The sequence below is a fragment of the Hetaerina americana genome, unplaced genomic scaffold (assembly GCF_022747635.1).
Source record: "Hetaerina americana unplaced genomic scaffold, ioHetAmer1.1.p SCAF_3, whole genome shotgun sequence".
Taxonomy (NCBI): domain Eukaryota; kingdom Metazoa; phylum Arthropoda; class Insecta; order Odonata; family Calopterygidae; genus Hetaerina; species Hetaerina americana.
In genome coordinates this window covers 43380375-43441322 of record NW_027286874.1, presented here as the reverse complement: position 1 = coordinate 43441322, position 60948 = coordinate 43380375, and the positions used below count along the sequence as shown (strand labels likewise).

The 60948-nt window shown below is 38.0% G+C and overlaps 2 protein-coding genes across 4 annotated transcripts; one reads left to right on the top strand and one right to left on the bottom strand.

Moving 5' to 3' along the window:
• Window positions 1-1804: 1804 nt before the first annotated feature.
• Window positions 1805-13027, top strand: Urod (uroporphyrinogen decarboxylase). Of its 3 annotated transcripts, none has more exons than XM_071588007.1 (8): window positions 1805-1893; window positions 2127-2232; window positions 3274-3452; window positions 4382-4543; window positions 5384-5545; window positions 7382-7519; window positions 8876-9043; window positions 12678-13027. In XM_071588007.1, exons 1-8 carry the CDS (start codon window positions 1891-1893, stop codon window positions 12828-12830), a joined length of 1071 nt encoding a protein of 356 aa, XP_071444108.1. In that variant the 5' UTR covers window positions 1805-1890; the 3' UTR covers window positions 12831-13027. The 3 variants fall into 3 exon arrangements, with proteins under 3 accessions (XP_071444108.1, XP_071444106.1, XP_071444107.1); XM_071588005.1 differs by having other exon boundaries at window positions 2112-2232; XM_071588006.1 differs by having other exon boundaries at window positions 1814-1893; window positions 2124-2232.
• Window positions 13028-19861: 6834 nt separating this feature from the next.
• On the bottom strand, window positions 19862-60206 carry LOC139690015 (uncharacterized). Its single transcript, XM_071587195.1, has 15 exons — window positions 60099-60206; window positions 55261-55579; window positions 53261-53522; window positions 51961-52110; window positions 46835-47111; window positions 45801-46049; window positions 44649-44903; window positions 42749-42924; window positions 32941-33269; window positions 29061-29322; window positions 28826-28975; window positions 26388-26679; window positions 24576-24830; window positions 20997-21248; window positions 19862-20551 (listed from the first exon to the last, which is right to left on the bottom strand). Exons 2-15 carry the CDS (start codon window positions 55560-55562, stop codon window positions 20373-20375), a joined length of 3390 nt encoding a protein of 1129 aa, XP_071443296.1. The 5' UTR covers window positions 55563-55579; window positions 60099-60206; the 3' UTR covers window positions 19862-20372.
• Between the last annotated feature and the right edge of the window lie 742 nt (window positions 60207-60948).

Genomic DNA, 60948 nt, shown 5'->3' with positions numbered 1-60948 from the left:
TTTGTTGGGGACAAGAGCCTTTCCCTGAGGTGCCTGGAGTAATCACCAAGGAACAAAGTGAGGACCTCTTGATCACTAGCTCATCTGGACTGCTGTGATAAGATAAGGATTTATGCCCACTACATATGGTGGACATGGGGTACTTCCGGAGAGCTTATGTAAAGTAGGGAAGGTAGAATGAGGGATAAGCAAGTCTCGAAAGAATATAGATTTTATCTACAGATAATGGACAGTTATGAGAGACTTGTATTATACTAGTTTGATTAGGGGATTTAATAGGTGAATTAGATAGTGTAATGGCATCCCAGCCCAAGGGCCTAGGATTAGTTGCCAGCGTGTGGAGAATTTTTCAGGGGTATCTTGATCCCAACTTGGTGTCATGTGGAGAGAACTTCAAGTGGAGTATGTCATCCATCAAATGCGACATTAAACTATGGACTCCTGGGTGCCCATTGTAAGAGTAGCCTAATATATGTATATCAGGAACGTGATCTCTCTCAACATATCCCCTTTCTTCGAAAATTCCTACCTCTACCAAATTAAACTACCTATCTGTAATAGCACAAATGACTTCAGCTCTTAGTCACCACCTACAGTAAATACTTGTACTAGTATGATTATTTGAGAGAATGCAGGCTTGGTATTGCCAAAGAGATATGGGAGAACATCAAATAATTCAAGCGATGCGGGTAGATATTGTTGGTGAATTCCATCAAAGAGAGACAAAAAATGTGAGATAGCCTAGGAGCAGGGAAGCATAAATAAAATTATCTATTTATATGAAAGAGGGGAAAGAATTATGCAAGAGTAAGTAGTTGGAATACATTAGGAAGAGGAAGTAAATTTCTTGGTGGGGTCTCAAATGAGACTTGAATGGCTTTGCCCTTTTCCAATTGGGAATAACATTATTGGTATTTATCCTAAATCTTTACCGATTTTACGAAGTCTAGAGGATGAATAAGGATCAGATAAATACAATATGCAAGCACATATATTGCGCATTATCCAGCTACAGAAAAATTCATCGGCAGAGCTGCATTACCTCTTCATCCGATTATCTCTTAGGTTGAGAGAGGTTTGGTTAATATTTCAGGTCACCATCAAGATTATGCAACCAAGCCTAGCCCCAAAATGTGAACTGCATCTGAACAAAACCCCATTATAATCGCTCTTAAAATCAAGCCTAGTTTTCTTCCAGTCGTGGAATTATTGAGCGCCTAATATAGAGGGGAATAATAATGATTTAGAATTGCATTTAACGAATGATACTGACTAAACGCTACAGATGTGTTCATTATTATTTAGATGATGAGTTTAGTTTTTTAAATGTTGCCATGTTTTCATGACTTCCGATATACCATTCATAATATCACCAATCAAGAATACTGCTCTAAGTATTAGAAGTTAAAAGTATCGTTAATGTATTACCTAAATCCCTGTGGATTGTAGTTATTTATATAGTAATTTTTCAGTCCATTATGCCATTTTTTGAAAATATTGATTGCGTGTTTGTTTGAAATATAACTGATGTAATCCATATTATACAGATTAGTCGTCATGAAAAAATATTAACTTCGTAATGCCGCCCGACATTACGTTAGGGAAACAATTACATGAGTAAATCCCACAAATAAAAAGACTTACACATTTTATCATGAAAAAAACATAAAATGTGTACATTCATAACAAGTTAAAAACGATGATCGTTTGATGGTGAAATTTTTTCTTTTAACTTTTTTTCTTGTAAACTCTATTAGTGCTTTTAGTAGTTCATTTTAATACCACATGGCAGTGCTGGCGCGAGTTTTGTGTGCGAAAAACAGTAACAAGCATACTTACATAATTAGTTGTAAAATATTGAGAGGTTATCACAGCAGTAATCACCAAAAGATGGTATGTATGCCTATTATTGAACCCTGGTTTTTCAAAGTACCTATAACGACTTGATTCTGGTGTTCATTATGTAGAATAGTTCTACATTTCTTATCACTTGTCCACGTATGTGCATTCATTTACTCCTTGGAACGATAAATGAGCGATGACTGCGAACTATTGTGTGCACATGAATGTTATTGTATATTTGACTTTACTAATCGGCTTGATATTGACAGTGTGATTTAAAGCAGGATTTTCCTCCGTTGGTGAATGATACACTTCTGCGAGCAGCAAGGGGTGATGATGTGGAGAGGATTCCAGTTTGGGTAATGCGACAGGCCGGTCGATATTTGCCAGGTGAATAGTGAACGTAATCTCTTGACATCTGAAATTACCATGGATGAAGTTGAGTAGCCGTTATAGTCGCAGTTAACTATTTTTGTAGTAACTGTTAACATTAGTAGTAGCAGTTATGCATATTTCTTAGCATATTTGTTCTGCAGTTCTCCTCTAAATTCTCCAATCTATTGCAATGTTTCTTTCCACTCTTTTGTTTACACTGATGTCTATTATTAGTCGCTACATGCATCTCACGCAGTCCCTGCCTAGAGGTCCGCCATTTACTTGCTCTTTGACTGTTGTCTTTATTAGGCTATTTTACCTCAAAATGTGTTCAAGTAACATATGTTCCATCCTTTTGATTATCATTATTTCCCTGTTTCCCATCCTCGATTATCACTAGCTTACTAGTTAAATTCAGATTCTTGTGTATCCTAAATTTGAATTTTCCTGTTAGGCGTGATAAATTTGGGTAATTTACATAAGAGCGTCTTCTTTGTATAATTTATAGTTATGATTCAATGTTTGAAGTGAAAAATACATCATCAATTAAAAATAGTGGTAGATTGTTTGAGAATCTTCACTATCTATTTAACAATTTTGAGAAGCTGAATTTTTAATATTTTTTGGTACATATAGTGGTCCTTTTTTCATAGAATATCTGAAAGTTGTTAGAAAAGTAACAATATTCAGTGTATAACCCTTAAACAACGGCAGATAACTTTAGCTCTAAATAATCTAAGCTTAGTATTATTTCAGTATTGATGTGTTTGCTAGTCGTGACATAACCACCTGCCAAATACAGTGCATTGAGTTCAAATCTGGGTTATGATCTCTGTTCAGCTACAGTTGAATGAAATTTTGATTTAATGAATACTGTTTATCTTTTTCCTTGGAAACTCCGAGTAAATATATATAATGGAACTGCCCCCATACTTGAATGTATAATTTTAAAATGTTTATGAATTTGTTGGTTGGCACTTTTAACTTTTCTTCTACATATGAAATATCTTTTGTCAAACTAGTTTTTAAAATAAATTTCTACTTTTATAATTACAGAATTCAGAGCACTAAGAGCAGAACACAATTTTTTTAAAATATGTCAAACACCGGAACTAGTAGCTGAAGTTACTCTTCAGCCAATTAGAAGATATGATTTAGATGCTGCCATTATATTTTCTGATATTCTTGTCGTGCCACAAGCTTTAGGAATGGTTGTAGAAATGAAGCCTGGTGTAGTGAGTATTTTATTTTTGCTAGTTTTTCCTGTGTTGACACATTTTATGTTTTGATACTAACTCTTCACCATGTCCAAATGAAATTAAGCGTTGATGGTCCAGATTGTTATTTATTTATGATCAGCTGAAATATATAAGGCATCTAGGAATGATGTTTCAATTTTTTTTTATAGTTCCGCAAAAATTTAAGTTACTTATTAAAGAATACTATGCAGCTGAAAGAGCTATTCAATAGATATTTTACTTGTATTTGACAGTTGCTTGCAAGTTTCATATTTTCATTACTATGCAGGACTATAATTGCCAGAACAGTGAGATGGTTTAATTCAAGAATATTTAATCGCCTAATCTCAATAAAAGCTATCTGGTTGTAATTTCAAGTTTGAAAGAAGGCATTCCAGATGGGTTTTTTCAACAAGATAATATTTGCTCCTCTGCAGTTTCATGATGAAACAATGGCCCTTAAATTAGCACCTTCCTCAGCATTGGGTTGGATCTGGAGGCCTTATTGAATGGCCTCAGATGCCCCCTTATTTGACGCTGGTGAATTACTTTTTTTGGGGTTATTTGAAGGACAGTATGTACTTCCCTCCTCCACCAAGGAGCATCAGAGAGGTGGTAAATAAAATGAAAAAATGATGTTCGGCAAGTGATTAGAGATTGAATATCTATGTGAGATTGTTTGAGATGTGATGCTAACATTGCACTCTATTAATGACTTTTTCATTACCACCAAGTTTATTGAATTGATCCTTCATCAGCAATGTTTTATGAATCTTACTCAAGGAAACGCTGAATAATCAAACATCAAAACTGGAAGCATCATTCATGGATACCCTGAGTGTTTTCCATTCATGGATACCCTGAGTTTTGAGTATCAAGTGTTTTGTTTCTGGATGCCGAAGTTTAAGAGAAGTTTATGATTTCAGGGCCCAGTTCTCCCTGAACCACTTTCATCACCAAGTGATATTGAAAAATTAAAGTTCCCTGTTGATGTGAAAGAAAAACTAGGGTATGTCTTTGAAGGAATTACCCTTACAAGGCATAAATTGGAAGGAAAGGTTCCGCTCATTGGATTTTCAGGTGCTCCCGTGAGTAAATTGTTTTGGTTTTTACTCTTACTGAGAAATCTCAGTAAAATTTTAATTAAAATCACTGAGAAAAAAGACTGAATATTTCCATATGAAAACTTGTTCTTGATCTTAATTTGAATCAATTCCTCTGATTGGCACTTTAAAAATCCCTCATCTTTCCAAGTTTTTTATAATGGATCTGTGTAAACTAGGAATTCAGTTCAACAGCATGGGCAATTAAATCAATTGGTTTTGGTTCAAGTTTTGGCATGATCAAATTGTTTTTTTAAGCGGATCTGTAGTGTTTGTACAGGGTGTGGCAACATAACTTCCTTTTTTCGAATGCAAAATGCTTTCAAAAAAGGAAGTTATATTGCCACACCCTGTATAATAACAAAAATTCATGAATTTTGATTTCATTCAATGTGCTCTTTTTAATTTTAATCATGCAGTAGAATTGTTTAAAGTTTTAGGGAATCATCTGTCGTCAAAGCTTCAGGTGTTTAATCAAACACATTGCTCCAGTTTAATTGGGAAGGTGGAATTCATTTATCTTAAATTTATAAGATTTTCGCAGTGAATTTTTTATTTTCAATTTATTAAGATATAAATATTTCATCTCTTAGGTCATTGTTTGCAATTAAAAAATCTGATCCTGTCTTAGTAAAATTTTAATATGAAACTGTGATTTATAAATGTGGAAAAATGATGCACAAGCAATGAGAAAGGTAGTTGTATTAATAAAAGTTGTTAATATGATTTTTTTGTTCCCTATCATTAAATGTAGTTCTCTGATCTTAGGGAATTCTAGCAATTTTTTTAGTTTAAAAATTTTCCTTCTTTCCCCTTTTTCTCTAGTGGACTTTGATGTGTTACATGATTGAAGGTGGAGGTTCAAAAACTATGTCAAAAGCAAAAAATTGGCTATATCAACATCCAAATTCAAGTCATGAACTCCTAAAAATCTTGACGGATGTAACTGTTGACTATTTAGTGGAGCAAGTTATTGCTGGGGCTCAGGTAATGTATTCTTTAGCTAAAATTAGTTTGTTCAGGGTATTTTTGTAAACCTTGAATGTGATAATTGGAATTGGACGCTTCCTAATTGCCAAAGCAATAATCATTGACACTATATGCAGTATGTATGATAAGGAAGCTTTTGCTAAGCCATATTTTCATTGCTGCTTAGTATAGTGAAGGGGGATCAAGATAGTGCGGTGGCTAATGTACTGACTTCCCACCCTGAGTTCTCGCCAGGTTCAAATCCTGGCGACGACAGATATTTTTCAATGTTGTCCTGACCCCTACTTGAGGTGTTTGGTGGAGGGTACTTTGAGTTATTATACTATTCGTTGGATGGGGTGTTCAGCTATGGACCCCCTTGGTGCCTTTCATTAAGAGTAGGTGAATGTCGATGTCTGCATCCTTTCCTGTCTATTGCTAAGGCTGCAAATGACCCTAGCTGTCGGTCACCTCCCCTAAAACTAACAATACTACTACTTGGTACAGTGAAATAACTTTTTCCAGTCACATTTTGGAGTAGGTCCATTTCTTCCCTGATGGAAATGTGGAACCCATTTGAGACATTTGACCCCCTTACCTGGCGAGAAAAGAAACTTTAAATGGATATGATATAGTGGGAAAGACCTTGTTTAATATTTCAATAATTCTCTCCTATGAGGGGATGCAGTTAACTGCTGAAATTTGAAGTGCTGAATCTTAGACCTGGTGATCCAGCAATGTAATTATAGAGCATCCTTGAACTATTTGGTTCACTCATCTGGAGAGATAGCAACTTGAAATCCTCTGTCATTGACTCAGACTTTCTGAATAAAGAGTGCGTTATTTACTGCCAAAAGCTGAGTACTGTATGGGCTCTCAGGGTATCCTACTTGTGAGCTGTAAAAATTATGAAAGTTAGTGTCTTTCTGTATTGGTGCAGTACAATAAATTTACTGCAATAGTTTTTTTTAATCGGTTCAAAGCACAATGCGTGCAAAAAGTTGGTATACTTACTGTAATATTTTTAAAATTTCAGCAAATTCTTATGAATAAAAATGTTTTTACTGGCATTTTTCTTAAATTCTACATTTCTCATTAAAATAGCCTGGTAATTTTGCATGAAATTAAGCAATAATGTGTGCCACTCAAAGGTTTAATGTTTACTACCGTTAGAGCATTGAGTGGATCTTCAGATCATTTCTACCTGTGAAATTGTCTCCCTTCTTTAAGCACTTTAAATTATCTTATTTCATATAGGGAACAACGGAATCTACGTAAGCTATAGCATTATGCAGTCCTCATTTATTTTATAGGGGATTAGGAACCCAATCCTATCATATAAGTGATATATTTTTCCCGACCGAAGGTTGGGCTGATTTTAGATTGACCTTGTACATTTATACACATGTATACTTGTATAAATATCGATAAAATATTTAAGTCTTCATGGCACAGTGGTAGTGCAGAAAAATAGTTAAGTCCCACATTGCAAGGATCTTTTAAAATATTACTTGCCATTGGAACTCTTAATATCTATCATATCATGAACATGATTTAAGACATTGGATAAATTGAAAGGAATTAACTCATTGTCCCCGCAAATTTTTCAAAAATTTTAAAACTCATTTCTCTCCTAAAAAGTAAAGATATTTGGCTGTAGTTCTCTTCACTAGTCACTGTAAAGATGTGGATTGTGAAGTTTCTACTCAGTGGAGATTTCTTTGCTATTTTGTTGCATTGTCGCCATGTCTTGAAAATATTGGTCATCTAATTACATGAATGAAATGACTGATAAAATATTGATGTTATTGCAATTTTGAAATATTTGTTAATCTAACTCAGAGTATTTTATAGTTGTTACAGGTTTTTGAATCTAATGCTGAATATTTAGCACGTGAGCAGTTTGAAGAATTTAGCATTCCCTATTTTAAAACAATATCTGAACAAGTAAAAAAACAGCTGGAAAAGCGTGGTGTGGAATCTGTTCCAATGGTAAGTGTTCCTCAGCAAAATCTTTTGTGCTACAATATATGGACTATTTCATAAATTGAAATTTTATTCATGGGTTTATCAAGATTTGTAATTGACTGAGTCGGCAGCTAACCTTACTATTTTCATATATGTAGTCAGAAACATACATCTCGGACAAGCTAGTGGTGTGTTAATTGTGGATTCCTTTTGTGTCTAGTTCGAAAATAATATTATTATATATTCATGCATTATATCATTTAACCATAATAATGATGTTTTATTGTCCACTGACCATATATATAATGTAGGTATAGGAGTCGTTAAATGCTAAGAAAAGTAAAAAATACTGGTACATTTTGACAATATGAACATGCTTAAAAAAAGGGTATATGCATTGAAGTGTGTGATAAATACAAAGTCCATCATAACTGCTTGTTGTTTAAAAATTCATTTGATGAACCCTATTAGAAAGAGTTTCCTGAGTTTCAATTTGAAATTTCATAATTTATTACTGGTTTTCAATGAGTGTGATAATTTGTTATGAATTCTCACACCCATTGCCATTAGGCGAATAAATGAAATTGCTGTAGCTGTAGGGATGTCATCTGAACTGGCGTATCACCTTTTAAAAGGTGGAATTAAGTATGAGAAAATTATATGCTAGATGGGTTATTATCAATGAGGTAGAGCTAACCTAGTACTACGTCCAACGACATGAGACATCCATGCATCAGGTTTGGGGGCAGTTCTTTTGCCTGTGGTTTTCCAAGATCTGGTTACCAAAAATTTATGCAATTGTGTGATGCATTCATGTCATAATTCATTCACATTTCAAAGATATTTTTAATTAAAAATATTCCAAATTCCGGTTTTTTTGTGGGTTGTTGGTTGGTTTGATTGTGGGAGCAAATCATGAAGTTTGGGTTTGGATGACAATTTTGTTTCATAAGAAAATAATGTTCGGTTTGATATTTCCATTGCAATTTACGGGGCATTATTAATAAAAGTGAATAGATTCATGATCTGATTATATCAAATAAATTATACCAAATAAATATGAAATCTCTTTAACGAAATTTGTTATCTGCTTTGTTCTCAAATTTTATGATCTAATTCCACATAAAAAGTAAATTTTTACTTTATTTTTAATATTCCCTATGCATGTATTGCATTTAGGCAATATTTTGACCATTTCAATAAGAGGAAGAATAAATGATAATGGAATAGAGAGGCCAATTTTTTTCTCCATTGTAAAGCAAATTTTATCCGCATAGTTGAGGACTTCAATATAAAGCTGAAGGAAAAAAAGTATAAACGCGTGTAATTATATCTTTACAGTGCATTGCATTCATGCAATTGTTAATTCCTATTTTTTAGACTATTTTTGCAAAAGGTGCTCATCATTCTTTGAAAAAACTTGGCAATATTGGCTTTGACATTGTTGGTCTAGACTGGACCATGATTCCCAATGAAGCTAGAAACCAAGTTGGGCCTCATATAACATTGCAAGGAAATCTGGATCCTTGCGCACTTTATGGTTCAAAGGTAAATATATATGTTAATTATTATAACCTAAGCTATATCATGATGCTATTGATTTCCACATTTGAAGTGGACTCAAAATTTAAATTGTTTCTCCAATAGAACGGTGTATAAAACAAAGGTTAGTCAGTGCCTACTAGGTGAAATTAATTTGATAATTTATAATTTGCATTTTTTGTTTATGTTTAAATATTAATATATAATATTATATATGTGGGAGGAAGAGGCTATATGGGCTGATCCGTAGTATTTATGAGGAAGGAATTTGGCCGGAAGACTTTGTGAGATCAGTTTTAGTTCCTATTCCGAAAAAGGTAAAGGCTACATCATGTGAGGACTACGAAACAATAAGTTTGATATCCCACGCAGCAAAAGTTGTTCTTAGGATCATAAACAAAAGGATAGAGAGTAGGGCAAATGATTACTTAGGGGATGATCAGTTTGGGTTTAGGAAGGGGAGAGGTACGCGTGATGCCATTGCAGTAATGAGATTATTAATCAAGAGGAATATAGAACACAACCAGGAGGTATTTGCCTGTTTCGTAGATTTCGAAAAAGCATTTGATAGAGTGAATTGGGAAAAACTAATGAGTATATTGCAAACAGTAGGAATAGATTGGAGGGAAAGGAGGCTAATCCGCAACCTGTACATGTCTCAGACTGCTCAGGTGCATGTGGGGAACGGGGAGTCTGGATGGGCAGTGTTAGGAAGAGGTGTAAGGCAGGGTTGCCCATTATCACCGTTGCTGTTCAACCTGTATGCACAGGAAATGATTAAAGAGGCATGGGAAGAACTGGAGGTAGGAATGAAAGTGGGCGGGTAATTCGTAAAATCAGTTAGGTTTGCTGATGACCAAGCTTTAGTTTGTCAGTCAGGCAAGGGGTTGCAAGCATTGCTTAGTGAATTGGAAATTCAGTGCGACAGGTATGGGATAAGAATCAATATTAATAAAACAAAGGTTATGCGATTTTCTAGAATGAAAAAGGCTAAGCTAAACATTAAAATAGGAGGGCAAAAACTGGAGCAGGTAGAACAGTTTACGTATCGCGGTAGTGTTTTGGACCAACACGGTCAATGTGGTAGGGATGTAAGGAGAAGAATTGCGCTAGGCAAAGAGGCTTTCACAAGGAGGAGGGAGTTGATGACAGGGACGTTGAGTAAGGATGTTAAGAAAAGACTCGTAAAAAATTTGATATGGAGCATAGCTATGTACGGCGCGGAAACGTGGTCGTTGAAGTAGGAGGATAGACGTAGACTGGAGGCTTTTGAAATGTGGGTGTGGAGAAGAATGGAGAAGGTGAAATGGACAGAGAAGAAAACAAACGAGGAAGTACTTGGTATGGTGGGCGAAGAGAGGGGTTTGTTGGGAGAAATCCTATGGAGGCAGGAAAAGTGGCTGAAGGGGGTATTGACCGGCAGCGGGATGTTGAAGACTGTGATAGAGGGGAGAATGTTGGGCAAATGAGGAAAGGGAAGGAACAGGATAGGGATGTTGGACGGGATGAAGGGAGGAAGAAAGTACTCAGAGCTGAAGAGGGACCTGATGTAAAGTAGGATGTTGTGCTTTGCTAGGGGTCACAAATTATTTAATTAGTAATTATGTCCATCCAAAAAACTACCTTAACCGGTAGATTACCTAATAATAATATTATATATTAATAGCTCAGTTGTGAACTGTTTTTACTGTAATTAAAATATATTGCACCCTTTAAATAAATGTTCAGCTTATGGATGGCCTAGGTGCAGTTAAATACCTTAGACCACTGGCTCACAGCTTTAAATGACTCTTAAGGACCAGCTAGGGCAGACGTGAAATGACCAGTCAAGTAAAGGGGGTCAGGTTATAATTTTTTAACATTTTTTCTCCCTTTGGTTCCTTGAAAACTGTGATAACCAGAAAACATATAACTTTGTTCAGCTATGAATATCCAAAGATATCACCTCGAATTTGAATCCAGGACCCTTTGGTTGTTAGCCAAAAAATCTGATCGTTTTGCTGTCGTGTATCCTCTCTGAACTTTGAAAACTTTCCCCTTCATCTAGTAACATTGAAGGCATAGATAGCTCTGTATTTCTTTAATTTACAGCTATTCATATGGTATTATAAGATTTTTATACAAGGACAGGTAAATTGAAGTTTATATGTTCATTGTCCAAATCCATTGTCCATCAGATTCACACAATTTTTTTCTGGGAAGAGTGTAGAAAAAATTTTAATGTCAAGAAATATAAGGATGTTCCTATCTTCTTGTCAGACTGCATGAAATTACTATATTAGGTTATTATGTATTTGAGTTTCTGTTATGATAGTTTCGTAACCAATGAACCTAAGAAGGTTCAAACGAGAACCCAATTCATTACAAACTGGTATAAGAAGATGAAAAGTGCTATTCCAAAGCTTTTTTACACCATTTGTAATCAAATGAAGGACCAGATTTTGCATTGGTAAAATTATTACAAATATATACCATAGATAAAGCCGCATTTGAAATTTAAAGAGTTATAAATAATCAAGCATGTATTTTCCAGGTAGGTCATTGAAAGAAATAAATTTAAATAAATGCAAGAGGATTACGTTTTGCCTCTTTTTGTCTTTGAACAATATATGATGGTATCAATGCTAGGTTCTGAATCCTAATCCTTTTACTCTCTGATTCGACATGAGAGTTGTAGGTAATAAAATATATTTTTTAGCATTTTAAATGCTTAGATCATTTGAATAAAATTTTATGATACCTGGGAAGGAACTTAACTTGTGTTATTTTATCTCATGCCTTTATCTTATGGCTTCCCACCCAGAGGGCCTGGGTTCAAATCCCGGCGGTGTTGAATATTTTATGTGGTATTTTGATCCCTACTTGAGGTGCTTTGTGGAGGGTACTTTGAGTGAGTACGTCATCCATCAAATGGGACGTTAAGCTACGAACCCCTTGGTGCCTTTCGTAAAGAGTAGGCTAATGCCGGTGCCGGGTTTCTCTCCACACTTCATCCTTTCCTGTCCATCCCCTATGGCACAAATGACCTCAGCTGTCGGTCACCTCCCCTAAATACTACTTCTACCTTTGCCTGAATAACTTCTTTCAAACATTTAGACAATTGCATTTTAGAATAAATGTTTTCCAAATGTGAGTAGCTTTATTAGTATGTAAGTTGACTATTCTCACAGATTTATCAGGCAAAAAAATTTCTTCTTTCTCAATGAAGCCATCAGAATAGTCTGTAGAAGCTTGCATATTGCACTAATAAAGCCTCACCACCTTACCGAAAAATCTTCTTTATTTCAATAATTGAGTGCTGTTCAAAATGAAGCTCAAAATATTTGAGCAATGCCAAATTTTTGAGACCGTATTATTATTAAGTAAATAGTGTATTATAATAACTGCAATTTTGTATTCACTATCAAGTTTTTATAATGTTGTTGGTCATTTTCTAATTTAGCTCTTTTCCAAAGCAAATGCGACTGAAATGAAGCTTTTCTGTAAATATAGTTTGATGTTAACTTAGGAATGTCAATTCCTTCATTATTTTTTTAGTACCCAAAATTATTTATGGGAATAGTGTGTTGAGAAAAATTCATTTTTATGAAACAATTGATTTCATGTCATCATTCATTTCCATTTTTATGCATATTTAAAGGAAGCCATAAAGAAGTTGACCCATGAGATGTTGTCTGCATTTGGAAAATCTCGTTACATTGCTAATTTGGGCCATGGAATCTACCCAGATGTTGATCCAGAGCATTTGAAAGTCTTTATAGACACCATCCATGAATACAAGTGGAGTACTTGAGCACTCTGAACAAATATTAAGATATTGTGGCCTTTGATCATGTTTATGAAATGAAAAAAATGCACACTCCTGTTATACAAATATCATGTGTTTATCATATTTATACTGCTACTGTTTTCTATAAATTTTATGTTTCCTGTTAGTAAGTCCATTTTTGTTGTTTAAACATAAGCGTTTATTATTGCTGAATAAACATTTTAGTTTACACATTAAGAAAATCAGAATATTTTTATTTCGGAATAGATTGCATAGTTACACCCCTTTTGGCAGCATTAAAGAATTTGAAATGATTGCCACATTCCATCTTTGTGCATTACAGCCATTCATTTGTTGTGAGAAATCTTCACTCATATTTCTTTCTTCAGTTTCATAGCTGTAACCACATAAAAGAGAGATGAGTTCATTTTCCTTGAAATATAAATAGGGCGAGGGGTATATTAAGCCAGTAGGTTACAGCTGTGGGCTACTGACCAAAGGGTCTGCATTTGATTCTGGGTGATGGCTCTGGGTACCCTAAGCTTTGCTCAAGTTGTGCTTGCTTGGGCACCAAATCTTCCTGGGAAATCATAACAGCTCGGAGGAAAGAACTGAGCTCCTTACTTCGATGTATGGCTTTCATGTGCTGGTGGGCATATAGGTGAGCTCTGCCCTCAATTATTTTGATGAAACTTTGTGTTGATTACTTTGGTTTTTTAGAAAGGAGGCTAGGAAATATTATGCATATATCTGGGTATCAGAATTCTTAGCTGACACAGAGAATGGTGAAAGTGCCCCTAAATTAGCATTTATTTTCTCAATATTGTTAGAAGGCATTTGTTATGATGCATAGTTATCTTGTGTTTGTAAATCCATGGCTTACTATACCATAAAGGAAAGGATTAAATACTGAAATTTGTTGAGTGAATTTTAAGGAGATACCAAATAGGGCGCAGTATTACGTGAGCTTTAGCCTCACTTAATGAATATACCTTGACTTGATTAGGAAATTGTTTCAGGCATGTCTTCAAGGAACTGCTTCATGATTTCAAAGAACAAAAAATTCATTAATTCCAAATGAAAGTCTTGATTACATGACCAGATTTCATTGCTATTCAACACCTTCAGTCGAGTTACAAAAAATTATCCGCAAGTATATGAGGTCTATCCAGAAGGTATCAAGCGATGCAATAATTTGAGAAAATAGCCTACCTTAAGCAATGAGGCCTTATTCCCCTTTGAAGTACTCCCCTTGGGATCTCAGACATTTATCCCAGCATCTCTTCCATATATCAAAACAATCGGCAAAGTCCTTCAAAATGGACATTCATCATATACCTCTTCGCATTCTATTTTATCTCGTCAACATTAAGAATGCAACAATTTCAGAGTTTAAAAAACAAGTTACTGTTGCAGCATCTCCTGCAGTTTCTTTGGAACATTGAAAATTAATGCAGTTGCAGGGGACATGCTCCAACCTGCAAATGATGACTCAGGCTTTCTAAAAAAGGTCATCCCTCGAAGTGCGAAGACCATGCGTCCATGGCTAAGACCCCGAAACAAAAGCTTCTTCCCAACAGTTGAGATAAAGGAGAATGGGAAAAGGCAATTGATGACCATATTATTTAGTCACAAGAGTGTGTGAGGTCCGAAGGGAAGTACAGGGTGAGTCAGAATGGAGTCACTAGTTTTAAAAAATCACTGAAGAGCACAGAGGTAAATTAGCGGAATGGGAGTAGTAGCCTTAGCTGGGGAAAACGCCATTTTTAGTAGTCACCATGCCGTGGTGTGGTGAGCATCGAGGCTTCATCGTAGAAGCGTTCTTTAAGAACAATGATAGTGTGGTGGTGACACAGAGGGCGCTCTGGTCCAGCGATGAAGTGGATTTTCACCTCTCCTGCTCAGTAAAAAGGCAAAATTTTCGTAACTGGGCGACTGACAACCCTGATGAACTTCACCCAAGACCTCTTCATAGCCCCAAAGTGACAGTCTGGTGCGTCCTCCATAGGCATTATTGGGCCTTACTTTTTTGAATCTCGAGGTCCAACTGTAAACCCCGTGCGCTATTGTGAGATGCTGGAGAACTTTTTACGCCCCAAATGGAAGAGTATGGTGAGGAATATGAAACAGAAGCCTTTTGGTTTCAAATGGATGGTGCCACGGCTCACACCGCCCGTCGTTCACGCCAAATCCTGCAAGAACAATTTCCCGGCCGCCAGATCTCCTTACAAGGGGTTATTCCATGGCCCACTCGCCCCTCGAATTTGAGCCCATGTGATTTTTTTTCTTTGGGGTTATCTCAAAAGTGAGGTTTACTAAGTTTGACCAGGAACTTGGAAGCTCTTAAGGAGGCAATTACAGATGTCATCGCTGGAATAACACAAGGTATGTTGAAAAGAGTTGTCGAAAATTTTTGGAACGACTCAACATGTGCGACAAGGTCGTCACTTAGATGAAATAATTTTCAAAATCTAAAGAAAAAAATTTCATTGGATGCAGTTTTCAGTAATGAAAACCTTTTTTAATTGTCTTGGTTGTTTTTTTACATTGTTTACATCTGAGTACCTACGACAGACCTCGTAGGTACTCAGTTTTTGAGAGGGGTAAGGTGGGGCAGAGGGGAAGTGTAGTGGGATGTGAGGGGAGGGAAAGTGGTTGCTCACAATGTTGTTCCTGGGGAAAGTGTGGTGAGGTTGACTCACCAGGGCTTTGTTGGGTACAGGAGGAAGGGAGAGGGGTGTGGGTGGGATGGTATGCAGTTTGTGGGGTAGTTACTAGGATATCGGGAGTTACGGAGGGGGAATGGTAATTAACATGCATATTTATTGACAATATTGCATTTTTAAGGATGGGCATTATTACATCGTATTGTTCCAGGACGTTTTTCATTTTAATTGGTTGATTACTATGGTTGTGATCTATGAAAAGGAGTGGCTGCGCAGGCCCCTGGAATCTGTTTATCGAAAAACAAAAAAAATATTTTTAATGCACCGTGTTGCCACGCTTGCTTAATTGACAGGGTCCCGCGGACCGCGAAGAATGTTTTCCGTGGTTACGAATGAGGTTGTTCCCGGGACAAAAAATGCCACTGGATTCCTCATCACCGCCTCCGTTAGGTTAGGTGCATCGCAGTATGATCGAGGGCGGTCTCAAATTGCGGCAGCCGAGCTTTCAAATGCACTGGCCATGCCGTTAGTGTCTGGACATTTCGCTTGTTTCGCTTTTGGTAGTTCAATTGGAACCTGTGTACTAAGTTGCCCATAACCAATCTCCGCCGTACTAACGGAAAGGGCTCAAATGGTATCGATTAAACAATGTGAATTACAAGTGCAAAATTTTAACACACGTACCAATAACTAGAAGTTCATAACCGCACACTAAGAGTGTAGTCTTGACGTAAGGGAATTTTCCAATCTCCGGGGATGGACCCATATCAACTATCTTGGAAGACATTAATATTCTAATGTTAATAATGATAGATATATTAGCCTGGACTAATGCGTAGTCACCACCTCAACTGTTCTTCGTGCGAAATAATTTGTAGTTTGCCTTTAGTTGAACTTAGGTCTGGAATGCTTTATTGTTTCCTTCTGGGTCGATTGGACTTGTCGACATTTTATTATTGCTGGTAAATAAACCTAGACTAGATTAATTTTCCTACATAAAATATCAAATTATTGAACTAAGCTAATGCGCTCTGAAGTCATACGCTGTCCCACGGAGAACATTTGATTGCATCGACTTTCGTACACTTTCTGCCTCCTCTCCCACCTAGTCCTCCACTTAAAATCCCTCCTGGAGTATAGAGCAAACTGTTTTACAGTGTATCATCCTTCTACCCATCCCGAAAGCCCTCATTAACCTTTTTCAATTAATTGGAGTTTACAAGCGTGTGATTAGCTAAAGTTCATCACATTTGACTCTCACTTCGGTGAGTCCCGTGAGTGAGGTTGCGTATACCGAACGACTGACTGGCCGCTGTGCTGTGTCTACTTAAAGAGACGTGTGAATATCTGAGTTTAACGTATAATGGCCTTGACCACCGCCGGGAACATTCGAGTAAGTTTGCGTCTGACAGAAGCCCATTATCGTGTACTACCCCAGAAAGATTATTGTAAAGTCAATTTTAATATATTTTACTTTTTCATTCGTTTCTATCATAAGTGATGACTTTTTGTGGTACATGGCTATTTTTGGCAATCCTTTACTCATATTGTGACGAGATTTAAAAAAATGTCTATATTGTATCCCTGTTGTTTTTTCGTGCATTAATGGGAAAAGTGGAAAAGTCGTGAGGAAATGGTAATTTCAGCCTGAATTTGCGGTAACCGCAAACACAAATTTTCTAAATGCTAAAATATAAGGTATTGTTTCAGAAATTCTTTCTTGAAAATTATACTGGAATATATTCATTTTAAAATTATATATTTTTTAGAGTTTTTAGTGGTTAATTTAATAATCAACAAACAGAGGAAAACCACTTTCCAGTTGATGGATAAATTTCAGTGTTGATTTCTTGTATAAATACATTTACAATTTAAAACATCGAAATTCATAGACCTTAAGTTTATTTTCTAGGGCTAAATCACAGTCACTTAAAAAGTTACACACAAAATCAATTAAAAAACTAACAGCAAAATATTATATTTTTATGAACAGGCATACTTGAAAATATTTCACCAAATCCTTTTAAATTGCTGCTCAGCTCCTAGCCAGTTGACCTAAAAAGATTGGCATACATTGCAAGTCATTTAAGGACCCCATGTGCACAATTCCTGTTTATGATTGCTCATCCTTTTTCAATTATGTACAAAATTGCTGCAATAATCGTAATAGCTTATAGTATAGATATTTGAAGACTACTGACACAATTAAAAGTTGACTATTATTTATTATTAGGTAATCTACCGGTTAAGGTAGGTTTTTGGATGGACATAAGTTGACTATATTAAAAAGAATTTCCCAGAAATACTTTTGGCAATAAAATTATACATATGAGCCGTTGGGATTTTCAGTAGCAGTTAAACTGCTCCGAATTCCATCATACCCACAAACTTTAGGAAGTGTACCTTTCTAATAATTTTCATCTTTTTTTGGAATGTAAGAAATAAGAAAATGCATGTCAATAAAATTATGGCACTTTTTAGAGTAATTTTTTTGCAATAATAATTTACTCAATCGAGTCAAATATTTTTTTGGTTAATTATGTAGAACAATAAGGTCTAAATGATGTCTACGTTTCGCATCCAGGCCAGGGTTGCTTTAGCCTGATCACATGCTAGATCGTTCACCAACGTCCTTTGGCCGCAGACGCTGGCCGCCTGGTGCGAATACTGAGAACAGAAAGTCAAATGTGTCCAGGTGTTGTGTGGCATGTGATTCTGAGTTCCCAAGGAATGTGAGGGCATTCAGTGTTGGATTGTGCTTTGAAGATTCGGTCGAGCTACCACGACAACAGAGATGTGATAACTGCTCATCTGAGACCAAGTTCCCGCGCTGCGACATCATGGTAAGGATGCACGCCTCATCTAAAAATTCACGCCTTGGGGGAGTTAGTGTCCCTATGCTGAGGAGGTACTGGACAAGATCCCTACGATACAGAGTGAGTAATGTGAAAGAAATTTGTGATAATCCTTTTTTAATTATTATTTAGAATTGAGCGAAGTTGTTTGGAGAAATAAACAACAATCTTCGCAATTGGGAAGATTTTAGATCATTTATTTAATTTTTTCCCAGTTTTGGGAATCACATGGATCGTCTACATTCAAAATCGCACTCGTCCATGAATGGCATTTGAATATACTTTAGCAGGACTTGCTTTGGGACAGCGTAAAAACGCATGGAATTCCTTTAGCCGGAGGTTGAATATAAAGGCTTTCGTTTTCAGAACAGGTCCGGCCTTAGGAGTCTAGCCTGCATTTGAGGGGAGGGCTCTCTGGGAGCTGCTGTGCCCCTTGAGCGGAATACTTGGTCGGGCACTCGATTATAGACGCGTGGGGTCTCTGGTAGGGCCAGTAGTCTCCCTAAGTCGAGAATAGTTCGGAGGTATCTTACGCTCGACAGGGTTGTGTGGTAGGAAGAACCGAAGTTGGTAGCATCTTTACAATGTTTCCCCTCACCGCTACCATCAGAGAGTGCTTGGAGACCTACCGAGGTTAGTCCACGTCAATTTCATTCGAGTCTTTCTTGAATAATCCACTTGTCCGCAGGAATGATAGTATTGCGAGCCCTTAGGGCTGCTTTGTGCTTCCCTGGCTTAGAGGTCGTTACTCATTTTCTTCAATGACATTTTCTATGTCGTCCCCTATCCTCACGGGCGCACTTGAAAAATTCTCTACACTCCGAAGAACGCTGGAAAGTCGTTGCTGGAGGAAAACGCCTCCTGGAGGAACGTGTCGTGTGGATCGATATCAGGTGGCCCATTCGCCGAAACGCTCGTCTAGGAACATTTTAGAGCTACTCGGGCACTTCAACAATTGACAATAATGCCCGTTCGAGAGCGAATGAATATCGCGTACGACTGGGTGTTCACGCCGTAACAAGGCCTCTCGCATGTAGGGAGGGGGTTTAGGCTCGAAAATTACATCACGCAGAGGTCAAATATAAATTTTTTCCTTCTTCGATATCCCGGTTTTCGCATCAGCCAACTTTAAATTGGGATTTAGTACTGTCCTATAGAATATCGTAAGATTTCAATTGGTTCGAAAGGAAATCGTCTGTCTTGTGTCTGAAAAACGCTTTAGGCAGGAAATGGCACAGCTTTCCCAGGTTCGCCAAACTTTACGGATGAAGTTTAACAACTGGGAAGTGCCTTTGGGAATAAAGTTACTTATGCTATTGATGGATCAAAGTTAGCTTCAAATATAATCTAATGCAGCCATATCAGACGAAGATGCGTGGAAACATGAAATCGGGATTATTTTCCTCCAGAATGTGGCCGGCGATACGTGTTTACGGTTATACCCTGTGAATTTCATGTTTTGATGTCAAATTATTGAATACGAAAACACACGTCCATGATAGATTTTAAACCTTATTTGGCAGATCGGACCCTACATACATCTCTGGAAAACTATTAGTCTAGCCATTATCTTTTATGCTTGCGCAATTACGTCGGTGCTAAATATTGATGTTGATAGCATACTTCTCGTAGAAATGCCAAAATTATTTCTCCTCGGGTAAACGCGAGTAATTTGAAATCATTTGATTCCAATTGCATTATTTTCTATAGCTAAGTACCCTAGCTAAACTTGTGAGTTATTTTTGTTCAAAAATGAAAACGTGCCTTACCTCCCTTCACATTAATCAGAGAAATGGAATTTTCAGTGGAAGTGTTGGGGCGGTATTTTATTTGCTGCAACGAGAAAGAATAATGGCGCACTGACTTTTTTCTTCTAGGTTGACTGGTTGAAATGACCGAAAATTAAGGGTGGATTTTATCCGTGTCTCAACGCATATATGTAATTGTTTTAAAACATGTAACGCCCTCCACAAATCTTTAATTCTTTGCAGATAAATTTGAGCAATTGAAATGTGTTGACTTCAACACGTGTTAAATATATCAGTTCATTTCTCTTCGCTGCGAAGTTTAATGTTGAGCCATATTCCATCTTCTGTGGCGAGTATCATCGCCCTCTTCTTGAACTTCAGCGGGAGCTTGGTTTTCTCGAGACAAAGGTCAAACTCAAATTTTGACAATAACATAGCCAATCCCAGTTGTGATTCCATCAGCGCAAATCTTTGACCTGTTCGGAAATATTAGACATTAAAATCATCGCCACAAAGAATGTCAGTAGTTGACTAATAGCTGAAATTCCACTGCAATTACCAATTCAGCGTTTTAAATTAAAATTGAGTTAATATTTTCACGGCTGGTTTCATGCTAGTGTATTAATAGTAAAATTCTTGATTGCTGCACCTAATTTGTTTCACTCATTTATATAGCTAACCATCAGATACTTTTTTACCATTTTTTTCCTTAGAATGAATGAAATAATAATTGAAAATTTGATGCTGGAAAGATTATTCAAATAAACTTCAAGCGTACGAGTTAAAATAATTTAACTGCGTCGAGTCAGTCTCTGCAGGATTGTGGAAAGAATAACATGAAAGGAATGAATAGTTTTCTTTTTTCAAAATTAAATAACGTATTTATCCTTCGGAACTTAGTGATTGTTATTCTTTACTTACCGATACAGGATCTTGGCCCTGCTCCGAACGGTACAAACGACATCTGATCCATCTTCTGCTTATTTTCCGGCAAAAACCTGTCAGGGTTAAAGTGCTTGGCATCTGGAAATATTTTTTCATCCCGGTGCATTGCAGGTATCACGGCGGTCACCTGCGCTCCCTTTTCTATCGTAAGATTGGTCCCTGGCAGACGGTACGTTTGAAGTGCCAACCGGTTCAGCAATCCCACCGGTGGATACAACCTCAAAGTCTCTGCGGAGAAGGAGGGAACATTAAAAATATCTATTATTCGATAATATTTGAGGCTCAACTGTAAAAGAAGAGGAATGAGGCTACACATTTCCACATGTAGATTCCGAAAAGATGAGTATACCTTTATTTCGTTTCGTTACAGATGCCGGGCGTACAATTAATAATAAAAAAAATGCAAAGAACTTTGGAATCATAGTTACGCATTTAATAATATATTTCATTTTATGCAGGCATAATTCTTTGAATCGAAAAAATCCGCAACAATCTAAATAATGTTCACTGATAAAGGTTTTGATTTTGATGGGTTTTCGTGGTAGACACTGACAGGAATGTGATTTCAAATAATGGTGGAACATAGGTGAGAAACACGCCTGCTTAGCGACAGGAAATTACAGGTGCTTTAATATTTGTAAAAGGAAGCATTGAGAACATGATGATTAACTTGAACACAACAATTGGAGCTGTGAATCTATAGGGTAGAAGCTAGAGGTAGTATACGGGATTAAATATTTGTGGGAGTGTGACGGTACATCCTGAACCACGTCACACGTTCAGTTGACATTTTACCCGCGGATAATACCTCTTGATAAATGGCTCTTCAAAAGTTCAGTCAAATCCTCATTGGTTGGCGAACCGTGGACGATGGCGCCTTTGTCATATTCAACTATTTTTACATTTGGACGTTGAGCAAGCTAGAGATAGCTGTGCCTGTAACTTTAACACTTAGTGTGAAGCAGCGGTGATACCCTTATAATTTAGCTGATTTCGAGGTTGTCAGGAAAAGGTGAGAAATCAGTTACATGAAGTGCCATGTGAAGGTTCCTTTCTAGGGCTAATCGCGCGGTGCTGCGATCTGTAATTTTCTTTACAAGAGTCTGTTACTGCGTGAAGTGCGCATGATGGTTGGTTGGTTACCAAAGCTTTTAGTAATGAAGTGCATAGTTCGTTTCCAGAGAATGGGAAGAACTAAGCACGATAGCACTAATCTAGCATCGTGTCAAGATCTCAGATTTTGTCGGTCAATGTCTCAATGAATTCTTTGAAAGGGCACCGCGGGTGCGTGGAAATTATTTTCTAACTCGAAAAAACGTCCATTTCCGGTAATTTTTACGGGGCATCTAGGGAACAAGGCTATGGCCAAACATGTATTAAAAGGTATTTTCTCTTTCCAAAATTAAATTGAGGTCATTAGATGATGAAGAGCGTTCCAGGCGACCTTCGTCATGGTGACGTGGAGGAATGTGACAAAAAGCTCATCAAGGCCGATTCAAAACAAAAGGCGAAACCGTTGGTATCGAGGGGACCTCGAACTATTGAACTTATCAAGTTCTTTTGGAGATGTTGAACACGAAACCGTTTACGGCGAAATTCTTAGTGCGTGTATTTTACTATTGAACAATAATGCCGTGTCACTTTTTGTCATAATATGAAGTACACCCTCAGAAATTAACCTGACTTTCGAAATGAAATTTCATCCAAGAGAAATGTAATATTTCGCTCGTTAGGTCCTATTTAGAATATTCTGCTAGTATATGGGATCCTCATGAAGTTGTATCGATTGTCGAATTGGATCGCGTCCAGCGTAGAGGAGCTGTATTTTTGAAACATTGTTATGATTAAAATAATAGCGTTTAAAATTATCAGAGGATTTGGGTTGGGAGTCACTCACGGAGCGAAGGCTAAATTACAGATTAAATCTCTTGCATAAATTGGAAGGCTGTTGAAAATGTTTATTCAGCCCCTTCGTATTACAGTAGGAGAGATCATGTCAATAAAATTCGAGAGGTTAAGTACATAACAGATAGATTTAAGATGTCAGTTTTCCCACGAACGAATGGATCAGAATAAAACAACATTTGTATGACCGCGCGAGGAGGGAAAGGTATTTTGGATAAAGTAAGGGTAGTCTGGTATGTAATCACCCCCTACCACACACCCTATTGGTGACTCGCAGAGTACTAAATGAAACTTAAAAACGCGCAATAACATATCACTCAACAAAAAATCATGGTCCCCGATACCAATCAGCGTTCGTAGAATTTAAAAGCTGACACTCCGAGATCACTAAATTTAACTGGATAAGACCCGTTGCGAAAATTACGCTCTTTTCTTTCATTACGTTCTTTTTTGTTAACCTTTGAAGGAATTACTCATCGAGAATCCATCGTACGGCCAGTTGGTAAACAAAGGTTAGTGCTTCGTGAATTGATGAAGGGCCGTGGTGGCCTGGTGGGTTACGCGGTTGCGCAGAAATCCGGATTTTCCCTAGTTCAAATCCCGGTATGTGCTTTTGGGTAGTTCTGCCTGAAATGAATGATGTTCGATACTCTAATTACTAGGGCATTAAATATATTTAACTCTAGGGTTTCTTGATATACAATCCTTGCATTCCTATCTTGATACAATCCTTTTTACTCTGGAAGTTGTTAAAAAGAGAAATTTAACTACTTGGTGTATGTAAGAACAAAGTCGCTATTGTCAAATTAAGGTTTTGGCCACTGGATTTTTTTTGTTCTTTTATAATATTTTTCCTTTGTAATATTTGTAATGTTGATGTGATGCATAAGGTGTCACTTTGTTTCCACGTGTATCTAAACGATAATTTCGCTATCCAGCAAGGAATTAGAAAAGAATGGGTAAGTGAAATCAGATCAGTACCATCAAATACTTCGGAATTCTTTTCTTATTCACCACAAATATGCCAAGGGAAAAATATGTTTTACTGTGTTTATATATGCTTAAATAAAAATAAAAAATGTGTTAATAAATGCTTATTTTCTGTGAGGCAAAGCTCCAGATCAATTTTATATTTTTGATCTGATAAATTCGGGGAGGTAGATCAATTAAACATATTCGGAAGCTCAGTTGAACGGAATCGTGCTTCATTAAATCAAAATAACAGATGAATCAATAGTAGTGCATAACATTCATAATGATATTCAATCGGTTGTCATTTTACCCGGTATTTATTCAGATGAACTGCGGCGGAAAGGGTAATATTGTAAAATACATTTACTAGGATTAATAATTGGGTTCATTTCACTATGGATAAAGCAAATATATATATATATATATATATATATATGTATTTTAGTATTTATTTAAGTACCCTGCAAGCCATCGCTAGCGTGTGTGACAGGGAGTGAATACAAACCAGACTAATTTTAACCCGAATATGACCCTACTGCTGCGGTCGGACACTGTTATTCTGATCCCTTATCCTTCGTGGAAAATGAAATTATTGTTTACTATTTGGTTTTATCGGCTATAAATGACCAAATTTCAACGGCAGTAACGCAAAAAAATAATAATTGCGGATCAACTTACCGTTTATCACCCGCTTCAGGAGATGCATCTTCTTCAGTCCCTCATACGTTATTTTCCCTCCGTCTTCCTCCTTCACCCTGTCTATCTCATCTCTCATCTTCCTCTGTATTTCTTTTCCCTCTTTCGATGATGTTAGTTTAAATAAAACAAAGCCCATTAGAGTGGAAGTGGTCTCGAATCCTGCGGTGAAGAACTGCATGGCCTGTGCAGTTAGATCGTCAAGGCTGACGTTCGTCCATGTCGGCTCCTCTCCACCTGAAATGGCTATTTCAATCAGCACTTGAACGGAAAATCCGGACTTATATGTGTCTTATTCATTCGAAACGTGATAGTAATTTTGCCATTGATGTCCAGTTCATACGCTTTAAATCACAAGCCAAATTTAAAAAATTCAGTTCGCAACCAAGCTTCCACCTCAACTCATGAGGGTATCTATTGTGTAGCCGTCTGGAGACCACGGCACGGTTTGATCTCCCTGCAGGAGGATAGTCAGCTTCACGCAAATGTGCGAGTAAGTCAGACTTCTTTTTAGGGTAATCCATAATATTCCTTGTCGTGGACAGGAGTCTTTCGGGACTTCAGGCAAGTCATTTCATTGCACCGTAGCTAGTGCCAGAGGAGATCTCCCTTTCTGGGAGGCTCAAAGGGGAGCTACGCAAACACGGCGGTCTTCTATGAACTAACTTCACGTGATGGCAATAATAATAAAATCTCCTCTAATTGGCCCATCCGCTACATTAAACTAGCACGTGGGAGACGATCACCGAGTTCGATCTGAAATCATCGGTAACACTTCTTGATTCCAGCCTGAGAATAGATCAACGGCAAAGCTTTCAAATTTCTCCAGGAGAATTGACGGATAGTCTCCAATGAAACGAGATTTTCTAGCTAACAATTAATTGTTTTGCGATTTCCAGTCAATATTAATTTTGAAGGTGGGTAAAAGTGGCAATCTTTTGGGCTCAATAGAACGAGTAGAGACGTCAACTGCCCTTCGGACTGAGGAGAAACAAGGAATAATGGATTAGTACATGCATTCCCATGCTTTTTTAATGACGCTTCTAATAACCTTAACATAATCTCTCTTGAGTTTTATATTGGAAAAAATATATTTACAAAAAATTATATGACTTTTAGAAAGGATTTTTATGCTCCGTTACTGGCAACCTTAAAAACAAGAATTCTGTATGTTCCAGTGTAAAATACTCAATTAGCAAATAACGCACTCTAATAAGTGCCAGTTAATCCTGCTAAGATGAACCGAATTCTATTTTTTGAACATATTAGAGTAATTTTTGGTTTTTCTCATTTTGTATGTTTTATGATTGTTGTCCTTTTCAACAACGTATTACCGCGCCTGTCGAAGAAGTAGCAAGACACAGTGGAACCATGTACTGTCACCTGGCAAATTTCGACTTAAAGAAAATATGAATCCTCAGAGAGAATATCAGAAAGTTAAATTGCAAAAGGGCCTTGAAGATTTGTCATTTTTTCCTGATTGGATAGCAATTTAATTACCCTTCCAATTTCATTAATTACCATTCTAAATTAATTACCTGCGTTATGCTAAATCTTGAAAGTAGGACTGGTGAAGGAAGAAAACAACTCAAATGAGCGATAATATCTCGTTAATAAGAAATACTTTAGTGTTAAGCATTATTGTACGCGTCTCATGTGATATATGTAAAAATGTTCTTTTTTCTTTTCTTTTGAGCCTCCAAAAAAGTCAAATAAAATATTTAATGCGACGGTTAACTTACCAGTAAATAATTGGAGGAAAAGTTGAAAGAAAGATAAAGGTGGCTTTCTCACCATTTTCTTGGCTCTTTTTGCTCTTGTAATCTTCGAGTCCTTCTAAGTCTTCATCTTCATCATCGTCTTGTGGGCCATCATGACCAAAGCCGCGTTTCTTCAACGAAACCAAGCGATAGATGAAGTCTCGGAATCTTGAGGCATTTTCTCCACTGCCACGTTCCTCCCGCTCGATAGCTCTCTCCCTCTGCTCCACCATCTCTCGGACGAAACTTCTGAAGAAATTTGATGATTCTTCTTCGCTGAACTTTAGTCCCAACCATTTGAGCAGTCTGGGAGAGAATAGAAATAGCTGCGAGAGAAACGAGAAAAACGTTTGGAAGGGATGGATTCCACTACTTAGAAAATGAGAAGTCCTTTCCCTCAGAAAAAGTTGGGAGCCTTCGGCGTGAAAACAAGGAAAACTAAAAATTGCATTGATAAATAGAATGAAGAAAAGAGAGGCACGCAAGTAGTTTTATAGTCGGCGTTTGTGAATAATTTCCATTGCACGATAGTGAGCCGCAAGGGCTACTGATCAAAATGGTGGCCACCATTCACACTGACATATTGACTAGAAACGGAAGAAAAAATAAATTAGCACACTTTCACAAATTGTACTCAAGTCTGTAGTTTGTGTGAGTTTACTCAAACCGTCAGTCACACATTCAGATATGGATAGAGCACCGTATTGCAGACCAATCAAACTTGCACAGAAAAAGAAAAAATATTAGTCAAACGAAGATGGCGGATTTTTTTTTAATTCCACCAGAGATGAGAATCACTCGATGCCAAATCAACCAGAAAAAAGAAAAGAAAGGTGTAACATTGGAGGAAAAGATAGTCTGAAGGCCAGAGTGAAGTTTCCTTTCCCTAATCTTTGGTTATCCATCCTTTTTTATGAAGAGGCCTGCTTCGGTGACGTAATTTTTGCATAATTTTTTTCGTATGATAGCGTTCCACAATTTTAAGTTTTTCTATTTATTATAATTGAGTGATTTAATTGATAAAATCTATGCCTTTGGAAGAGTAAAACCCGTGCCCTATGCTGGTGCCTATGGATTATTTATTTCCTATAACAACGGGACTTGACAGATCGGAATAAAACAACGTTTATCCGACCGCGTTAGGAGGGAAAGGTGTTTTGGGTCAAATGAGGGAAGTCTGGAATGTAATCACTCCGTGCCACAAAACCTAGTGGCGGCTCGAAGGATTCTGAATAAAACTAGAAATTAAAAAGATTTTGCTTTTCATCACTGATTGTTATATCCGCCCCAGTTAGTTCATCTATTCCACTTTACGACTAAATATAGCTGAAACAGCTGCTGAGGTTAAATTACCTCAAATTAATAGCGTCTAAGGAATGAGTCAAAGGTAAAAAAAGTCCCACGGTGCATTTAAAAAAGGTTTCTAAAATGAGAAAATAAATTAATAAGAAAGTGCTTTATTTCAGTTTTTTGCGCATTTTAAATGTAAAAGCTTAGGCGTTAAGTTTCATTATGGAAAAAGGCAAAATAGAGACGGTTGATGCAAATTCTATTAAATAGAATATAGGGTACTTGAATACAACTGCATTCAGGGTTGCCATTTGAATGAGAAAAACCAGGAATGACTTAATTTCCTCAAGAGCCCAGGAAAATGGGCATTAGTTTCGAAAAATTTTGGAATGTGATCTGCGATTCGGAATTACTAAAGCTAAGGAAAGTCGTTTTGGTTTTGAAGCTCAGCTTAGGTAATGATGTGCTCGGGCATAGGAAAATATCAGTGTTGATACACTGATTTTATAACTTTTTTTAAGTGGCCCCTAGAGATAAAACTGCCGTACTGCATCCCACCCGAGGAAATAGCATACCCCAATTCGATATCCCCTACAGTTAATTTCCATTTACTTTCGATAACACGAAAGGTATGGATATTCCCACCGTTTATTTTACCAAAACGTTTTGGAGTGAATTCGGTCACGTTACGTTACTATTTTTCCTAACATTCATTCTTTCCTCCCAATCGCCAAACACTAATTCTCAGTAGAATATGTCACCGTATGGTAATGATAATCAGGGTGTCCACTCTGTTGTGGAGATGGGGAATAGTCGGGAATTAATCAATATCTTTGAAAATCCGTAAATATTGCAAAAAGGGTGGGGGAGATTTTTATATGTACATAAGAAAAATGATGTTATCATCAGAAATTCACGGTGAAAAAGATGTCCATTTCAGTTGTGATATCAGTTCAAGTTTGCCATAGGCGATCTCACGCCATAGCAGAAACCGAACAAATACCGACTATGGCGAATAGCAAATACCAACCACTGGCATGCAATGTGATTATAGACGAGCCACAAAAAACTAATTGATTAGTTTCCGAACGCTCGTCGTGAGAACTGGGAAGAAGTCGAGAATGGAAATTTAAGTAATGAGTGGCCACATTGAGTGTTTCCATGACATGGAGTAATGTTTACCGCTATTATGATTGTCCTCTTGAGGGTAAGTTGAAACAATAGTCTCCCCATCTGCCTGAACTTCGACGTCTCAGGACTGTGGAGGGCATCACACTGAACACCGAAGGCACACGTTGCAATTACGTCGGTTGAAAAGCACATGAGGACCTCCTGAAAAGAAAACGAATGCGTGCCATATATGCGAAATGGTGAAAACTATTTCTCCCGAAACGTTTCATGAATATTTAGCCATCACCTTTATCTCCACACTCGCCTCTCCTCCTCCCGCTTCAATCTTTTTGCCCAGGCACCGGACCAGTTCGTCCGTGCACGCCTGCATGAGCGGCAGCATGGACCTCATGCAACCCGACGTGAACGTCGGGCTCAACCTCGCCCTCATCTCTTTCCATCTCTGGCCCTTGAGGTTAGACAGACCTTTGGCGTTCAGCGGGTCCACCTCTTCGTCTATCTCGAAGGCTCTATCCACGAATATGTGGGAATTCTTGATGAAAATTTGTCTGAAATTAAGAGATTTGTGCTATGATGGGTGGGTCCAAGGAGGAACATGCCCCTACCCTTGGGAAATAATTTTAGGAAATTCCAAGAAACTGAGGGAGATGCCGCGACAGTCAGTATCTTTGTTCGGAGTCATCCGCTAATGTGCATTACAATGCAACAATTTCTGAGTGTAGAAATCATTCGCCATGATGGCTTTAATAAATTTAATTATTTATTTAACTTTCCCGACACAACTTTACAAATCCTGTCCTCCTCTAAGGATAAACGTTTCTACAGTAGGGTACGTTTCAGCTCCAAAATTAGTCAGATTGATTTCAAGTTTAGCGTAATTCTCAAAAGTGTTATTGGAAAAAAGGATATAAGATTTAAAATTTTCCCCTTAATCGGAGGTTTCCTAGATCCGCTCCTATATTTAGCATATATAGTCACGTGACGACCACACCGAGTTTGGGACTTCTTGTGGCGGATAATTAAATTTCGTTGTTTTTCCCCTACGGTTGTGAGATTTTCAGCATAAGATGTCTTCAATTCGCACTAGGTTAGGTGATTAAATGTTTCCATTTGTCAAGTTGTTTTTATTGATATAAAACGTGTGAAAATTGAATTATTATTTGGGGAATGAATAATTTAAACGAACAATTTTTTTATAGAACATTCTATAATGGCCTAAATTCTATAATTCTAAATTTGTTGGCAACCATTACTATCATTGGTCCAATATTGACAAGCATGTTTGAAATTATTTTATTTATTTATCGTCAAAAACCGAGCGGTATGTTTATTAGAGATGGCAAAATCTATTCTTTGAAACATTATGTTGATATAATGGCCTAAATTCTATAATTCTAAATGTGTAGGCAACCATTACTATCATTGGTCCAATATTGACAAGCATGTTTGAAATTATTTTATTTATTTATCGTCAAAAACCGAGCGGTATGTTTATTAGAGATAGCAAAAGCTATTCTTCGAAACATTATGTGGACTTCTTCAAAAATAGTTAATTGCGATCAAATACTGCATGAAAGTTGACGGATGAAGTCCAGTTCATTTTTTTTACAACTCAGTTTCGACTGACATTTTTATCTCTCACGAATAAAAACAAAAGGTTGCTCTTCATTTAATTTAATAAGAATGATATTTGTGGCTTAATGTACATCCTCCTTTTCGATTATCATCCATTTACATATCATTTATCACCGGCATTTCGTGGCTGGGAGAGTGGCAATATGCATGCGCTTCCTGTCGTATCACTCCGGTCTTCGTTCTCTGCTATCATTGCCGATTTGAGGATTTATATTTCGTTGGCCGTTCACTCTATGAAATGAATGTTAAGGTTAAGAAATGATAATGGCCCTTTATTTCGATGCGTCATCGTGAGACGTCTCCTTGCAGCGAAGAGATAACTTTTGATAAACATTGGTTTTTTTGCTATTGTCGAGAAGATAATATGCTCTATTTTATCTCACTTTTTTATTTTCACTACACTGCTTCTCATACAATCGCAATGCATTGATATCCGTTATATTATTTCAAAACTTTAGAATGCTACATTATTTCTCCGCTGTTATCAGTTGAGTTGTGCAGGTTATGACAGAAATACCTCATCTTATCTTTGTTATATTTAAGCCTCTGAAGCCCACACTACCACTTTAAATTCATTACTATTTCAAATTAATCTCTGCATACAATATTCCGTCTGTGAATTTTATTACTCGTGAAGTTGGCTTGAAACGCCATTGCGCCAAAATCACAGTGCGAGTGAAACATTCTACAGCATTAAAAAAATGTTCAGCTCCTTTATTTTTGGAGATGCTTCATTTTTGAATCAAAAATAACTTATAAAGTTTTCTCCAATAATCATTGTTGCATATGTATATATAGGTCTGTTTTTTTCGATACGAACTTAAGCATGCAACAAATTTTTGTCTCGCAAGATTCGCACCTAGGGTCAATGGTTGTCATAAAAATTACTGAAACGTTATAACATACAGGCATAAACAAATAATTTATAAAAAATTAAACAACAAATAAGTCATAAAAATACACATAGACGAATATGTTTATGACAATTAAGAATAATGTTGGAGGAATATTTTATTAACTTTTTAGATGAAATAAAATGTATTTAATAGGCAATCGTCTAGTGAACATTATTTGGAAGAGCCGCGTTTTTCGCGGGAATACAAGTTATTATTACCAAAACTTGCCACAAAAAAAGAAAAATAAAAATTTTATTGTGTAATGCAACAATTTTAGAATTTAAAAATTATTCACTTTGACCGGGATCCGAACCTGGATCCCTCCATGTCCGTGACATTGTGTGTACGGTGTTTCCTCACAACATATTGTTCCTTAAAAGCCCCCAAAATCTCGGCGTGTAAGAGGACGCCGCGATAGTTTAACATGCTAAATTGGCGATAGTTAACTCGGCCGGACATCGAGGGATCCGGGTTCGGTATAGGTGAATGATTTTTACACTCTGAAATTGTTGCATTGTACTGCACTTTTAGCGGATGATTCCATCAAAAGTTATTGTCGCGGCATCTCCCGCAGTTTCTTGGAATTTTAATGCACGTTTGTTGGCTCTAGAAAGGATTTTTGCAAATAGTACATAACATAATGTATCTTATCCGTCATTATACAGTACTTTCACCAGGAAATTCATAGGAAAAATGAATCCATAAACGTCTGTACTGTCTTCTACATGTTGAATCCAGCGTACATAATATCGTATTTAAACAGTTTAGTTTCGGGAACGCCACATGTTCCATTGTTTCCTGTAAAAGTGTTTAGTTTTTCATTTCTTAGGGTCGATCCGCGAGAACTGTCTGCAGCTTATAAAAGTTAAAAATAAAAACGGGATGATAAGAATCAGCCTGTCATGTCTGCAGTATTGTATGTATGTATTCTCTAAAATAGCATGCGGACACCGTATGGGAATATGCCCTGGTGAGAATGTTAAAAATATTTACAGAAAATGGATGATCGATGCATAAAATCTAGTTCAGTCGCAAATGGAATTTGCCATGAAAATTTTATTGGTTTTTGGTAAAAATTAAGATCCATCAATACTCTATGCATAAGTTTGCCTAGGGGAGAACATGATGCAATATCCCAAACCAACAAAGTTATCAAACCGAAAGGCTGAAGCACTGGTCCAGTAAATATAGAGTGTGAAATTCAAACATCACGGAAAGTGGGGCCAGTTCTTACTCCTATGCTGCCTGTGGTTTCCCAGGAAAACAATTTGCTCCCGGAAAAATCACAAAGCTTGTGTGAAGCTGATAGTGCCCGGAGTCTTCATCCGGAACCGAACCCGGGACCTTCAGTCAGTAGCTAAATGATTTACTTAATGTATCATTCGATGTTGATTATCTGTATTCTCATATACAATTTTCGTGGATAACTACAAAGTTAATTTCATATCTTTCACGAAAGCATGCATGTTACAGTTGAGTTTTTCTTCACAATTAATATTGATAAATAACACATCTACCCGTATCAGGAAACTTAAAATTTTACTATCGAATATCACTATTGTTTTTCTCATACTTTTATAAAATAAAACCGTCAGTGGAATCACACAAATAATGCGTAATTGTGGTAATAGTCACCTTATCATCTCCGCATCTTTCACCAGCAGACATGGTTGATTCCCGACATATATGCCAACATATTTTTTATCCCCGGCGGCTCTGTATAAATCGCCGAAGGCGTCGGCGAAATACCGTTGGCCAATCATCATCTTGAAAGTGTGGCCGAATATTGGGAGAGGTTTTGCGGCTAGCTGCGGGAACCCGCGCTTCTCCCAGTAATCGAAAGGAGACATTAGGTAGTAGTAGAGAGCAATGATAGCCACAAAGAGTAAAGCAGTTGTCACCCTCCAATCTCCGTATGAACAATCCAATAGATATCCCATTCTTGTTCCAGTTCTTGATTCAGATCAGGTCACAAAGCTGCGTCTACAATGTAAGTTAGCATTAGTGGACAGTATTTAATGCATTTCAATATGTACTCATTTGTTAGTGAAGAATTCTACAGTTTAATTAATACTACAAGTAAGTTTAATTATTCAATATTATAAATAGGACGCTTGTTGCTAGGGCAGGACTATTGGGTGCATGCAACTCATGTTTCATAAATGTATCCCCAATAGTATGGACTACAACTACATTGGCGTGTCAACACCGATGAAAAACTTCCCAAATTCAGTGCTAATGATAGTGAAAAGGTTAAGAGGTAAAAACATGAACAAATTAAGTGAACCGTTCAACTACTGCTTTTCATACGGCATTACATGCTGAATTTCTTTAAGAGAATAACATTTAACTACATATATTTCCTTCAAATCTAATGATCACCTAATGCTCTGACCAGAATCGAGCCGCACTATCGATTCTGGGCGGGTAATTATTAAAATTAATCATGTACGTGCTAGTTTCTCTTTAGAAACTTTATTTGCACGTTAGCAAAATTCATCAGGGGAGAGTTAATGATAATATTTGGAAGACACCGTAATTAGTTTTTAAAAAACTGTAAGCACAGAATTAATATTCAGGCAAAGACTCATAAAATTGACCATTATAAATGTTTAGCTAATTTTAGCCGTACGTTTTATATCCTGTTAGTGAATTATCATTTAACTCATTCTAGTATGTTTAATTTGCGTCCCAATCAGTCATTTTCCTTTCCGTCCATTACTTCTAATTACCTATTTATTTTTCCATTAGCTCATTACTAATTCATTGACTTTTCATCCTTATCATATTGCCAGCAATTAAAATTTGCGACTACTATATGAACCGCTAACTGCCCGTGTATCGTGCTCATAAAGATAAAGTTTCGTCATTATTGTCGTTCAAATCTCATTCGTAATATAAATAGCCTGGTAAGTAGCCAATTAAATGCGTCACTAAAAATAATTACCTGACGAACTAATTACTGGGGTCTTAATTGACTATATTGCCGAGGTGGGTATTTCCTGCTTCCACGTTTCGGGAAACGGAGAAGTGTTCTACGAAATTCGTCAATCTTCGTCGTGTTTTACCAACCTTACTTCCTGGTTTGCGGCCTCCTTGTAGATAATTCCGTGGACGCATGCAGTTATTTCGAAATGTAGCGGAGTCTAGCAATTTAGGACGTCATTGAATGCCAGATCTCATTCCAGGAAAAGTTATCATTGCGTCAAAGACCTGCGCGAGGCCGAAGGAAGCTTTACGATATACAGCTTGAACTGACGAGGAGGTAATAGTGGATTGACTCCTGAAGTTGGATTCCCTTTTGATTATCGTGTTTATGGATTCAATATGATATTCCCATGACATTAATCCGACCCAACTATTTCCATAGTTAAAAATCAAAGTTGCAAATAAGTCAAGGAAGACGTAAAAAATAAAAAAAAACGCGAGACGGATTAACTTTAAGACTTACGCATTGTCTGATGATTATAATGCCATGACGCGTAGTAGATTTGATTGGCATTGCGTCACTTTTGCATAGGTGCACTCAATCCCAATGATTATTTTCTTATTACCCGAAACCAAATTCAGTATATTCCTCAAAAATATCAACTGTTTTTAGGGTATAACCATTCCAGTAACATTAGTTCCTGGTTGCTGCCTCTTTTCTTACAACCGTACTCCGGATAGGCACATTTAATTGTATTTTTTTAACGGAACAGGGATTGTTTGATGAAAACTGTGGAAATCCTTGCTCTAATATATATATATATATAATATTCTACATATGTACATGTATATATACATATATGTGTGTGTGTGTGTTATTTATATATATATATATATATATATATATATATATATATATATATATATAAAATATATATGTGTGTGTATATATATATAAGACATTCACCGCGCCAATCAAGAGTAAGGTTATTTTTATTTGAAGTATTAACTGAGTTATATAACTCTCAGTGAATTGATCTACATACCAATTTTTTAAATAATTACAATAATGATATGCCACTTCCAACTGTTCTGATGATTTGTCTTGGTCAAGCGGGAATATTGTGTGTAATATTAATCCTTCACTATTGTCTACACGTATGGACCAAAATGATCTATCTTTCGTTTGCGCTGGCTCCCTCAAAGTAATCTTCTTTTGGTGGATGAGGAAATGGTGAGAGAAGACATGGACGCCGGGAAATAAGATTACTTTAAAGGAAAAGTCATTAATACGTATATATTGATGGGTGAGATAATTAGTGCTGAAGGTTGAAAAAGAAGACCGGTTTCCACATACCCTTTTACAGGCGGTAGTAAAACTAAATTTATTTTTTTTTCCATATCGAGACGATTTTGGAATTTCAATGGAAATGCTTAATGCAATAAAGCCAGCGACAATACAGAATATTTTAAGATTAAATATGGTTCTAGGATAAATATTTTCTTCTACAGCGATTTGAGTGGCTTCTTGAGGAAACCTAATAACTGACCCCGTATTGAAACACTCGATATTTACTTTTTAAAGGTTTTGTAACCAAACCTTGTTTACGTTTTGAATTATAATATGACTACATTTGGGTGGATACTTATTTCTTAAAACCTTCGGGGCTACTTTTAGCCGAGGATAATGATTAGGCAAAACGTATTTCCCTTTCTCCATATTTTTTCTAGTTAAAACAGAGTAGCTTTTAGCGTAATTAACATTGGTGCGATGTTAATTACACATGCCCTTCACGTCGTTCGAGTTCGGGTAGACTAAGCCAAAAAAGTGCCATTTTTTTGGTTTTACCAGGAAACTTAATGAATTTGCTAAATGTTTTCATAACGTAATGTTATTTCATCCTTCTTTCTACTCTGTCACACACATTCGGTCATTGTTTCATATAAGCCCTTCTGTTTCTGAGACTTCCAATATTCCTTACTTAAAGAGTCCTTGAGAACCATTTTCTTGAGAACCTCTCTTTCATATTTACGTATGTATACGGGAACCACGATTATATATATATATATATATATATATATATATATATATATATATATATATATATATATATATATATATATATATATATATTTGCCAATCGCACTTGGTTGGTAATTATCTTTCTCTATCCCATCTCTTAGTTTGACTTGCATGATATAAAATGTGGAAGAGTAAGCGTACTTGCTTTATAATGTCTTTTTTCTGCCTTTGACAAATATTGATATTTTTATATCCTCTGATTAAACGTACAAATATCCTACCAGCATCAGCAGCACACACCTTTTTATCTCTTCACTTAGCACTGAGCGCAGTCTTTTATGATTTATCTTTCGCTGAAATTCTGCCATGGTATACGAAATCTTCCATTTGCTCAATTTTTTTGCCGTTTACATCTGCTATGTAGAAAAGTCTATTACTTTTCTCAATTCCCTTTAAGGAATTCAAAGGAATTACAACAGTTATTGGAGAGTTTAAAATTTTGACTGAAAGGAATATCCATCAACTATATTTCCGACGCTATTTTACAGCATGAAGCCAGGTTTTAGTCGAATGGCATCAATGTTAAGGGAGTCAGTTTTTTGGCCAGATTAACTGTTTACTATTTCTTGGCAGATGCGTGAAACAAAATAATGATTCAACGGCTGAGCTCTTCTGTTATCATTTTTGATATTTTAGGAAAGCTTCAAGAGAAGTCAAATATGTCAATAATCAGTGCTGGGCTCATAAATTCATTGATGACTGCTAAAACTGGGACCATCTGTCATCATTCGGGGCCTACGAAACGTCGGGCACAGCTTGATAAACACCAAACACTCACTGACTGATGTGGGAACTTATCGTTAATGCCAGTATAAACGCCGTTTCAGGTCTTATCTACTAAGAACGTTTACACATTCGTTGAGATTAGATTAAATCATTCTTGTTTCCCATTTCTTGTATTCAGCCTTTTTTATTTTACTATTATCTTTTCTCGTACGAAGTGGTACCCATATTTTTGGTACTGCAGTCGGTTTACAATTCACTTTTCTTTTCAGCGTCTATTCATAGGGTAAATTATAGGAAGTTTGAAATCAATGGCACTTGGCTCAACTATATAGAATTTCATAATGAAATTGGAAAATAAATCTTTGTAAGTTCCCCTGAATTTTATTAAAAACGATCGGTTCACCTAATGATGTCGACTCTTCGACGAAACCCGTCATTTTTAATGACATCATGGGGAGCTTACAAAGATTTATTTTCCAATTCCTTTACACGAAGTATGTCTGGGAGGATGACTTCCAAGAACTGAGGTGCGCTTTGCGAGGCACGTTGGTAATCACTGTAATTGATAAACCCGTTCATAATTCAAGTAGCCCATCTGGCACTTCGTCGTATCTTACCCAGCCGCCTTTCAATGTTCAAGACTGTGATGGAGGCTGAGGATCAATGTGTGGTCGATGAAATCATTCCGCCAATGACTTTCACATATCAACGATGGAGATAGAGTGAGATATTTACAAAAAAACAAGAAAACATCACCATAAACAAACACAGAAAAGTCGTTTTGATTTGTTTCTTCGAACTATAACCATACCTTCCCCCTGGATTGTTGCAACGAAGCGTATTGATCCGTAATTCTGATCGCCTGTGCTATTCATAGCAATCATTTTAATTAGATACCGTCACCGTCTTGACGTTAGCTGAAGGCCGAATGCCAAACTAATCATTTTCGCTGATAATTGACTTCTTCCCTCACGTGTGCTACGACGCGAATCAAGGACTTGTCAAGCATTTAAGAATCCCAATTTCGGCATCCCAGTGATATTTGCATGTTTAATTCGGGGAAACATTCATATTCTGCCCACAGTTTCTATTATAATACGTCGAGGTTGTAGTAATTACTTCATTGCATCGTAATCGCGGCCGTCACGCGAATGAAGAGAGTATATAATATGAGCAATTGTGTCTGATGTTAGTATTTAAGAATAGTACATTCGTATCAAGCATGGGAGAAGGTTTCTAAATGCTTTTTTAAAATCTGTCTCTCTCAATAACAACCAGAACTAAAATAGAGAACGTAGCATGGTAGTACTATGAATAATAAATTTTAATTATTGATTTTAAAATCGTGGGGTGGAGTTTTCGTGCAGAGATAATCTCTCTTTTTTAAAGTTATAAATTTTCAAATGTTTTTTACATCCTCTCTCCTATGTCTTAAATAAAATAACACCAATAGTGGACTCCGCTTCATAATTAAGTTGACAGGAAGTGGCTTACTCAATCGATTCTGACGAACGTAGGTTAATTGAGGATTGCATTTGAATAGTATTCATAACATGGCCTCAATGCTATCGATTACGGTTCTTTCGCAATCAAATTTAAACCGCAAAATATGAAACAGCTGTGCAACTAAGGGCATAGTTTTCAGCCGAAATTTTCCTTCGAATTTTACTACCAATCGTCCTTGTACATAAATAAACGCCTTCGCTGCCCTCTAAATCCAATATCCCCATAATATAGCCCTATGCTTCGTGCCCGAATTCTTTGTACACTGAAGTTGGGAAAACCTCGATCAAACACTATCATGCATTAGGTGGGAGTAGGAGTTGCGATTCGAGAAATCCGTGACGTCGATTTCACGATATTTCATAAAATATTTCCTAAAATTTTCCCCGCCGTCAAGACATCATTGCTAGCATGTTTGGGCTAGTGTATTGGCTAGAGGATGTATATAAACCTTAATTGGCGTTAACTTCAGGTTTGTCGCATTAAAAGATATTCACCAGGGAAACAATTGCGTGGAATTTGGGAAAATATTCCCGAAGACGTCCGTATACTATATAGGCGAATCCTCACTATTAGGAATCCTTGGAGAATCACATAGACTCATTCGCTTATGGTAGTTCGGGCTACGTGAGGGTCAAGAAATATGGATACTCTTTTCATTGACTTCTGCGCTCATCCATTTAAAATTGGTTTGTCATTGCGGAAAGTTAGCGTAATTTGTTCATAATATCACTCAGTGAACAGGAAATTAGCTAATGAAAAGAGTTTCTTCATTCCGGAAAGATGATTTGCGATGTACGATCGAATTGATGGCGTATTTTGGAACTTGTCTCACTGTTGCCAAGGAAGCTTTATAGTATTTGGGAAGAATTATTCAACAGACTCAATATTCATAGCTCGTGTTCAAGTCAATGTCAATTTTTATGATTAATTAAACCATGGTCATATCTTTATATTGAAGTGCATAGTTTCTTTTTTTACCCTATCATGAAAGAATTCCACAAAGTTAAACCTTGAACTGTTATGTTTCCCTGACTGTAGTTTTAAATCAGACCTAAAATTTGAGTATTTCTCCTGATTTAATAATAAAAAATATGGCTCCTTAGTAGTCAGTGTTAAACGGATCCCTTTTAACTTCCAACTGAGAAATGCATCTACAGTTGCCAAGAGCATTTAAATTAAAGCTCGATTTTCCCAATCACGGCGAGAAATTTAATAGTTCTAGTGGATTCGAACACTTCTTTCTCGCGAGATATAGTGTGAAGCTGTTTATTTTTTTACAAAAAAGAAAATTTTATAATACTCTGTAAAAATATTGATTTTTAAAAACACTGGGGTATTTCTTCATAGTACAAGTAATTATTTTACACTGAAGGCCCTGAGTAAAATCGTCTGTGGGATTCACGTCACACCTATTTTAGGGGGAAAAGTTACGGGAAAGCTAATGTGGACATCTACTGCTCACGTATTAAATCTTCCAATGGATAAAGCCATATATAGAGATGCTCTAATGCTTATTTCAGAATATTTGGGTTCAATCGACAGGAGGGCCGATCCACCTAAAAGCATTGGTTACAGTTAATATAATATCGAATAAAATAAAATATATCGATGGGCTACACTTCACACGCCACATTTATCTCGCTTAACAGGAGAACCTCCCATATCTCTCCCCCCAACTTAGATCATCTCGATCCACACTCTTCATTTAGGGCACCGCCGACATCACACACGCGAACTGTGACGAATTACGAGGGACCTACTACGCCAAGGGCTTTCGAGGACGCCGAGTCTCGTCAAGGACTTCCGATATTGGTTACGAAACACCGGAAAAAAGCTTGAGTAGGCAACCACCAGGTGGGGATTTAGCGGAAACGCGGCAAATGGTACACAGATAGTATATCCGATGTCAAATCGCAAAAACCCAGGTGAGAGAGTGGGAGGAGCGGCGTGGGCGTTTATCAGAGCCGCACGGTTCTCTGTCGATGTGAGGGTGGGATGGGGGCGTCCAGTTGGAAATTTTCGGAGCAATGCACTTACCTAGGCCGAGTAGTGCTGCCGGCGATCCCGGGAGTGAGGCGTTACCGAGCTTCGGCACCTGAGCGTGCACTCACGAATGGTCTCTCCGCGTGCTCAACACCTCCGGCGGATAAGCGACAGTGCTTTGTCGTGTGCATACGGGAGGAGGGTGAGCAGTGCGAAGTGGCGGAGGATGCGAAGGGGAGGTTGAAAGGCGGGTGGGAGTGGAAGCGAGACCGAGGAGGTGAAGGGCGATCGGGCGAAACAGAATCGTTCCCTCAGCCTGAAAAGTCTCCGCGACGGACTCAACGTGCATCTTCCCCCCCGCTTCGAATTCAACCTGTCATTCATCACCTGCGGCCAATCCTCCCGTAGGATTAGGAGAATCGTGAGAATTTCGCCTAACAGGGGAAAAAAGCAGAAGTGCGGGGGTTATCTAGTCTATCGGGGAAATTGTCGTCCTGTATCCGTTTCAAATTTTAATCAATGCCACAATGATTATCACTTCAGGGTCCATTTCTTATAAGTTGGCCTCACTTTTCAGAGGTCAGCACATGCGTCATCTTGTGTAAGGAATATAAAATAATTTCCTGATAACTTAAAACCCATGGTCTTGTGTGTAGCACTTAAACATTAATACCCGACATGCAAAACGAGCATATACTAACAAATGACAATGGATGTTGAATTTGGCGAATACATTTTCGGTTTGTATTGCATGTTAACATGTACTCGCACAACATTGAGCTTATGTGTTTAATCAGTTATTTGCTGGACATTGAGTAATAGGCAGCAGTAGAAAAGTAGATCAGAAATAATAATTTCTAATTAATCGCTTCCTATGCTAACCAATGCCAGTACTGTTTCCCGTTTGTGGTATCTTATTCTCATATAAAGCCTTAGTCGCCATTAGTGTTCTGTTTAATCTTACCCTCTCGATTTTAATATCACTAGTGATCCTGATTCCTAAATAGTAAAATTATTCCACTTGTTTCGACGTGCCCTCCCCAAGCCTTATTTGAAGATTTTCTTCCTTACTCTCACTGCACGTCATAACCATGGTTTTAGTCTTTTTTATCTGAATGTTGTGCTTTTACTCCCCTTCTCCACATTTTCTAGTGTTCTGATAGAAGCTTTCTTCTCTGTCAGTCGGGCTGTGTTGTCTGTAACTCACAGAATACTAATCCTTTCTCCTTGGATTCGTACACTATATCTTATATTTTTCCTTGACCTCGTTAATTCCCATCTCAATGTACATATTAAATATCAATGGCGACAGTGAGCAGCCCTGTATTGTGTATTTCAATTTCCTTTAGTATACGCAGCATAACATTCCTGTCAACGTCGTCGAAGACTATCTCCAGATCAAGGAATGTGATATTTTTCGTTTGATCCATCTTAATTATTTTCTCTACGATGAGTCTGAGAGCGGGAGTAGCTTCAAGCATATTTTTCTGTTATTACTGTATCCACAATTACATTATAGTAGTAATCCGAGTTGATGAAAACGTTTCTTCACAACGACTCATTTTAATTCTCTTTTATCATCACCCTAACTCGAACATTCAGCTTTATTATTTGATGAGCATTAATATGAATTTTTTCCTCTTGGAATTATTTTTGCTTGTAAGGCGAATGGTCCAATCAATTCTACCGCTACCATTAATTACTCTTAAAAAAAGTATGTTTTGTAATTGCCAGCATATAGCCTGTTTCATCGATAATATACCTGAAATAACAAGAATCATTATCTGATCTATTTATGCAGGTGCTATCATAAAATATTTTCAATTTTATATCTGTGACTTTGGTGAATATTATAAATATTTGAAAAAAATTAAACTAAAAAGTGCTCTCCAGCTTTTATTATTGGCAGGTACACAAATATAATATAATTTACCTGTAACTTAGCTATAAAGTCATAACCAACATATGACACATTTGTAATGGGTGTCCTTGGAACTAACTCAGCAAGTTTGGGTATGAATTGTTTTAAATCACATGAGCATCATGCTAATGGTCACGTAGAGTACATATGACTAAGCATCACACTGAACAAGAAAATAAAACAACTTGTCTTTAGTTCCAGTGGCACTGTGAAACAATAATTACCGGATATTTATCAATACTGATGCAGATTAGCGACACTTTCTGGGGTCCTTCGCGACGCCAGTGCGGCTTTCACTTCTTATCACTACGTTGTTTCACTTTCAGCCATATTCCGCGCTCCGCCGTCAGCACAAAAGCTCTTTTCTTGAATCGCATAGGGATGTCCGTCTTCTCACGACAGACTTCAAACTCAAATTTGGATATAACTGATGCCAATCCTAATCTAATTTGCATTTGTGCAAATCTTTCTCCTGTTTGAAAAATAAAGGTTGAGGAAAATGTTTGGAAAATAAATAAATGTTTAAAATAAATAGCTACTAATATAATATAAATAAATAATAGTATTAAATTAATTTAAGAAGAGGTTAAATGAAGAAAAATTATTTTAGTTAATATACAAATATTTCCAATGATATACTAATAACTAATATTTTAAATAATATACTACCAGTCAATGAGTTACCATTCACTTGATACCAGCGAATATGTTACTAAGATGGCGGGAAAATGAACTTGTCGCCTCGATTTAGAAAATAGAAAGATTTTTAACAGTAGTGGTAACAGTAGTAACAGTACTACTCTTTTTCATGCAGGGCAGAAGGAAACGATAGTGAAACCGTTCAATGGATATGCCGTGCAAAGGACTTGCGTGTAATTACTTATTATTATTCTTTTAAATACATTTCAAATTAATGAGTCCATTGGTCCAAAATATTTTCCCAATATATAGTGCCTGGGATATACCCTCAAAGAAGGAGCGTGAGTTTCCTGGCTGGGTTCGAGCGAGGGGAGTCTCGGGAAAGGCTGGAGGCCCGTGGTAGTTGGCTCCCAGCCTTTGCAGAGTGCGGATCGTTCATTTGCGAAACCTCTATAACGTAAACTTGTTATGCTCCGTCATGAAACTGTTATTGGAGGAGCGCTACGTGATCAAATTTTGCGTGATACTGGGCAAAACTGCACGCGGATATGCCAAGATCTTCTCGGCCATGTGAGTGAGGATTCAAATTTTTTAGTCAACGCTCCACCAGACTTCTTCCTCTTCCCCTGTCTCAAATACGCGCTGAAAGGACGGCACCACGGGTCGGTGGAGGCGTTACAGCAGGACGTGACGAGAAAGCTTAAGGGGAGTTCCGGGCGCCGCCTTCCAAATTGCGTACGAGGAGTGGAAAACCCTCTCGCGGCGGTGTGTGGACGCACAAGGGTGCTTCTTCGAAGACTTCGGAGAGAATGTTTCAATTCTGTCAATAAATGTTTTTTAATCGACTCAGTCATACTGCGTTTGGGACAGACCTTGTAATTACATACCTACAGTAATCACGGTAGGCCTAACGTTGACGAGAGACGATGATTTTTCCCTAAGATATTTATTCCTCTGGTAGTCACATTTTGTACTGTCTGGTTTTTGAGTGGAGTTTACCTCATAATGTCTCAGTGAGCCGAAACGTGCGTCGAGCAATAAAGCTTTCTTTTATCGGACACGTGCACTACATCTTTTGATCCTGCAACATGGCCTTTCCACCATATCAAACCCGAAATTGTGAACCTAAGTTCGCTCATCCAAAGCCTACTCATGACAATGAATGCGTTTTGAAAACTATCGAGCCCACAAGATGTGTTGTTTAGAAATTTTTCAATTTAATATAGAGATTACTTGGTGAAAAGATTTTGTTGCTGAAAAGACTGACATTTCAATACTTAAACTACCAATTCATACGGAACCGACGAACGACCGAGGCGAGTACGCTCGACCGTCGAATAAGCAGGTTGCCGCATCACCCATCAAATTAATGTAGTGGGCCATTAGCCAGTTGGATTTCTAGGGCGGCATTTATCATTGGAAAAGTGTAAATAGAAAGCAGCTTTTAAGTTTCTTAAGTTAGAATTGATTTAATATTAAATTGCATAGATTAAATAAGCTCAACCACACCCGTGACCCAAACTGTTACACTATGTCTCAATGTATAATGTCGCTCACCGATGCAAACACGAGGCCCATCTCCAAATGGTAAATATGAGAACTGCTGAACATTGTTCTCCTTGTTCTCCGGCAGAAATCTATCTGGGTTGAATTGCATGGGATTCGGGAAGTACTTCTCATCCAATTGTATGGAATGCATAGGTATGAAAATCTGCGTTCCCTCTTCGATGACAAGGTTTGTTCCTGGGATTATATACGGCTGACCAGCCATTCGAACGAGAAATCCTGCCGGCGGGTATATCCGTAGAGCCTCTGAAAAAGAGTGAAAAAAGTAAGATCTTTGGTTACTGACTTAATTAGGCGCAAACAGTGATCATGGTGTCCACGTATTTACGAGACACGAAGACCTTGTCCAATATTGATATTCATTCCAAATCCACTAATTTTAATTTGCCGCAATAATTTTGAGTTATGAAAGCTAGTTGATCGATCCCCACGCGGCAAGGAGACATTAACGGATACGAGGAAATGAGAAAATATGATGCCGTCTTTATTATTACAATCCATAATACAAGTATGGTTTTTGCGTCTTACGTTATTTTTCTTATTATTCAATCTAAAAATTCAGTATGCAAAATCTAATTTCTATTCTTGACCAAAATAATTAGGATCCTGGTCAGCTGAAGCTTTGAAGAAGTATCATATCGTCCCGTAAAATTCTATTCTTCTCTTTAAAAAGTCATATCCATACGTGTTTTACGAAGACATTGGCCTGAGTACATTCCAGTTTTTGTCTAGACACGTTTAATGCCGAATGCGAGGAGGACCTATCGTATTTTCCTGTCTCTCTTAACGCAAATTTTTCAAATTAAGACAGCACCCATGCAAGACTGGGTACAGGAAAGATATTTCTTTCTCCTGTCGTGTACCGAAATATAGTCTATTGGATATAAATAGGGGAATATTTCCGGAGAGAACTACGTAATAAGTTAAGTAGTGGAGATGATGATTATTATAATGAGAGACGTGAAGCTATGGACTTTTGAAGAAACAAAGATTGGGAGGGGAAGGACTGAGCTGCAGTGAACCAATCTTCGGTTTGACATGTACGAGTAACTTCTAACAATGGAATCTCGTTGAGTACGCTTTTAGTTACATTTATTCTTATATTGGCCGTCGTGCCCTTCCAAGGGCACGTTAAGATCAAACCTTTCAGGACACGATCCAGGAGGTGCATCCTTTTCAGCCCTTCGTAGGTGATCTTCCCGCCATCTTCCCCCATCACCCTGTCCACCTCCTCCCTCAGTTTCTCCTGGATGGCCCTCCCACTCTCCGACGCCGACAACTCGTACAGAGCGAAACTGAGGAGGGATGACGTTGTTTCGAAGCCAGCCGAAAAGAACAGCATCACTTGAGCCGTCAAGTCTTCGTTGTCGATGTTCGTCCAAGAAGGCTCCACTAGAAGAGGAAATTTATAGGTCGTTCATAGTATTACTCTTTAGAATGAATTAAGCACATGTGTTATTCGCACTAATTAAATGGATCAGACTTCTGGGCGAGAAAATATTATTTCAAAGGCTAGGAAATACCTGAATATCTTACATTTTCACTCCAGACCGAACATAGACCACACTTAAAAATGTTTACTTCTTCAAATGTAGTAATTTGCGTTGAAATACTCTGAATATCGATAAAAAAACCTTAAAATAAATTTTTAACCACTCAGTTTCAGCTTATATTCACTTATATCTCTCAAAGATGAAATCAAAACGTTGCGCAAAAAATGAAATTATAATATTCTGACTACGGGAAGATTTACATAAAGAGATTTGACCGATTATACAGAAAATGAATTTTTAGACAGCTTTTCCACAAAAAGTAAGTAAGACAAAATTGACAAATTTGTCAAAGATGAAAACAACCCAAGTGTTTAAAGTTGGCTTTAACCTTGTGGACTGTGGCTCGTCGCGCACAACTACGAATGCCTGTCACATTTTATGTACGGTATTTTGTAACATATTTTTCGTTTAGAGCCCCCAATTTCACAGTTTAAGCGGACACCTCGATAGCTTAACTGGCTAAAGCACTGGGCCGGAGATCGAGGGATCCGGGTTCGAATCCCGGTCAACGCGAATGATTTTTACACTCTGAAATTGTTTCATTGAAATGCATATTAGCGGATGAATCTGTTAAAAAGTTACTGTTGCGGCATTTCCCGCGGTTTCTTGGAATTTCTAGTTTACCTTTAAGTTTGTTGTGCTCTAGATTAACACTTTCGCTCTGTCCATCCTCTTCATCAATCTCATCCTTGAAATGAAGTCCTCGTTTCTTCAGCAGAACCAAATGATGAATGAAGTCCCCGAACATCTTGATGCCTCCTCCAGTTTTCTCATTCTGCTCGATGGCTTTCTCCCTCTGCTCGACCATGTCTTGAACAAAGTTGCTAAAGAATGATGAAGTTAAGTCGTCGGTAAACTTCATTCCAGTCCATTTCAACAGCTTCGGGGAAATGAGGAACAGCTGTGGAAATAAACGAATGTCGTTATCATGCTACTCCCGTCATTGTGAACCTTGAGGTACAAAATTGACGTAATTATAGATGAAAGTCATAATATTTCCCCGCAAACATTTGTAATGACATATTCACCCACAACATGCAAAAACTTTCGAGTTTTTGGTCGATCGGTTTCGATATTTTTAGGGTTGCGAAATAATTAAAAAGTGAAAACTAGAGTGGCATTAATACGATCTTTCAAGGGTTTCGCTAATGATAAAATTTTACACGTATTGTCGTGAGAAACGGAACGTAGGTTATTATACTTTTCGCCTCATCTCCCATTCTCAAGGGTCGTCTCAGTGTCAGTATTGGTCGCAAGCAACATTTTCGGATCTTCTGTCGTATTTCTGAAAATGTCAAAACATATTATGATTACATGTAGTCAGGTTGGTAAATTTTGACAGTGAGGCTTTAATATTTTTTCGTTTGTTTTTTCAATCAAGGTGATTGGTGCGATTAAAATACCTACAAGTATTATTATTAGGAATAAAGCGCTAATTATAATTGTTTATCTGGAGACTCCTAAAAACTAAAACGACTATACGAGTATATATATAATTATTAGGTTACACTTAAACTGTAACACAAGATCTAATTTTTGCCCTCCTAGTTTAAAGTTTAGCTTATCCTTCTTATTTCTGGAAAATCGCATAATCTTTTTCATTAATATTGATTCTCATCCCATGACAATCGAACTGATATACGATTCGAAAAGTAAGGTCTCCTTTTTTTATGAAAAATCAAATTTATTCTTTACTTTGCGTGCATCGTTGGAAAGGTTGATCATTTAGAAATTTTTTTACATAGTCGCCTTGACGATCAATCACTTTTTGCATCCTTGTAACCAGCTTTTTAATACCGACGTCGTACCTTTCTCCTGTCGCGTCACAAAGCTAACTGACGACTGCTTCTTGCACTTCCTCGTCTGCCTTGAATTTCTGTCCTCCAAGGTATTTTTGAGAGCGGGAAACAAGTGGTAGTCACTGGGGGCAACTTCCGGGCTGTAGGGACGGTGGTCGATGATATCCCAGCCGAATTCATTGAGTACGGTGGTCGTTCGATGTGACACATGCAGACGTGCATTGTCATGATGCAAACACACTCCTTTGGTGAGGCACCTTGTTGTAACCGAGGACCTCCGACACAATATTCTTCACGGAGAAGTAGCCACTCCTTCATTAAGGCCTTCCTTTATCTCGCGAAGGGTATTTCTCCGGTTATTGCGCCCCATCTCGCCAATTGGAGCCACTGTTGATTACGGCAAACTCGGTCACCCAGACCGCTGGTCATCGTGGACGTTTTCCCGGCCATCAAAAATCTCCCTCCTCCACTTCCACACGTTTTTGATGTCCATACACTTCTCACCGTACACTTCCACTTAATGGCGATGAATTTATATCGGAGAAGCAGTCGTCAGTTGGCTTCGCGACGCGGCGGTATGCCGCCGGTATTACTGCCGCCAGTATTACCCCGGCCGGGAATACCGCGGTACGACGTCGGTATTAAGAAGCTGGTTACAAGGATGCAAAAAATGATTGATCATCAAGGCGACTATGCAGAATAATTGCTAAATGCTCAACCTTTCCAACGATGTACGTAAAGTTGAAAATAGATTTTTTTGTTTTAAATAAGAGACCTTACTTTTCGAATCGCCCTCGTGAGTGTGTGTTTATATATAGTATATAATTTAATAATACTTTGACCATATTGATCCAAAACACCATTGAGATACGTAAACTGTTACAGGTGATCTTATTTTTGCCCCCCTATTTTAATGTTTAGCTTATCCTTCGTCTTTCTGGAAACTTGCATAATCTTTGTTTTATTAACATTGATTCTCATCCCATGTCGCACTGAGTTTCCAATTCACTCAGCAACGCTTGCAACCCCTTGGGCGATCGACAAACTTGGTCATCGTCATCAGCAAACCTAACTGATTTTACGAATTCCCGGTCGCCTTTCATATCTATCTCCAGTTCTTCCCATGCATCTTTAATCATTTCCTCCTCATATACGTTGAACAGCACCGGTGATAATGGATAACCCTGCCTTGCACGTCTTCCTAACACTGCCCATCACGACTCCCCGTTCCCCACCCGCACCTGAGCAGTCTGAGACATGTACTGTTTGCAGATTAGCCTCCTTTCCCTCCAATCTATTCCTATTTTCTGCAATATACTTATTAGTTTTTCCCAATTCACTTTATCAAACGCTTTTTCAAAATTTACGAAACAGGCAAATACGAGGGTAAGTCAATAAATAACTCGCAAAACTGGACAGAGGCAATATCAAAGTAAATTCCTGATATTTATATCACTCTTCTAGATGTTCACCCTGTACATTCAGACAGTCATCCCATCTCTTTACAAGCCCTCGATTTCTTGCAGCAAAGAAGTCTTTCGTTTGCTATCACAGCCAACGAGTAACCTTAAGAGCCCACGGCATCATATTTTCCGCAACGTCGGCCATCCAAATGAATTTTTAGGGGCCTGAACAGTTGAAAATCTCTGGAGGCTAAGTCGGAACTGTACGGTAGATGTTCCAAGCCTTCCCAATGAAGTGTTCGTAACATCTTCCGAGTTCATCTTGCTGACGTTTGCCACTTATTTATTGACCTGCCCTCGTACGTTCTGATTGTATTCTATATTCTTCTCGATTAGTGATCTCTATACTACAATGGCATCGAGCTTGCCTCTCCCCTTCCTAAACTCAAACTAATAATCCTCTCAGTAAAAATTTGTCTTGCTCTCCATCCTTTAGTTGATAATCCTGAAAACAACTTTAGCTGCGTGGGAAATCAAACTTATCGCTCTACAGTCCTTGCATGATGTAGCCTTTAACTTTTTCAGTATGGAATCTAACACTGATCTCACTACGTTTACCGGCCAGATTCATTCCTCATAGATACTACAAATCAGTCCATATAGTCTCTTACTACCACATTCTCCATAACCTTTTAATAGTTTTTCAGGAATGTTATCCACCCCCACGGTCTTATTTGATTTCATCTCTCTTAGTGCCTTTTCTATTTCATCGTCGAGTATGCCTGGACGTAAGCTATCTTCGTCTACGTCATATTCTCTTTCTATATCTATGCTTCTTGGCCTAATGTTTTTACCATACAGTCATTCTATAGTGAAGCGGTGGATTTTATGTTGTGGGAGCTTTTCTGAGTAGCCGCGTTTGTGGAGTGCATGGAGTAGATAGTGGAGGTATTTGTTGAGGGTGGCTGTGGTGTTGCAAATCCGGTGTCCGCGGATAAAGAGGGAGTTAGGAATCGAGAGTTTGGTGTGAGAATGGTGACAGCTGGTGAAGTGAAGGTATTGCTGATGGTTAGTGGCTTTGATATGTCCTGAAGAGGTGAATTTTTTACTGTTAGGAGTTTTGAGTTGTGATGTCTGTGTCAAAAAAGGTGATGGTGGAGTCTGAAATGGAAGAAGGGAATTTGACTATGAAAGGAGAATTTAAGGCCGATAAGAAATTATTGAGTGACTCAGAGCCGTGTTTCCATAGAATAAAAATGTCTTCTACGTGGCGGACCCACAAAAGAGGTTGGAGGGGTTACTGTGAAAGGAAAGTCTCTTCAAGGTGGCCCATGAAGAGATTGGCGTATGATGGCGCCATCCTTGTTCCCACCGCTATGCCTTTGGTTTGTAAATAGATACAATTTTGGAACGAAAATGCATTTTTTGTGAGGACGAAAGTGGCTGGATTGAGGAGAAATTCGGTCGAAGGGCGTTGGGGTGGGGGACGTAGAGAAAGATAATGCCAGAGAGAGGATGTCTTCTGCATGGGAAATAGAGGTATTTAGGGAAGTAACATCGATGGTGGCCTTAAGTAGGTTGGAGGTGGGGGGAATGGAGACAGAATTTAAACGGTGTAGGAAGTGGTATGTCTTTTGTGAAGGAGGGCAAGACTAGTACAACAGGTTATAGGTGGTGGTCAAGGAATGCGGAGATTCTTTCGGTGGGAGAGTTGAAACTGGAAACTATAGGGCGACAGGGGATGTTAGGTTTATGTATTTTTGGGAGGAGATAAAACTGGGGTGTTCTGCTGCTTGGGGGTGAGAGTAGGGATATGTCTTGGGAGGTGAGGCCTTCTTCTAATCCAAATTGGAGGAAGAAAGACCGGATTTCTGCTTAGAAAGTTGGTGTCGGGTTGTTGGTGAGAGTAGTGTAGGGCTTTTGAAATGTAATCATTGGTGTTTAGAATTACTACTAAGGAGCCTTTATCGGCGGTGGTGACAACGATGTTGGGATTTGACTTAAGGGTTTTTTAAGACATGGCGTTCGTTCATGGAGAGGTTATTTTTAGGTTTGAGAGATTCTATGAAGGATTTATTGGAGACTTTGTGGAGAAGCACACGTATGAAATTTTCAACAAGATAGTTACTTGGAAGGGGTTTTGGTTCATAGGTTGAAGCAGGGCGGAATTAGTCAAGTGCGGGATTGGCGTTTATGTGCCTGGAAGGGTTACTTTGTGATTTCCAGAAGGCGCGCCATCGAAGGTTTCGACAGAAATTCAACGTATCGGTGAGTATGTTGATGCGGTTGACTTTTGGTATAGGAGAGAAGGATAGGCGTTTACTTAGAACGGAAATTGTAGATCACGCACTCCACACCATGCACTCCACAAACGCAGTTACCTGGAAAAGCTCCTACAAAATAAAATCCACCGCTCCACCCGACCTCACAGTTTTCTGTCGTGGCTGATTGTGCAAATTGAGTAAGTGAGCATTAATAAATGTGAAACCCACGAGCCACCACTTCATGTGTAGCATTGAGAATTTTTTATGAGAGACTTATTACTTACCATAATGAGGATGCTTCTTCTCAGCGTGGGTTCAAAAACAAGCTTCCCCATGCGTCGAAATTCAGAAGCTTCTGGATTCTTCAAGGCGTCACAGTGTATGCCAAAGGCACATGTGGCAATGACATCAGTTGAGTAGCAAGCCATGTACTCCTTTATTTAGGAATAATAAGCAAATCATTTTGATTCATTACTACATTAATGTGATGCCTTATATTTAACATCGATTGCGGATATAAAATGATAGTTACACCATCAAAATAGTGATATGACATATAAAAATAAATACACGCTGTAAGTATTGCTACAGCGTGTATTTATTTTATATTCAGAAATTGCTGATTACTGCCTAAGATGGAAGTTTAGATGCCACACAGGCCATAGTTTACTTGGTGCTATAGGAGGAATGCTACTATTTTATGACTATGTTAAAACACTCCGATTTCCTTTATCAAATTAATGCTAAAACATAGATTTGATATTCGTCTCAGATTCTTTAATGCTATTTTCCTAATACCTGAGTTAACATTATTTAGGGGTTTTGGTGGTTGGAGAATCTTTCCGAGAGCTTATTAATGTTGGTGATATCTGAGCGAGAAGACATTTCCTCCATTGGGAAGATTAGTTATTTCAAAACTGTCTCGAGAATGATAAGGCTAGGGTTAAAGTCTATGAGCTAAGGGATATGATTGAGTTTTTTCCTTATGTGCGTTTAAATACGATCTGAAATGAGCTCTGCAACAAATTTAAGAGGACAATATTGCTTTTCCCAATGATTTGGAAATTTTGAATGATTTTAACCCAGTTTCTTCTAGTGATAAAAACACATTAGGAAGTTTCAGTTAATATTATTTTACTCCAACCAACAACTCATTTTCAAAGAAGAAAGCGTCGAATTTTCGAAAAGAATAAAAATATTGCTAGAATTTCTAACGAAAGTAGCATAATTTTCATTTTAAAATAATGTAATTTTCAGTCATGCATTCGCTTAAATTGAAAATAATCGGAACTAATTATTTTTTTGGAAAACTGGGCCCATGTTTCATCAACATAGCCGAGTTCTTCTCCTTCTGTCTCCGAATATCAGCGATTGACATCCACTTTTCTTTTTCGACATCCAAATTACTCATTACGGTCCTTTAGCAAAAGTATTACAGTCTCTGTCTACCAACGTGTGCGATGTACACCAATACATAAAAAATTACCAAGAAAGGTTGAATATGTTCGAGGCATTTTTGAAAGGAATACGAGGGTAAGGGAGATTCCATTTCGCGCAATTGACTCTTGTAGTACAAAATCTTACCTTAATGTCTGCAGTGGTTTCTCCGCCTTTCTTTTCGATGTTTTTGGAAAAACTTTCGTTTAGCTCGTCGGCACACGCCAGCATGAGAGGGAACATCGCCTTCATTCGCCCCGAAGTGAACGTGGGGCTCAACCTGGCCCTCATCTCCTTCCATCGATGTCCCCTTAGATTGAACAGTCCCTTTGCGTTTAACGGATCAACCTCCTCGTCCAAGCCGAAATTTCGGTTCACAAACACGTGGAAATCCTTTATGAGAACGTGCCTGAAATATAAAATTTATATACGATATATATATCTGCCTAATATGAAATTGTATTTTCTCTTCTGATGTTGAAAATATGCAGGTATACACGAGGTCTGTTCAAAAAGTATCGCGAATTTTGAATTTTCGCGGGTTACGTATATTTTATTTTCATTTTTTTTTGTGGCGTTATGTTGGTACTTATGTCTATCACTTATGCCGAAATTTTCGGGCATTTTGGATTTTCAGTTAATTGTTGACAGCTGTTTTGCTTGGACGTGTTTTGGCTTGTCTTCGATTTTTGCCTGTTCCAAAAAATGAATCAAAGAATCAGTATCACATTTTGTGTGAAAACCGAAATTAAGTGCGCGGACGCATTCCGAATGTTGACTGTGGCATATGGAGAAGCTACCTTGGACTGAAGCAACGTTTATCGATGGTACAAAATGTTCTCCGAGGGCCGAGAAGACGAGAACGACGAAGAGCGTACCGGACGCACGAGGACGTCAACAACAGACGAAAACATTGATGAAATGAAGAAATTAGTATTTGCCAATCGTCGAATCACCGTTAGAGAAATTGCCGAGGACCTAAACATATCGATTGGCTTGTGCCACTCCATTTTTACCAATGATTTGGGCATGGCACGGGTCGCCGCGAAATTCGTACCAAAATTGCTCAATTTCGACCAAAAACAGCAACGCATTAACATTGCTAATGAGGTGTTGGACTCAGTCCAGGACGACCCAAATTTGCTTCAGAAGGTCATAACCGGTGATGAGTAATGGGTTTATGGTTGTGACTTGGAAACTAAAGCTCAATCATCCCAATGGAAGCTGCAGGACGAGCCAAGACCGAAAAAAGCGCGCCAAGTTCGGTCGAATGTGAAATTTTTGCTTACAGTTTTCTTCGACTGCAGGGGCGTGGTGTATCACGAGTTCTTGCCACGGGGTAGAGCGGCAAATGAGGAATATTACCTGCATGTTATGCGCAATTTGCGCGCGGTAATTTGCCACAAACGCCCGGATTCGAGGAAGAACAAAAATTCACTTTTGCACCATGACAACGCCCCTGCTCACTCATCGTTACTTGTGCGCGAATATTCGGCCAAAAACAACACACTAATGATGCCGCAGCCACCGCATTCCCCAGATCTGGCCCCCAGTGACTATTTCTGGTTCCCGAAACTGAAGAGACCCATGAAAGGACGACGCACACAAAACAGAGGAAACACAAAAGTGGTGATACTTTTTGAACAGACCTCGTATAATGACAATTATCAAGTATGTCCTGGCAATCATATCGCTCTTCCATCCTCGCAAGTATTTTCTTGTCAGTGCATGCGAATAAAGAGCATATCTACATAATTTTTACTTATTATTAGGATTTATTAACATGGAGCAAATTCAGTTCATCCTCTATCATAACATCCCAACTACCTTTTCTACAACACAATATGGACAATTAGAGTCATTCTATTGCTAAGCTTCCACACGAGCGATAAGTGTGAAAAGACACTTAAATTCTTTGGATTCCTTCGAATAAATTATCATGCTGTTTCATGACCAGATATAGGAAATTATGGGTATAACCTCGGCTAAAAATACACCATTCATTTACATATTTCATTTTCATAGTTCGTAAAATAATTGGTAACGTGTTTAGTTTAAGGTAAATTTCTTGTCGTAATAATTTGCATTAATTCAATAGTATTTTAAAATATATTATTTATTTTACCCATGTACGTTCATTCTCTTACTTGATTATCTCTGGATCTCGGAGCATTATCGATGGCTGACTTCCATGAAAGTATCCCACGAAAGCTTTATCTCCTGCATATTTGTACAACTCGTGAAAAGCATCGGCAAAACTGGTTCGGCCAAGGAGTAATCTTGTCGTGTGGCCGAAGAAAGGCATGGGCTTTAAAGGTAGTTCCGGGAATCCTCGACGCTTCCAGTAATCATAGTAGATCTTGTAATAGACTCCAGCGGCAGATAATGCAACAGCTGTCAGGGCCACCACCACCTGCCACTCCCACGCCACAAAAGTTTTCAAATCCATGGAGAACGTCGAAAAACCTAGAAGAATGAGTGAATATTTTTATTCGTGAAATGTCGGGCTTTGGACATTATTTAATGTTTTAAGTTATTTGCAAACTTCCTGATTTGGTGAAGTGTCAATGGCTTCAATCCAAAGAAGTCCCTCTATAGCAAATTTCATCGTTTAGATGAAAGTTTCTGCCAGAGAAAGAGGAACGTAAAATAAACGTAAGAGAATTAAAAATAAATATATTACTAATATTAATGAAATTAATCACTTAAATTCGTACCAAACTTTAAAATATGATTTAAATAAAATAAATATCACACTTGATTTTCTTTTGAGAACACGTAGAAGAAATAAATGGAATTCCAAAAAATTTCCTGTCCTATATAAATTTTTAAACATATATTTTTATATACACATTTACTTTTACCTATTTTATCATCCCATAAAAACAAAACCATATGTACGTATTATTATTATTGATTTTCTACCGGATGAGGTAGGTTTTGGATAAACACAGCCAATTCAAAGGTACAGCGATGCATTTCCTTGGCCTCTCCAACAAAACACAACCTGAAATCCGCCACTGCAATAGGACTCTCGTCAATATTCCCTTAATTCGTCCCATATGCCAATCCTATTTCTGCCCTTTCCTCGTTTGCCTAACGTTCTTCTCTCTACCACAGTCTTCAATGTCGTCACTCAAACTTCTCTACATCCATCTTTCCTGCCTCCTTTGGAATTCTCCCATCCTCCCCTAACAGCCCTTGCACTTCCTCGTTTGTTCTCCTTTCTGCGCATTTCGCCTTTTCCACTCGCACATTTTAAAAGTCTCCGAAACTTCACTGATTAAATGAATTTGCCATTAACTTTCTTTCCTATCCCCAGTACTCCCCATGCTTTTCTTTAACTATTTTCTCTACATATACGATGAAAAGCACAGGTGATGATAAACACAACAGTCTTATTTCTCTTCGGTCTTACTTCACTGTCCAGCCTCACTCTCCACCCTCCCCTCGCTCCTAAGCAGTCTGAGAAATATACAAGTTGCGGATGTCCCCAACTCTTCAATCCACTTTTATTTTCTACAATCAATTCATTAATTCTACCCAATTCCGTCTATCAAACGCCTTCTCAAAATCTACGAAACCTACAGTAACATCCTGATTGCATTCTATGGTCCGCTATATTAGTGACCTTATTACTGCTAGGGCATCTCGCGTGCCTATCCTCTTCCTGAATCCCAACTGATCATTCCCTAAGTAACCATGACCCTCCTCTCCATCTAAGAGATAATCCTGAGAACCACTTAAGTTGCGAGCGAATGTAACTTATTGTTCTGTAGTCCTCATATACGAGGGTGGTTCAATAAGTACCCGTGTTTGACGACAAAGGGCGTTCCTGAGGGAAGTTTATGTCATCAACGTGTGCTAACATCTATCTAACGACGGTGAAACAAATTTCAGACTGATTTAATGGTTAGTTTGGATTTGGCAGCCATTCGAATAAGACGTGTTTCGTGATTTTTGCTAAGATGGAAAAAGAGCAGTATCGTTCGGTTATTCGCTTTTTGTTTTTGGATGGGAAGAAATGCGAGGAGTTAAAAGCAAAGTTCGATTCTGTTTATGGGGACAATTCGCTATCTATGACCACAGTTAGATATTGGTTCAATGAATTTAAGCGTGGGCGAACATCTGTTTTTGATGAGGAGCGACCAGGACGCCCCGCAGACGTGGTTACCGAGGAAATCATTCAAAACGTCCACGCCATGATTCTCGCTGATCGACGAACGAAAGTGTGCGAAGTAGCAGAGGCCCTGGGTGTGTCGACCGGAACGGCAATTAATATTTTACATGATAAGTTGGCGACGAAAAAATTGTCGGTCCGATGGGTGCCGCGATTGCTCACGGTGGACAACACATTCATCCGGAGTTGTCGCCGCCAAACTGCATGAACTACGCTATGAATTGCTGCCACACCCCCGTATTCACCCGATCTGGCTCCCTGCGACTTTTTCTTATTCCCTAACACGAAGAAATGGCTCGCGGGAAAAAAATTTAGCTCAAACGAGGAAGTTATAGCCGAGACAGAGGCGTATTTTGGAGAGTTCGACAAATCCTTTTTTTTGGAGGAGTTAAAAAAATGGCCGGAACGTTGGGAGAAGTGTATCTTCCTAAAAGGAAACTAAGTTGAAAACTAAAAAAAATGTTTTTGAAAAAATGGTTTCTCCATATCTAACACGGGTTTTTATTGAACCGCCCAAGAATGGTTTATATTCCCTTTTTTGAGATGAGAAATAACAATAATTTGACGTTATCTTCCGGCCAAATTCCTTCATCATAAATGCCACTACGACAGTCCATAAAACTCTTCCTCCCACGTTTTCTAAACCAATATGGGTCAATAAATATGTATAGCCCAAGCCCTATCTTAGTTATGCCGTTTCATATGGTGGCATTCCTCTCATAATAACACCTCTCCTACACTGCTCATACCATGGTCAAGACAAGTTATACTCGTACGCAAGAGAAAATGTAGCAGATCACTGAATAGTGGTGCTCACGCAATATGAGCATGTGCCCCGAAAATCGGCATCTTATATTCGTCAAGCCTATACGCATATCCCAATCGTAGTCGATTGCCCATATAGTGCGGTATTTCTTCCTGATTTGTTTATGCATGTAGATTTGTTCGTCCGAGTTACGCTCTCAATCTCTCTCCAACAGCCTAGAGTACCTTGACCACGTTAGGAAATGAGAGCATTCGGGCGTGATAGTCCTGAGGAATAGGGAATGTCTTCTCATTAAGCATGTGTAATAGTGATTCACAGACTAGACGTTAGAGGCAGCACGCTCCTTTAAACTCAAGTGCAATTTGGTGAATTGATTGATTAGACATTTTACCGTCCCACTGGGTAGCATTGTTTCGAATGGAAATAGCCCTTAACTGCTCCTTTTGGTGACTCACACGTCTCCAATCAGATGAGATTGGGGATTCGGATAGAACTGTACAAGTACCTGTATTCGCCGATGATAACGTCCCGATCATTTTGCTGGAATAAAAAAACCTTTGATTTGCTGGTCTAATTCTGGTATTGAATTGTCTCGGTCGACTGGCGGTCTGTAAAATGCGCATACGAAATTCTTTTAGATTGTGGACTTTTAATTGAGCACCAAACGTTTTGCAAACCATTACCCGGAACTATCTCAGCCCTGCTCACGCAATACTGATACTATTTGCTGTCATTTCTGAAAACGGAAAAGGATTTTCTAGGTGTGTGGGTGACACAAAGCGAAAGGATACGATACCATGAAAAATGATAGAAATGGTGAGGCCCTGTGACCAGCAGATGACAATGTTTTCTTGTGCGTCACCCCTGTGCCATCAACAAACACACACAAACGCGCACACGCACGCACACACGCGCACACACAAACAGATATATCCCTCACATAGACTGCAACCCTGACGTGGTGGAAGGGCTTCTGCGTTCCGATGACTCCTGGATCTGTGCTGGCGGGAGTAATGACAATTGCCCCCGGTAGGGTCTCCCTTTTCTTCCAGATCCGTGATGGATATGATTTGTACAACTGTTGACATCGTTTAACTCCTCTTACTGTAACCAACTAGGTAAATGTGATGAAAATATCAAAGAGAAATGATATCTGTCGCTGGTTATTCCTCATTTAGATTGTGCTGCAAGTATATGGGATCCTCACGATGTTGGAGTAATTGCCGAATTGGATCGCGTGCAGCGTAGAGGAGCTAGATTTGTTAAACGTTGTTATGATAAACTTAGTACCGTACCCAAAATATTAGGGGAGCTAAGCTGGGAATTACTGACGGAGCGAAGGTTAAATTACAGATTAAATCTCTTGCATAAATTGGAAGGACGTCTCTTCAGCAGTGATGTTGAAAATGTATTATTACCCCCATCGTACTACGGTAGGAGAGATCATGCTAATAAAATTAGAGAGATTAAATGTAGAACAGATAAATTTAAGATGCAATTTTTTCCACCAATGATAGGGGATCAGAATAACATTGTTCGACCGCGGTGGGGTCATGTTCGGGTAAAATTATTCTGGTGTGTATTCACTCCCCGCCACACACCTTGGTGGTGGCTTGCAGGGTATGCATAAATAAATAAAGATCAATCTTATCGCACATATTTCGTTCGCCATCTCTCTGTTCCTTTCCACGCAAACCTCTCAATGATTTGATGTAATGTTTGCAATTCGGTCTCTTGAAGTATCAAAGTAAAGCCATTTTTCCTTTGCCTAGTGCCAGAATGTCTTCCTTGTCAGCTCTAACTAAGAAAATAATTATCTACAAACAATAGGAAAAGATATATTTTACAAGTAATGACTGAAAGTTTGACATTCAATCAAGCAAACAAATTATTGAAATGTTTCGATCTGACCATGGCGACACTGATGGCTTCAAGTTTCTTCTTTACACTCATTGACTACACCTATCCAGCTATACGCCTGTGTTAACACTCGTCAGTCACCTAATAAAGAGATTATTAAGAATTGGCCGCTACGTTACCCGCTATGTATTCCAGCGAAGAGGCCAGCAGCGAACGCGGTCACGCGCAGATTGCCCGTGTCCTTGACAATACGCCCACCAGTCACAGAATGCTCCGCTCCGCCTGGTCTCTCTGCGGGGAGTGTTTGTTTCTTTTTAGTGCGCGCATCGACGCGATAGAATGGCAGCTGAAGGGGAAGGGGGAGATAGATTAGTGACGAAATAAAGCGTTATGGAAAAGGAGTCCGCAAAGTGCCAATGGAGAATGAGGATTATGGTGATGCTACGACTTTTATTGCACTAACAAACAAGATTTAGGTTTTGAAAGTAAATGTTGGACAGTAGTGGATAAAAATTAAGAATATTTTAGATATAAATAGTAAAAACAAAAGAACTTTCCACAACAAAATAGCTAACTAAAGGAGTTGATGATATTCGAGTGAATATGTTACATTTTTTTAGAGTTCTAAACAGTGCTTACATTTCCATTTCGAGGAAATTATTTGTTAACAATTTTAACATCAACGCCACATATGAGGCGATCTCTGTTGTTTATGCTGAAGAACTCCTTAGTTTGTGGGTGAATTTTATCTTCAAGCGTTTATTTAATTTCTGACGATTGAGAACCATCTACATCGCTGACAACAGGATACATGTAGTATATCTTTTCCTCCAAGCTGCCACGAGAGCGTGTGGTGGGTAAATTGCCCTGAGGGTCAGTGATAGGTCAAATCAACCCTCGCATATCAGAAGAACCCTTCTGTAGTTGTGGTGGTAGTGGTGTTGGTAGCAGCAATATGGAAATAGCAACGAGGAATAAAACCGATGTAAGGTGGAATGGAAAAAAATAGAAAACATGCGAGTAAACCTT

Bases quoted from the DNA above. Each gene is read 5' to 3' on its own strand.
- Urod (XM_071588005.1), top strand. The intron at 2,233-3,273 runs GTGAATAGTGAA...TTATAATTACAG, and splicing joins GGCCGGTCGATATTTGCCAG to AATTCAGAGCACTAAGAGCA. The intron at 5,546-7,381 runs GTAATGTATTCT...AGTATTTTATAG, and splicing joins AAGTTATTGCTGGGGCTCAG to TTGTTACAGGTTTTTGAATC.
- LOC139690015 (XM_071587195.1), bottom strand. From the start codon at position 55,562: ATGGATTTGAAAACTTTTGTGGCGTGGGAGTGGCAGGTGGTGGTGGCC. The intron at 46,050-46,834 runs GTAAACTAGAAA...TTCCTCTTCTAG, and splicing joins AGAGCACAACAAACTTAAAG to TGGAGCCTTCTTGGACGAAC. The intron at 28,976-29,060 runs GTGATGGCTAAA...TTTTCTTTTCAG, and splicing joins AGGCGAGTGTGGAGATAAAG to GAGGTCCTCATGTGCTTTTC.